The sequence below is a fragment of the Ziziphus jujuba genome, chromosome 3, assembly GCF_031755915.1.
Source record: "Ziziphus jujuba cultivar Dongzao chromosome 3, ASM3175591v1".
In the NCBI taxonomy this organism is placed as follows: domain Eukaryota; kingdom Viridiplantae; phylum Streptophyta; class Magnoliopsida; order Rosales; family Rhamnaceae; genus Ziziphus; species Ziziphus jujuba.
This window is the reverse complement of record NC_083381.1, coordinates 6,975,798-7,036,745: the sequence shown is the minus strand read 5'-3', so window position 1 is coordinate 7,036,745 and position 60,948 is coordinate 6,975,798. Positions and strand designations below refer to the sequence as shown.

General features: G+C 37.4%; 1 protein-coding gene and 1 long non-coding RNA gene across 7 annotated transcripts; one reads left to right on the top strand and one right to left on the bottom strand.

The window, feature by feature from the left end:
- Window positions 1-1,497: 1,497 nt before the first annotated feature.
- Window positions 1,498-34,584, bottom strand: LOC107405189 (cucumisin). 6 transcript variants are annotated; one of them, XM_060815720.1, is made up of 11 exons: window positions 34,321-34,584; window positions 34,107-34,209; window positions 33,928-34,016; window positions 31,408-31,508; window positions 31,063-31,306; window positions 29,887-30,400; window positions 28,876-28,964; window positions 3,978-4,196; window positions 2,809-2,920; window positions 2,466-2,679; window positions 1,504-2,172 (listed from the first exon to the last, which is right to left on the bottom strand). In XM_060815720.1, the coding sequence occupies exons 2-11, from the start codon at window positions 34,191-34,193 to the stop codon at window positions 1,643-1,645; spliced, it is 2,199 nt and encodes a 732-aa protein (XP_060671703.1). In that variant the 5' UTR covers window positions 34,194-34,209; window positions 34,321-34,584; the 3' UTR covers window positions 1,504-1,642. The 6 variants fall into 6 exon arrangements, with proteins under 6 accessions (XP_060671705.1, XP_060671706.1, XP_060671704.1 ...); XM_060815724.1 differs by having other exon boundaries at window positions 1,711-1,911; window positions 2,019-2,172; window positions 34,107-34,582; XM_016012205.4 differs by having other exon boundaries at window positions 1,505-2,172; window positions 34,107-34,583.
- A 13,963-nt stretch (window positions 34,585-48,547) lies between these two features.
- On the top strand, window positions 48,548-50,801 carry LOC132803241 (uncharacterized). The gene is made up of 3 exons (XR_009638301.1): window positions 48,548-49,063; window positions 49,176-49,236; window positions 50,590-50,801. It is a non-coding gene; the product is annotated as an uncharacterized LOC132803241 (long non-coding RNA).
- Window positions 50,802-60,948: the final 10,147 nt, after the last annotated feature.

Genomic DNA, 60,948 nt, shown 5'->3' with positions numbered 1-60,948 from the left:
GAATAGTACCCCTTCCCCCCTCTTTTTCACGTGCCCGAAATAAAAGAAAAATAAAGGAAAAAGAAAAAGAAAAAAGAAAAGAAAAGGAAATTAATAAAATAATGTAAAATAAAATAATAATAAAATAATGATGTATTAGAAAACTTTGCAGATCCATAACTTTTAAAACACATATCCGTTTTGGGCATGCCAATAGTTTATGAACTCATATCAACAAGTACTTCACAACCATGCATGAGTCAAAGCTCAACTTTGCACAAATAAAAAGTCAACTCCGACACCCCTTGGACAGTTCGAACCTTAACTTGTTTTGCCCATATCTTTCAAACGGTAGCTCCATTTTCAACATGCTACTAGTCTATGGACTCAAGTAGATGCACACTTTACAACGATACCCCAGTCAAAGAGAAATTCCATCCGGATCAAAAAGTCAAATTTTTACCCCTCTTGGTCAATGGCATTCAAACCGGATCAACCTCGGTCAACCTTGGGCTTTTCTTGACTAATAGCCGACGCTTTTAACCTTTTCAGAGCATTAGCTTTTCATTGGTCATTTTAGTTGCACCATATCAGATGATGCTTTGCGAAGCATTGGTTTTTATTTTGTACGATGCATAATTGTGTCTTGTGTCACTGTGATTCTTATAATGCTTCCTTTAAGAATTTTGATGCTTATATTGGACTTCATAAACCTCTAATTGCTTCATCATCAGTGGTGTGTGAAATCTTGTGTAATGGTGACCATTTTTTATTGGCATATCACTAGATAGTTGCGTTTGACTCTTGCCAAAAAATTTTGGTTTATTGTTTTTCTGATCATCGAAATTTGGCAACTTTCAACAATGGAGGAGGGTTTCTTCCATATACTTTTGACCACTTGACTTCATTTCCAGCCTCCTCAAAGTAAAAAATAGTTCCGGTCAACCATTCAAGAAATCATGTTTTGACCAAATGTTGTCTTCGAATTTCTAGTGACCGACAGTCACCATTGATTTTGATTGAAAGTAAATTTTTACTCTACGTCTCGTAAGCTTTGTTTTGATATATAGATTGTATATGTTTGCTGAGTTTTGACGAAGCTGGCAGTCACCATTGTTGCTATTTGAAGTTCCTAATGATAAAGGCCAACAATGGTTCAGTTACTTGAAATTGTTTAATGATGGAAAAACCTTAGGGGTAGTAAATGAAACCACCGAGTAAGCATATGGATTCCTTTTTAACATCCACATCTAGCATGTCTCTCAGAATAACTAAGCTCGAAACTATTTTCTGGGAAATCAATTTTGTATATATTATTTATATATATATATATATATATAAAATGGTAACTTATAATCTAATTTCTATACGTCTTTCTTTTCTTTTTTTTCTTTTTTTTTTTCTTTTTTTTAGTTTTTACCTTTTGTGTGTTAGGGACTGAGAGATTATAACATTAAACCATTGTTACATGAAATTAATAATGGTTTTGACATACAGATAATTAACATATTGCCACTGTTATATATGTGACAGCACAACACCTGACTGTCTTCCTTTTTAAGAATCAGCGAGTACAAAGTCATTATTCAAACTTGGCATATGGAGTTCAAACACCAACAACAAAGGCTTGTATTTTCTTATGCTAATACATGCATGCAATACCTTACAGTGCAACGTAGATGACAATAGGGCTCTTCACTTGGAAAGTACCATCATCCCACAACAATGAAGCAGATTCCAAAAATCCATCTAATTTTCCTTCTATCTTCAGCGCAAACGATAGCTTTTGCCCGAGAGATGTGAACGATAAAACACTAGGTTCAACTGTAATATTAATTCCTAATGGGCCAATCAAGTTAGCTTTATACGTTGAAGTTGGAGACCCTACATTTGTGACTGTCCTGTGGAAAACACGACTGAAAGATTCTGAAGCTGGGGTGGAAAGAGCAAAGGAAGGATAGTTCAGGTCAATAATAATTGTTTCATTAGTCCCTTTGGGACACTCGATGCTAATGTTCCCTGTAATAATTTGCACTAACTTGGTATTGTAGCCTTCTCCACACAAGAATCTCACATAGTCAAGCTCCTCAATATCATAAATCAACCCAGGAAATGGAGCTTTGATAGGGTTTAGCAGACCGGACCCATATGCAAATTCAGATTCAGGGTTCAAATCGGATCTCATGGGTTTAGCTGCAAGGAATTTACACATAGAAATGTTAGACCATATATATATAAGCCTTTATTATATCATAAGTACCATTATTATTTAGGTAAAAAACAAGCCCTCATTAGTCATTATTATTCAGAAGTACATGACTTTGTCGCAAGTCATGAATTGTTAGTCTATGTTGACAAAGGATTGGACTTGGGTGCCTGAAATTTTTGTGATGCATAGCAAATGAAAAATTGTCCAATTAGACTCTATAGAGTAATGAATTGTGAAAAAAGAAAAGCAGCAGCGGCAGATGCATGAGACCCATTACCAGTAGTTATAAGAGAGGACTTGATAGCAGCAGGGGACCATGTGGGACGGAATGATTTGATGTATGCGGCAGTGGCCGAAGCATGTGGACAAGCCATTGATGTGCCTGAGATTATATTATAGTTCACTACCCTATCGTCTCCTTCAACGCCAGAAATTGGAGCAATTGGAGACCATGCTGCCAGAATATAAACTCCTGGGGCAGCTAAATCCGGCTACAATACCACAAAGTAAGGTCCAGAATATAGTGCCAGTTTTTTTTTTAATAAAAAATATACAATGTATAGTTATGTATATATAAGATTAGGCAGACAAAAGGGTAAGATGGATAGCAAAACCTATACCTTGAGAATATTACGTGATATTGGATTTGGACCCCTTGACGAAAATGAGGGTATATAAGGAGCCAGCTTATCTGTTACCTCGTTACTTCTGAATATGGATGCAGTTGCGTTTCTGAATAATTTTCCATAAAGAATAAATATTAATATTAATGCTACGGAAACCAAAATGTTTACCAATTAATGTAACAAATAAGATATGCAATATTATTTTTTTTACTTGTAATTAGGGTCACTTATTTATTTAAAAATTCACTTAAGCATATTTTATTTTTGATCAATAAAATAAAAAAATATTATTTGTTGTCCTAGCTATCAGGAAGACCTATAAAACCGTATGACAATTGTTTACCAATTGATGCAACATATAATATATGTAATATTATTTTTTTGGCTTGTATTGAGTGCCATTTGTCTTTTTAGAGATTCACTTTGCATATTTTATTGTTAATCAATAAAGTAAAAAAGATATTAAATAGTCTCACTCATGTAGTCACATCTAAACCAACTCATATATTCACCCAAAAAAAATTAAAAAAACTGATATAAACTTGACATTATTTGTCACATTAATTGCTAAATAACTTGCAAAAACATTAATACTTTAATGATAATAATCATATTTTAGTATCCTCAACTTTCATGTTTTGCAATATAGGCTCTAATTTTCTAAATTATTGATTGGTGGTAAAAACTTTTGTGATAGTTATTATAGTATCCTCAACTTTTTTGTGATAGTTATTATAGTATCCTCAACTTTTTACAATATAGGCTCTAATTTTCAAAAATTGCAATTTAGGCATTTACATTTTGTTGCAATTTTTACCCTATTTGACTTTTGACCAATGGATTCAATACATCTTAGTATCCTTGAAAGGTTAAACTTTGTTACTTTGATTAGAACCTTAAAAACAATCACTTGACCTATATGTGAGATGGTCATTAAATTGTGTTAGACAAAAGTAAAACAAAGCTCTAATTGCAACAAATTGCAAATTAAAGAGTTAAATCACAACTTTAAAAACTGATGACCTAAATTGCAAAACTACTAAAGTAAGTGATACCAAATTGAAATTAATCCTTATTTTTTCATGCAAAAATTAAAAGTTTAATTTTTCCATCCCATGTTAGAAAAAATAAAACTCTTATCTAATATGTTGTTAGATTAATACCTTGTCGAGTTCATATATGTGTTAATCTTGCTACCGTCGTCTACACTAAGGAAAGATGCAGGCAAAGGTAAAGAGTCAACTACATCTCCTACGACTCGGCCTTTCATTACAAGACCAGCAGCTCCAGCTAAAAATGGTCCTCTTCCATTTGTAAGGACATCGCAGATCACAATTTTACCCTTCACCAAATTCTTGTTCAATGAGTTTGGGAAACAGTATCTGCATCATAACATTATCCATTACCAATATGCATTTCTACATTAAAAAAAAGAAAAAAAAAAGATAGAAATAATAAAATTTCATAAAAAAGAAAAAATGATAGAAATAATAAAAGAAAAATACACATCGCTGGTATTACTATAAATTTCGTTCCTATATAGAAATAATATTACTTAACACATGTAAATTACAAACATATATTAATAAGAAGAAAACGATCATATATGGACAGAGGACAAATTCAACCTAGACACAAACTTGCTTGGCACCTGTATAATGTTACAAAGTGTTGTGTTTAGGGACTTTGTAGTCCGTTTAGCGAGGTTAGCTTAGTTGGTTTGACATTGGCGCCGAAATAGGGCAAAATTATTGTAAATAATTAAAAAAAAAAAAACTTGGTAGTCCTCGATCCATGCAATTTTTGCTTATTTCACCTGCTACTTTTATTATTAATAATAATAATGAATAATAATTGTAATAATAATAATAATAATAATAATAATTTTATTATTATTGTTATTACTGTTATTGATAAGTGTAACACCTTAACCACAAAAAATGCTTTGAATTCGAATTTTTGACCAAGTTTGATTAGAGTTGACCAAGTGGGTTTCATGGTTGATTTTTTGTTATGGGAAGAATTTCATGTTGACAGAGGTACCATAGCAAAGTACTCATCGACACAAATTCGTAGACTTGTAGTATGATAACACGAGTTTGTAAACTAGTAGTAATGCCAAAATCGGAACTAAGAATAAAAAGTTATGATCAAAACAATATGCAATCCGGTTTGATCGAGGAGCCTGGAGGTGATTTTTTCTTTTTATAGATTTTGACATTGACTCCTATTGTATGTGATAATGCTCGTCGATACGAGTTCGTAGACTGGCGGCACACTTAATTTGGACCTCCGACTAAAAAGTTAGAGGTTTGTAAAGTTGTGTCTATCTTTTCCAAAAAATTTTTTTTACTATGTTGAAAAATATTTGAGGGAGTCTTTAATTTGTGCCATGTGTCACCACTTAGAAGGTACCATGTGTCATGACGGAAAAGGGCAATGTGTCACAATAGAAAAGTGCCACATGTCACCTTGAATAACAAAAAATATTTTTCTTCTTTTCTTTTCTTGGCAAGTGTTGTGCACTATGAGCATAAGCCACCTTTACGGTTGACTGTTTAGCCATGGCAAGTTATAAGCAACGGCGTCATTGGGATACGAAGGCGACCGTTTGCAAGTTTCTCTCTTGAACCTCCTCGTCAGGCGGTAATTGGGATGCTAGGTACCATCTGGCACCACTTGTATATAGTATGGTGTATCAAATATCTTTATATATATATATATATATATGTATGCTATGTTATATTATGTTTGTATGCACCATACCGATGCTAGCCTTGTAACTATGTTGCTTATGGGTCCAGGGGATAAGATGGTCAATCCCCAGTCTGTATTGGTAGCAGAGTGCTAGCGATAGTTGATATCATAGATCGGTAGCATGTTAGATAGTATCGTATGTACCTTCAATACAAATGTGTATATTTCGTAATATGTTATGAATTTTAAAATATTATTATTTTATCTTATATTATCTTATCTATTCATGATCTGATTTTCTAATATTATACTTAATCGCCTTTCTTGTTATTACTATTATTAACATTATTATTGTTATTAACTTTATTATTATTATTATTATTATTATTATTATTATTGATATTATTGTTTATTTATTTATTTATTATTATTATCATTATTAGCGGTTATTATTATTATTATTAATATTATCGTCATCGTCATTAATATTGTTATTGTTTTATTATTCTTGTTGTGTTTGTTACTATTATTCATTAGGATTATTTTTATTACTACTTTTTATTATTTATTATTATTATTCTTATTATTATTTTCATTATCATTATTCTAATTATTGTTGTTAATATTTTTATTATCAATGGTACTTACCAATAAAATTATTGTCAAATATTATGGTAGATGTTATTATCAATTTTTGAGGTTATTATAATTATTACTATTTGTTATTCTTGTTATTATTTTTATTATTATTACTTGTTATTATTATTATTATTATTATCATCATCACTATTACTATTTTCATTGTTATTATTATCAATTATTATTATGATTATTATACATAAGCCTTCGAGCAAGTGTGAAAGCCTTCGGGCAAGTGTGAAAGTCTTTAGACAAGTATGTAACACCCCGTCCCAAAGTACAATGGAAGTTTTTCAACTTTGACCGTTGACAGTTGATCGAAGGGGTTAAAAGTTGACTTTTTGACTTGGATGGAATTCTGGGTTGACTGAGGTACCATTACGAAGTACACGTTGGCACGAGTTTGTAGACTAGTAGCGCGTTGAAAATGGAGCTACGGTTTGAAAGATATGAGCAACACAAGTTGAGGTCCAAACTGTCCAAGGGATACCCGAGTTGACTTTTTATTCATGCAAAGTTGAGCTTTGACTCATGCATGGTTGTGAAGTACTTGTCGATATGAGTTCGTAGACTAGTGGCACGTCCGATTTGGACATGTTGTTTGAAAGTTATGGACTTGTAGAGTTTTTCAAATACTATATTATTTTAATATTATTTTTAAACGTGTAACAATGTGCCACGTGTGACTTAATAAATGTAACCATGTGTCTCCATGGTGAGATGCCACATGTCAACCATGCTTAATACCATATTATTTTATTATTGTTATTTTATATAATAATATTATTTAATTATTTTCTTTTATTTTCTTTTTATTTTCTTTTTCTTTCTTTTTCTGTCCTTTTTTTCTTTTTTTCTCCTTTCCTCCACATGGGAAAAAGGGCCACGGGCCCCTTCTTCTTTCTTCTTCTTCTTCCGCCTTCTTCTTCCTTTCCCTTCCTTTCTCCCTCTCGAGTTCTTGCCTTTTTTTTTAATTCCGGCCACCGGAAGGTCACACGCGCCGACCAGGGAAGAAGCCCGTTTGCCGGCGATGCCAACCTCCAAATTTCCCGGCCAGACGCCGCCGGATGCGCCCAGATCGGGCCGGTTAAGTCGGTGGCGGCGGGTTAAGTTTTTTCGGCGATTCTCGCTGTTTCCGGCCAACCCAGTTCGGTCTTCCACCCCTTTCCTCCTATTTTGGATCCTCTGAGTTCAAATATGTCCTCCAATTGTTTAAATTCGAAGTGGTTCGAGAGTTATGAGGAGATGAAATTCCACCGGTACTTTCCGGGCAAATTCCGACGACCACCGGCGGAATTGGGGTCAATGGAGATCGGTAATGCGATCCTCGTTCCATAAGCTTCGTTTCGGTATATTACTCGTCAATTTTGGTTAACATTTGTGTTTAAACCCCTGGGTACGGGGTATTACTGACCCGAATAAAATATTATTTTATTTGACTGTGTGTGAATTGTTGTTCTAGGAGCACGTGTGCATCGTGAAATTGATCCCATGGAAGATCTTAGGTTAATTGCGTGCTCCAAGTGAGTGACCCCCTTAAAAACTATTTTCGGGTGATGATTATATTTATTTGGTGATATTTGAATATTTCGAAAATATATGTGTGTGGTTGGAATTTTATAAAATTGGGTATTTATTTTATAATGTCAAATTTCGGATGTTTGGTTATATGCATATATATATATATATATATATATATTTTGATGCCATGATTGAATATTGGAGAAATTCAAAGAATTTATGATTTAAATTCTGGATTGTTATTATTATTATTTTTACCGAGAATTTTCATGTACAATCAAGGGCTTATGAAGAGAAAATATATTTAAATATTTTTGTGAGCCTTATATATTATTTTGGAGGAAAAAAAAAATTGATTTAAAGGATTTGAAGAAAAATTTTGGTATGATGGTACTGTATGTTTTAAAAAGGTAATTATGCATTTATAATGCGAGGTGGTTGATTTCATGGTTTTGAGTAAACTATATTTCTTTTCTATATTGATGATTTATAGTGAGAAATGCAAGGAATGTGGGATTGGAGATTTTTATAACTCCCACGGTAAATTTCGAAAAATTTTGGTAATAAGAAAAATGGGCTATTGGTATTTATTTTATTTTCATTATTTTGGACGCACTTATGCAGTACCAGTGTTCTGTACTGTACATGAGATTGTGATTAGCGATCAGGTTTTAGTCTCCCGTGACTTACCTATGGACCTGAGGGCAGGCCGATTTAGTATAGTGCACATAACCGCCCTCCTCCTAGGCCGGGATGACAGTCCCGTGAGTTACCTATGGACCTGAGGGCAGGCCAGTTTAGTATAATGCACATAACTGCCCTCCTCCTGGGCCGGGATGACAGGTTTTAGCAGCAGCGCTGTCGAGATGCCGAAGCGACCGTATGCCGGTTCTCTCTTTAACCCTCGCTTGAGGGTGCTCGGGACGTTGAGTACCGTAAGGCATCACTGGTATATAGTGTGGTGCGTCAGACTATTTTTTATTTGAATTTTTAAGCCTATTATTGGGAAACACTATTCAATTAAAATGGTTAATTTATTTAAATTTTGCTGTTTATTTCAAACAAATAATTTTTATGGCATTTTTTTTTTATGATTTATTATTTGTTATTAAAAATTTACTTTATTCCGGATTATTTTTCTGAGTGCATTGGATTCGAAAAATTGTTGCATTTTATTGGTAATTATTGATTAACTGTTTTCATATAAATCGTGGTGCTTTATATTATTATTTGCATGATTTTGTATTTTAAATGTTGATATTCCATTTATTTATTATTTAATTAATTATTTATTGGCTACCTTGATTTTGGGTAAATATAATTGCTGGGTTTTGTGAAATGTTTTAAAAGGGGAACTTTTCCAACCGAGTGAACCGTGAGGGTTTTGAGAGAAAATATTATTTTCAATTAATTATTATTTGCTTACTCGTTTATTGTTAATTACTCAAATGTGCTATAATTTTCATTACTATTATAATTGTACAGTAGATAGGGTCACTCATTAAGATGATTAGCATCTCATGTTTTTAAATTCCGTTCCCCTAGGTTCAAGGATTGGGAGATGTTGATCGTCCGGGGCGAGCCCGACGTTTCAGTTCATTGCCGAAAGTCCAAGAAGCATTTCTTTCCTTTTTTCCTCTCCATCTTGTATTGCTTCTTTATCTGACATTGTATTAATTCCACATTTATTTGTATACTACTCTGTATATTGTATTGGACTTTAGTTGTTATTTATGCACTGATTTACTGTTATTCATTTGGAGTGCTGCAAATTTGTGGAATCAAATTGTAGTAATGTGGGAGGAATAAGGGGATGTATATGGAAATGTGTTTTTTGTGCAGGAAAATTTATGGTAAGTCCAACCCTTAGGGGAGGTTCTGCCGGATTTTCCATTGGAGGGTCCAATAGGGTTTTCTTGGGATCAGGGCTTGTCTAGGGTTCCAGTGAGGAATTTTGGACGGGTCCTGACAAGTATGTAAGCCTTTAGGCAAGTTTCGAGGCCTTCAGACAAGTATGGATGCCTACAGGGCAAGTGTGTAAGCGTTCAAGCAAATTGGGTTATTATTGTCATTAATATTACTATTAATTTTGTTGCTATATTACCTTCTTTCTTACATTATGCATTGGTATGTTTGTAAAATAGTATTGAAATATAGCACGGTACTAAATGGGTGGTTTAGGTAGACGTAATTAATTAAAGGTATTGTGACACCCCGTCGCAAATCACATCGGAAATTGTGCACATTGATCGAGGTTGACCGTTGACCTAGCTGGTCAAAAGTTGACTTTTTGTTCCAGATGAACTTTCGAGTTGACCAGGGTACCGTGGCGAAATGCATGATGCTCCGCGTTCGTAGACTAGTAGCACGTCAAAAACGGAGCTACGGTTTGAAAATTATGGGCAAAACAAGTCGAGGTGCAAACTGTCCAGAAGGTGCCGGGAGTTGACTTTTTACCATTGTATAATTTTTTTTGACTCTTGCATACTTGTAAAGTACTCGTCAATACGAGTTCATAGACTAGCGGCACGCTTAAATCGGACACTTGATTGAAAAGTTATGGACGTTTGAGTTCGCCGGATACTGCAATATTTTATTATATCTAGCTTAAGTGCACAATGACGCCACGTGTCAGCTTCTGATTGGTCCACGTGGGATGAACAGTGTCACACAGTGGCTTTTATTTGACAAAAATCTAAGGGAAGAGAGAGAAAGAGAGAGAGAGTCCGACCGGCCACCGGAGTTTTTCAAACTTTCTGGCCAATTCACCGTACACGCACCGGCCAGCAAGGATCCCCTCCCCATTTCCGGCAAAACCTCAAAATTTCACGGCCATTGGCCGCCGTACGCGCCCGGGTCGAGGCGGCGAAGATCGGCGGCGATTTTTCCCTCCACCACCAGCCACCGCCGATTGACCCATTTCCAGCCATTTTCCGGCCACACGCGCCAGACACCCTTCACCCCCTCCTCAAGTCCGGCCTACCCACCAAATTTCACGGCCACCGGACCACCGATGCGCCGGGATCGGAGCTTTTTCCAGGGAGGGGCCGAAATTCTCCGCCGTCCGGCCTCCGTTTGCCTCACCGCCGGTCCCGTTGGATTCCTCTCCCCACGATCTACAAATCTGCAAACAAATTTCAGCCAACGGCCACCGCACGCGCCGCCTCCCGCGACGATTGCCGGTGACCGCGGCCGCTCGCCGGAAGTTACTGTTCCGACGAGTACCCAGTTGCACCGCCGATCCCTCCCGACTGTTTTCGACCTCCTGAACCTGAATCCGGCATCCGTTTCCGCCAATTTGTGATGGTTTGGAAGAATTGCAGAGTCGAACCCCGAAAGCTTTCCGGCGAGACTCCGACCACCTCAGGTCCGATCACCGGAAATTAAGACTGAATCTGTGATCCTCATCACTCGAGCTTCGATTCGGTATATAACTCATAAATTTTAGATATCGTTTGGTGTTCGCTCCCTGGGTACCCATTTGGGAGTTACCCAATTAAAATATTAATATTGTGGTTTGGTGTACTGTGGATGTTTTAGGTGCACGTGCGAATAGCGGAGTCGATCCTACAGAGGATCTTGATTGAGATACGTGCTTAAGGTGAGTGACCCACCTTCAAATTAATTTTGGGAATTTAATTAGTGAATAGTATGTGTGATTTGAATATTTGGAATTTAAATTCTATGTGCCAAATATTTATTTGATTTATTGTGGAATTATTGGTGAATTTATTGGATTAAAGAAAATATGCATTCTACAAATTTATGCCATGTGGAATTATTTTATGGTTTTGAGAATTTTGAAATTCTTGTGGTTTTAACATTAAATTGGGCATGATTTGATTTTCAAATATTTCAAGAAAAATATTTGTTTATGTTGGTGACTCCAATTTTTATAAAATATGCCCATGGAATATTATGAGATTTAATTATTATATTTCAAGAAATTATTTATGCTACTGGGATAATGTGAATATTTGAATTGGTGGATTCAGGAGTTGGTGGATTTGAAAATCATGGAATTTATGGTGGATTATAAAGAAATTGTGGAAAATTTCCGGGTTTAAGCGGATGGAATAAACCCGCTATGTTTATGCAAAATGTGAGATTTGATATATATATAAAATAAATATGTGGATTTTATGATTTTTAGATACACCGTGCACGTACTGGTGTTCTGTTTATATGTGATATGGTTAGTGTGCACACGGTTATGATTAGCGCGCAGGTGGGTGTGATTAGCGCGCAGGTGATGTGATTAGCGCGCAGGTGGGTGTGAGTAGCGCGCAGGTGATATTATGAGGTTGTCCTGTGGTTGCCATCGGATGAGGGTAGGCCACCCCTCCATGGCCGGGACACCAGGTTAGCAGCGGCGCAGTGGGACGCCATGCAACCGTATGCCGGTTTCTTTGTATAACCTCCTGTCTGACGGTACCTTGGGACGCTGGGTACTGTTGGCGCCACTGGTATATAGTGGGTGCATCAAATGATTTCAGAACTGTGTTTTAAAAAATAAATGTTTGAAACTGTATTCTAATTAAAAATATAATTATTACTGTTTCTGGTATCTATTTGATGTCTTGGTTTTCGGGGAATACGAACAAAGGGTTTTGTGAAAAGGAACTTTTCCAACCGAGAGAATTGTAAGGGTTTTGAGAGAAATTATTATTTCCAATTTATTACTATTTACCTACTTATTACTGTGGTATTATATTGTATAGTAGATAGGGTCACTCACTGAGATGATTAGCATCTCATATTTTCAAATTTCGTTCCTCTAGGTACCAGGTTGTCGGTGTTCATCCGGAGCGGACTTGATCTTCATCCCTGTTTTAGTTCGTGAAGCACCCTGTTCTTCTTTTATTGTAGTTGTAATATTTCTTTCACTCTTGCTGTATTCTATACTTAGTAGTACTTCATGAAGCTCTGTATACTGTATGGGACGCTTATGTATTTAATTTGCACTGGATTACTGTATTTATTTTGAAGTGCTGAAATTTATGGAACCAACTTGTAGTACTGTGGGAGGAATAAGGGGACAATTATAGAAGTGCGTTTTCAGCGCAGGAAATTTTGTGGTAAGTCCATCCCTTAGGGGAGGTTCTGCCGGATTTTCCATAGGAAGGTCCGGTAGGGTTTCCGTGGGATCAGGGCTTGTCTAGGGTTCCGGTGGGGAATTTTGGACGGGTCCTTACAGGTATTTTGTGTTTTTAAATTATTTCTAATATATATACATCCATATTTATAGTTGTTATCGAAGTACTGCTATTTGTGGAATTTATATGTAGTAAGGTAGGAGGGCTAAGGTGGTACTACGAAAAAGTGTGTTTTCGTGCAGGAAATTTTGGGGTATACTCTACCCTTAGGGGAGATGCTATCGGATTTACCATATTATGGTCCGGTTGTCAGGACCCGTCCAGAATTCCTTCCCTGGAACCCTAGACAAGCCCTGATCCCAGGGAAATACCACCGAACCTTCCAACGGAAAATCCGGCAGCACCTCCCCTAAGGGTAGGACTAACCAAAAATTTACCTGCACTGCAAACACACTTCTAAAAACATCCCCTTATTCCTCCCACAATACTACAAATTGGTTCCACAAATTTCAGCACTTCAAAATAAACAGTAAATCAGTGCATAAAGAACAACTACACATCCAATACAGTATACAGAGCGTTATACAATTAACTGTGGAATTTATAAAATGACAAATAAAGAAACAATACAAGTTCAAGAGGAAAAAAGGGAAGAAAAACTTCTTGAACCTTCGGCAACGAACTGAGACATTGGGCTCGCCCCGGACAATCAACGTCTCCAACCTGGACCTAGGGGAACGGAATTTAAGAGTGTGAGATGCTAATCATCTCAGTGAGTGACCCTATCTACTATACAATATAATACCACGGTAATAAGTAGATAGATAATAATTAATTGGAAATAATAATTTCTCTCAAAACCCTTACAATTCTCTCAGTTGGAAAAGTTCCCCTTTTAAAACCTTTTCACAAAACCCTTGTTCGTAATCCCCAAAAACCAAGACATCAATTAATTCACTAAATATCAAATAGAATATAATAAGTCAAGCATCCGACAATTTTAATTTAAAGGAAATTAATTTATTGAATAATTAAGTAAAGAGAAAATTAAACCAATTTAAGATCCCCAACCAAATAAATACCAGAACAGTAATAATTATATTTTTAATTCCAATACAGTTTCAAAACATTTTATTTTTAAAACACAGTTATGAAAATCATTTGATGCACCCACTATATACCAGTGGCGCCAACAGTACCCAGCGTCCCAAGGTACCGCCAGACAGGAGGTTATAGAAAGAAACCGGCATACGGTCGCGTGGCATCCCACTGCGCCGCTGCTAACCTGGTGTCCCGGCCATGGGGGGTGGCCTACCCTCATCCGATGGCAACCACAGGACAACCTCATAATATCACCTGCGCGCTAATCACACCCACCTGCGCGCTAATCACATCACCTGCGCGCTAATCACACCCACCTGCGCGCTAATCACAACCGTGTGCACACTAACCATATCACATATAAACAGAACACCAGTACGTGCACGGTGCATCTAAAAATCATAAATTTCACAAATTTAAATTATATAACAAATTTCACATTTTGCATAAACATAGCGGGCATAGTCCATCTGCTTGAACCCGAAAATTCTCCGTAATTTCTTTATAATCAATACCATAAATTCCATGATTTTCAAATCCACCAACTACCAAAATCCACCAATTCAAATATTCACATTTTCCCAAGCATAAATAATTCTCGAAATATAATAATTAAATCTCACAATATTCCATGGGCATATTTTATAAAAATTGAAATCGCCAACATAACCAAATATTTTCCTTGAAATATTTGAAAATCAAATCATGCCCAATTTAATATTAAAACCACAAGAATTTCAAAATCCTCAAACCCATAAAATAATGTCACAGGGCATAAATTTGTAAAATGCACATTTTCTTAAATCCAATAAATCCACCAATAAATCCACAATAAATCAAATAAATATTTGGCACATAGAAATTAAATTCCAATATTTAAATCTCACATAATATATTCACCAATTAAATTCCCAAAATTAATTTGAAGGTGGGTCACTCACCTGGAGCACATAATTAACCCATGATCCACCACGGGATCAATTCTACGACTCACCGATGCTCCTGGAACAAAATTCACAGACAGTCAAATAAATTAATATTTTATTCGGGTAATTAATACCCGGTACCCGGGGGGTCAAACACAAACTTTAACCAAAATAGGCGAATGATATACCGAATCGAAGCTTGAGCGACGAGGATTACAAATCCGGTCTCCATCGACCCCAATTCCGCTGGAGGTGGCCGGAATTTGGCCGGAAAGTTTCGGCCGGTTTTCAATCCCTCGTATCTCGCACACCGCTTCGAATTTTTGAGATTGGAGGCCATTTTTGAACTCAGAGGACCCAAAATAGGGGGAGAGGAGGCTTAATTGGGACTGGGCTGGCCGGAAAACACAAGAAAAGAGGAGAGAGAAATTTTGCCAGCCGACGGCTTCTCCGGCCCGATCAGCGCGCGTCCGGCGGCCGGTGACCGTGAAAATTGGCGGCTGAGCTCGCCTCCTCCCTCCGCTCGTCACTGGCCGGCGCGTGCATGGTTCTGGTGGCCGGAAAAAGTGCAGCAAGGAGAGAGAGAGAGACGGTCGGGAGAGAAAGAAAAGTCTGCGTGTGTGTGTTTTGTGTTTTGGTGCTCGGGGAAGAAGAAGGAAAAAAAGGAAAAAGAAAAGAAAAAGAAAAAAAAAAAAGAAATGGTGTTTTCCCACGTGGGGAAAAGAAAAGAAAAAGAAAAAGAAAAAGAAAAAGAAAAGGGAAAATAAAACAAATAAATTCAAATTAATTAAATAAAAATATTATTATTTAAAATAATAATAAAAATAATTTGATTTTACACATGGTTGACATGTGGCATTTCACCATGGTGACACATGGTCACCTTTATTAGGTCACACGTGGCACATCGTTACGCATTTAAAAATAATATTAAAATAATACGGTATTTGAAAAACTCTACAGGTCCATAACTTTCAAACCACATGTCCAAATCGGACGTGCCACTAGTCTACGGACTCGTATCGACGAGCACTTCACAACCATGCATGAGTCAACGCTCAACCTTGCATGAATAAAAAGTCAACCCCGGCACCCCTTGGACAATTTGGACCTCAACTTGTTTTGCTCATAACTTTCAAACCGTAGCTCCGTTTTCAACGTGCTACCAGTCTACGAACTCGTGCCAATGTGTACTTCATAACGGTATCTCACTCAACCTAGAATTTCAACCGGGTCAAAAAGTCAACTTTTGACCACTTCGGTCAACGGTCAACGGTCAAAGTCAACAGTCAACCGTCAACCTTGGTCGACGTGCAAAAATTTTTGACATGGTTCCGGACGGAGTGTTACACCGGTAGGGCTTCTCTTGGAATTAGGGCCTATCTAGGCTTCCGAGAAGGGGTCCTAAATGGGTCCTGATATAGTATGCAGGAAACCGAGTATTGTCTGCACCACTGGTACATCGTATACTACATCAAGTATCTTTTTCATATATATATATATATATATATATATATGTGTATATATATAGATGTACTGTATTATGTTGTATGTATCACACCATATGAGGGCAACGATCCAATTCGACCATGAATAGCTTAGCCTCGTAACTATTTTTCCTATGAGTTCAGAAGGTCGGTCGGCCATTATAGGCAACCACCCCGGGCTGTATTGATAGCAGGGTACCGGCGATAGCTGATATCATGGATCGCGTAGCATGTTATATGGATCGTACGTACTTCCGATACGAGTGTACGTATTTCATGGTATATTTATGAATTTTATGATTTTATTTTTCTTTATGATATCTTTACTATTCATAATTTGATTTTTTAATATTACCTTTTATTTGCCTTTATTGTTATTATTATTATTAATATTCTTGTTGCTATTAATATTTTTATTATTTATTTATTTATTTATTATTATAATTACTACTAATATTGTTGTTGTTGTTATTATTATTATTGTCATTATTATCGATATCGTTATTGTTATTGTTATTATTATTATTACTTATTATGATTATTTTTATTGTTATTTTAATTATTTATTATTATCATCATCATCATTATTATTATTTTTATTGTCACTATTTTTATTATTATTATTTATCATTGATATTACTTTTAATTATTATTGTACTCGTTATTCTTAATTATTGTAATTATTATTATTGTTTTCATTATTTATTTATTTATTATTGCTATCGTATTACTACTTGTTATAATTATTATCATTATTAGTATTGTTATTATCATTATTATTTTTATTGTTATTATCATTTATTAGTGTTATTATTATTATTATTATTATTATCATCATTGTCATACGGTAGTCTTCAGGCAACTATCACAACCTACGAGCAAGAATGATAATCATCAGGCAAGTATAATAGCCCTTGGGCAAGTGATAGCATTTGGGTAGGTGTGATAGCCTTTCAGTAGGTATGGTTATGTGATAACCCTTGGACAAGTAAGAGCCTTCGGATAGATATGGTAGCTCTCGCTTAAGTATGGTTATATAGTAGCCTTCGGACAAGTTGTACTAATACTATTATCATCATCATTTTCATTAATATAATATTAATAATAATTATTATTATTATTATTGCTATTATGGTTGTTGTTTTGTTACCTTTTTTTTTTTATTTATGCATTTGGGATACTCATAAAGCTATAAAGAGATGAATAAGTGTACTAAATAGGTGGTGAGGACGGACACAAAATATAAAAGTATTTGTGTTTTACTAAAATTTTCCTCCTGCCTATATACCTGTACTATTTTTTGTATAGAAGTCCTGAAAATTTGTGAAATTTAGTGCCATAAAGTTGGGAAGGATAAGGTGGTATTATTTAGAAATGTATTTTTATATAGATAATTATTGGAGCATGCTCAACTTTTAGGAGGGATGCTATCAAATTTTCGATAGAATGGTCCAATAGAGTTTCCCCCTAGGATTAGGGTTAATATAAGGTTCTAGGAAGGGGATGGGTCCTAACAATGAGCCTATAAGATCAACATAATCAGACAAATAATTTATGTTACATGTTTGTCTTCATTTTTCTTTTGGAAGTTGTTCATCTAAGTGAGTCGGTCCCATTATTTTCTGATGAATACAGAGATTGATCACTCAAGCACAAATATCGGTTTCTTTTTTTTTTTTTTTTGTTTTTTTTTTTTGGGGACAAAAAGAAAAGAAGCACATGTATATATAAAGTATAGATAGACACACATTTATGTAACACCCCGTCCCGAATCGCACCGGAATCCGTGCACGTTGACCGAGGTTGACCGTTGACCGTTGACCGAAGGGGTCAAAGTTGACTTTTTGACTCGGTGGGAATTTCGAGTTGACCAGGGTACCGTGGCGAAGTGCATGACGCCCTGAGTTCGTAGACTAGTAGCACGTCGAAAACGGAGCTACGGTTTGAAAGTTATGGGCAAAACAAGTTGAAGTGTAAACTGTCTAAAAGGTGCCGGGAGTTGACTTTTTCTTGTGATGTAATTGTGAGTTGACTCTTGTATGGTTGTAAAGTACTCGTCGATACGAGTTCATAGACTAGCGGCACGCTTAAATCGGACATCCGGTTAAAAGGTTATGGACGTTTGAAGTTTACCGGATACCGTATTATTTTAATGTTTTTGGGTCGTGAACAATGAAATGCCACGTGTCAGCTTCTGAGTGGTCCACGTGGCATGAACAGTGTCACACAGGGTTTTAATTTTGAAAAACTCTCGGGGAAGAGAGAGAAAGAGAGAGAAGAGAGAGAAAGAGAGAGAGGAGAGAGAAAGAGAGAGAGAGAGAGCCACCGCCGGCCACCGGATTTTGCCACTGTTCCGGCCGAGTTACTGTACACGCGCCGGACAGAAAGCTTGCCCACCTCATTTCCGGCAAAACCTCCAAATTTCACGGCGAACGGCCGCCGGACGCGCCCGGATCGGACGTCCGAAGTTTGGCGGCGATTTTTCCCCTCCACCGCCGGCCACCGCGAATCGGCACTGTTCCGGCCATTTTCCGGCCACACACGCCTGACAGCCTTGATCCTCTCCTCAAGTCCGGCCTACCCACCAAAAATCACGGCCATCGGACCACCGACGCGCCGGGATCGGAGCGTTTTCCGGCGAGGGGTCGAAAATCTTCAAACGGTGATTTCTCCGCCATCCGACCTCCGTTTTGCTCACCGTCGGTCCCGTTGGATTGCTCTCCTCACGATCTACAAATCTGCAAAATTTCACAGCAAACGGCCACCGTCGGAAATTACTGTTCCGGCGACGGTTGCCGGTGACGTGGCGGCCCGCCGGAAAGTACTGTTCCGGCGAGTACCCCGAAAATTCCGGCCAGCTCCAGTCCGCAGTGTTCGACCTCCTGAACCCAAATCCGACTTCCGTTTCCACCAATTCGCGACGGTTTGGGAGAATTGCGGAGCCGAAACCCGAAAAGCTTCCCGATAAAATTCCGACCCCGTCGGGTACGATCATCGGAAATTAAGACCGGATCTGTGATTAGCATCACTCGAGCTTCGATTCGGTATATAATTCGTAAATTTTAGTTATCGTTTGGTGTTCGCTCCCCGGGTACCCATTTGGGGATTACCCGAATAAAATATTAATATTTGTGGTTTTGGTACTGTGGATGTTTTAGGTGCACGTGCAAGTAGCGGAGTCGATCCTGCGGAGGATCTTGATTGAGATACGTGCACAAGGTGAGTGACCCACCTTCAAATTAATTTTGGGGAATTTAATTGATGAATATATTATGTGTGAACTAAATATTTGGAATTTAATTTCTATGTGCCAAATATTTATTGGATTTATTGTAGAATTATTTATGAATTTATTGGATTTAAGAAAATGCGAATTCTACAAATTTATGCCGTGTGGAATTATTTTATGGTTTTGAGGATTTTGAAATTGGTGTGGTTTTAATGGTAAATTGGGCACGATTTGAATTTCAAATATTTCAAGGAAAATATTTGGTTATGTTGGTGATTTCAATTTTTATAAAATATGCCCATGAAATATTATGAGATTTGATTATGAGATTTTGAGCATTATTTATGCTATTGGGAAAATGTGGATATTTGAATTGATGGATTTGAAAGTTGGTGGATTTGAAAATCATGGGATTTATGGTATTAATTATAAGGAAATTGTGGAGAATTTCCCGGTTCAAGCGGATGGATTATGCCCGCTATGTTTATGAAAAATGTGAAATTTGTTTTATAATTTAAATTGTGGATTTTATGATTTTTAGATGCACCGTGCACGTACTGGTGTTCTGATTATGTGATATGGTATATGTGATATGGATATTGTGCACACGGATATGATTAGCGCGCAGGTGGGTGTGAGTAGCGCGCGGTTGATATTATGAGGGTGTCCTGTGGATGCCATCGGAGAGGGCGGCCACCCCCCTTTGGCCGGGACACCAGGTTAGCAGCGGCGCAGTGGGACGCCACGCGACCGTATGCCGGTTTCTTTCTATAACCTCCTGTCTGGCGGTACCTTGGGACGCTGGGTACTGTTGGCGCCACTGGTATATAGTGGGTGCATCAAATGATTTTCAGAACTGTGTTTTAAAAATAAAATGTTTGGAAACTGAATTAGAATTAAAAATATAATTGTTACCGCTTCTGGTATTTAATTGATGTCTTGGTTTTCGGGAAATATGAATAAAGGGTTTTGTGAAAATGTTTTAAAAGGGGAACCTTTCCAACTGAGAGAATTGTAAGGGTTTTGAGAGACATTATTATTTCCAAATAATTATTATTTATATACCTATTACCGTGGTATGATAGTGTAGAGTAGTAGGGTCGCTCACTGAGATGATTAGCATCTCACACTCTTAAATTCCGTTCCTCTAGGTACCAGGTTGTCGGTGTTCACTCGGAGCGGACTTGATCTTCCTCGCTGTATTTGTTCGTGCAGTACCTTGTTCTTCTTTTACTGCAGTTGTACTATTTCTTTCACTTTTACTGTATTCTGTATTTTGTAGTACTTCATAAAGCTCTGTATACTGTATGGGACACTTAAGTATTTGTATTGCACTGGATTACTGTATTTTTATTTTGGAGTGCTGAAATTTGTGGAACCAGTTCGTAGTACTGTGGGAGGAATAAGGGAACAATTATAGAAGTGTGTTTTCAGTGCAGGAAATTTTGTGGTAAGTCCATCCCTTAGGGGAGGTTCTGCCGGATCTTCCACAGAAGGGTCCGGTAGGGTTTCCCTGGGATCAGGGCTTGTCTAGGGTTCCGGTGGGGAACTTTGGACGGGTCCTGACAGTTGGTATCAGAGCATAGGTTCTTGTAATCCTAAGGGACTGTGCATTGCTGTACAGCCCATCCGTAAAGTCCTTCCTTTTGTAATCGTGCTTAAGTGTCCCTGTTTCTAAACTCTTGTTTGTTTCTTCAGTAATCGACTACGATGAGTCGGCGGGACACACGTAGAACTCGGGAACGCTCGGCTGAGAGTTCCGGGAGTCGATCAAGCCTTAGAGATCTGGTCTCTCAGCTAACTAGAGCCTTAGGAGGTTCAAGCTCTAGTAACCGATCCGTGGATCAGGCTCGACGTTTAGGAGCCGTGGAGTTCGATGGAAGCCAAGGCCCAGCTGCAGCCTTGAAGTGGCTATCCAGCATGGAGAAAATCTTGGAAGAGGGGATGCAGTGCCCCGATGAGGATATGGTGAGGATTTCTGGGTTCATGTTAGAGGGAGACGCCCGGAAGTGGTGGCAAATGGAGAAGACCCGCAGAAGGCATACGTGGGACCAGTTCAAGATTGCCTTCTCTACTGAGTTCTGTCCTCCTGCCTACCGTGAGGCGAGAAGGAGAGAGTTCGAGGGACTGCGCCAGGGAAACATGACGGTGACAGAGTACGAGAGGAGGTTCCGGGAGCTGTCAGAGTTCTGCATGCACTTGATTCCCGACGATCACGCGAAGAAGGTGAGGTTCATAGACGGGTTGAACGAGAGCATCGGCTACACCCTTTCTGGGTCAGTACACCCCACCTATCAGTCCGCCAGGGATGCAGCGCTCGAGCTAGAGAGACAGGCGGAGATACACAGACCCTCGAGGCGCAGACCGTTCGAAGGTTCGTACAGCGGGGTACCTCGACAGGGGGCATCTAAGAAGAGTCATAGTTCAGGCTCAGACAGTGGTGGGTTCAGCCCTCGAGGCAGATTTCAGAGGAGAGGCGGCTATCGTATGCCCCAACCAGCGCGCCATTCCATCAGCGGCGGCACGAGCTCATATCAGCACTCTGGGTTTAGCCCCAAGCCATTCTGCAGACGTTGCAATAGAGCACACCATGGGATTTGCCAGTTTGATGGTGTGTGCTTTCAGTGTGGACAGGCGGGACATATTAAGAGAAATTGCCCTTATGGAGAGGCGGGAGTGTTAGGGGCGAGCCCACCATCACATCAGGCCAGTGGATCGCGGGGTCAGAGTTCCCGAGGGAGTTATGCAGTAGGAGGTTCATCGGGATCAGTCCCACAGCCTGTTGGACCGAGCAGGGGTAGAGGACGGAGGCCCCAGCAGACAGGGCAGGGTCGAGTGTTTGCGATGACGCAGCAGGAGGCCCTAGCTACACCGGACGTCGTGGCAGGTACGTTGAATATATTTGGTAATGATGCATTAGTACTTATAGACCCGGGAGCAACACATTCATTCATCTCCAAGGAATTCGTCACTCGGGTCGGTATGACCCCTACTCCTTTAGAATGTCTAGTAGAGATAGCCACTCCTGCAGGAGAATCCTTGTGGCCTAGCCAGTTAATCAAGGAATGTTTCTTCTGCATCGAAGATCAAGTGATGGAGGCGGACTTGATCCTGTTGGATCTGTCCGGACTTGATGTAATTTTGGGCATGGATTGGTTGGCAAGGAACCATGCATCTGTAGACTGTTTCAGCAAGGAAGTTACATTCAGGAGGCCAGGGTTGCCAGAAGTAGTATTCCGTGGAGGAGTTGGAAGGCCCTTACCGAGGGTGATATCTACCCTTACCGCCAAGAAGCTACTGAATAAAGGTTGCCAGGGGTATTTGGCTCATGTGATAGATACCCGAGTAAGTGGGGTCAGGTTGGAAGACATGCCCGTTGTGAGGGATTTCCCGGACGTGTTTCCTGAGGAGTTACCAGGATTGCCTCCGGAAAGGGAAGTTGACTTTCCCATTGAATTGATTCCAGGCACCGTGCCTATTTCTCTACCACCGTATCGGATGGCTCCAGCGGAGTTAAGGGAGCTAAAGGTCCAGTTGCAAGATTTGGTAGATAAGGGGTTTATTAGACCAAGTATATCGCCGTGGGGAGCCCCAGTTTTGTTTGTAAAGAAAAAGGATGGTAGTCTAAGGCTGTGTATAGACTACCGACAACTTAATAAGGTCACCATTCCTAATCGCTATCCGTTGCCAAGGATAGATGATCTATTCGACCAACTCCAAGGTGCCAAGGTGTTCTCCAAGATCGACTTGAGGTCGGGATACCATCAGTTAAGGATCCGAGAGTCGGACATTCCTAAGACTGCCTTTAGGACGAGGTACGGACATTATGAATTCCTAGTGATGTCGTTCGGACTCACCAATGCCCCAGCAGCTTTCATGGACTTGATGAATAGGGTGTTTCGTCCGTACTTGGATCATTTTGTCATTGTATTTATCGATGACATTCTGATCTATTCAAGGAGCCAAGAAGAGCACGTGAGGCATTTGAAGAGAGTGCTCCAAACTCTAAGGCAGCATCAGCTATATGCTAAATTCGACAAGTGTGAATTCTGGTTGAATCAAGTGGGTTTTCTCGGACATATCGTGTCGGCAGAAGGTATCTATGTGGACCCTGATAAGGTAAAGGCAGTGTTGAGTTGGGAGCGCCCTACCACTGTGAGGGAGGTACGAAGTTTTCTTGGATTAGCGGGTTACTACCGTCGTTTTATTGAAGGGTTTTCAAGGATTGCCGGGCCGCTTCATAGATTGACCCGAAAGAATGTTGAACTTAGTTGGACGGACAGGTGTGAACAGAGTTTTCAGGAGTTGAAGCAAAAGTTGACATCCGCACCTGTTTTAACTTTACCTAATGGGAATGAAGGTTTTGAAGTTTATTGTGATGCATCCCATCAAGGGTTGGGTTGCGTGCTAATGCAGAATCAAAGGGTGGTAGCGTATGCATCTCGGCAATTGAAGCAGCACGAACAGAATTACCCTACGCACGACTTAGAATTGGCGGCGGTAGTCTTTGCTCTAAAGAAGTGGAGGCACTACTTGTATGGGGCCACGTGCCAAATCTATACCGACCACAAGAGCCTCAAGTATATTTTCACTCAGAAGGAGTTAAATATGAGGCAAAGGCGATGGATGGAGTTGTTAAAGGATTACGACTGTGTGATTGACTATCACCCGGGTAAGGCGAATGTAGTGGCAGATGCTTTGAGTAGGAAGGCTACTGGATCCCTTGCTCACATCCAAGTCATCCAACTACCTCTCATGGTGGAGTTGAAGAAGATGGGGGTGTTAATGCATATGCATCCTTCAGGAGTTCTCATGGCTAGCTTCCAGGTACGACCGGTGTTGGTGGATCGTATAGTAGAGACCCAAATGGAAGATCCTAAGTTGAGGACAATTAAGGGCAAGGTACAAGAAGGTCTTGATCCGGAATTTTCCATAAGGAGGGATGGAGCCCTCGTGTATAAAGGACGACTTTGCGTTCCGGATATCCCAGGACTCAAGAAGGAGATTTTGGAGGAGGCGCATAGCTCGATGTATGCGATGCATCCCGGGAGTACCAAGATGTATCGGACGCTTGTTAAGTATTATTGGTGGATTGGTATGAAGAGAGAAGTGGCAGACTTTGTATCAAAGTGTTTGATTTGTCAACAAGTGAAAGCAGAAAGACAGAAGCCTTCGAGACTACTCCAACCTTTACCGATTCCCGTGTGGAAGTGGGAAGAACTCAACATGGACTTCGTATTCAAGCTTCCTTCCACACCTAGAAGGTACGACGGCATTTGGGTAATCATTGATCGTCTCACCAAGTCGGCACACTTCCTACCGGTACGAGAACGTTTTTCGCCCGAGAAGTTAGCCCAGTTGTTCGTGCAACGCATTGTAAGTCTTCATGGAGTACCGTTAGCCATCGTCTCCGATCAAGATCCGCGCTTTACTTCACGACTATGGCGGAAGTTGGCTGATGCACTAGGAGCAAGACTTAACTACAGCACCGCTTTTCACCCACAATCTGATGGACAAGCAGAGCGCACAATCCAGACATTAGAAGACATGCTAAGGTCTTGCATTATGCAATTTAGCGGTAGCTGGGATGAACAACTGCCACTGATAGAGTTTGTCTACAATAACAGTTATCAAGCGAGTACTGGAATGTCCCCGTATGAAGCTTTATATGGGAGGCAGTGTCGGACACCTTTGTGTTGGAGTGAGGTAGGAGAAGAGAGGCTCCTTGCAACAACTAATGCGGTCGGATCTGAGTATTTAAGGATGACCTTGGACAAGGTGAAGATCATTAGGGATCGATTGAAGGTTGCCCAAGATAGACAGAAGAGTTACGCCGATGTGCGTAGAAAGGATTTGGAATTCGAGGTAGGAGATTGGGTATTCCTAAAACTATCTCCATGGAAAGGAGTAGTACGTTTTGGATGACGAGGTAAGTTGGGTCCTCGTTATATTGGGCCTTACGAGGTTACGGAGAGGATTGGCCCGGTGGCGTATAGGTTGGCGTTACCGGAAGAGCTAGCTTGAGTACACAACGTGTTTCATGTGTCGATGCTACGGAAGTATATTGCAGACCCTTCGCACGTACTCGAGAGTCCGGATATAGAGATAAGGGAAGATCTTTCGTATGTGGAGCAGCCAGTACAGATTTTGGATCGCGAGGAACGCACGCTACGCAACAAGACTATTCCTCTAGTTAAGGTCTTATGGCGGAACCACTTGGTCGAGGAAGCAACGTGGGAACCCGAAGCACAGATGCGTGAGCAGTACCCGTATCTGTTCCAGTGACGTGCGGAAATTTCGAGGACGAAATTTTTGTAAGGGGGGAAGGCTGTAACACCCCGTCCCGAATCGCACCGGAATCCGTGCACGTTGACCGAAGGGGTCAAAGTTGACTTTTTGACTCGGTGGGAATTTCGAGTTGACCAGGGTACCGTGGCGAAGTGCATGACGCCCTGAGTTCGTAGACTAGTAGCACGTCGAAAACGGAGCTACGGTTTGAAAGTTATGGGCAAAACAAGTTGAAGTGTAAACTGTCTAAAAGGTGCCGGGAGTTGACTTTTTCTTGTGATGTAATTGTGAGTTGACTCTTGTATGGTTGTAAAGTACTCGTCGATACGAGTTCATAGACTAGCGGCACGCTTAAATCGGACATCCGGTTAAAAAGTTATGGACGTTTGAAGTTTACCGGATACCGTATTATTTTAATGTTTTTGGGTTGTGAACAGTGAAATGCCACGTGTCAGCTTCTGAGTGGTCCACGTGGCATGAACAGTGTCACACAGGGTTTTAATTTTGAAAAACTCTCGGGAAAGAGAGAGAAAGAGAGAGAAGAGAGAGAAAGAGAGAGAGGAGAGAGAAAGAGAGAGAGAGAGAGCCACCGCCGGCCACCGGATTTTGCCACTGTTCCGGCCGAGTTACTGTACACGCGCCGGACAGAAAGCTTGCCCACCTCATTTCCGGCAAAACCTCCAAATTTCACGGCGAACGGCCGCCGGACGCGCCCGGATCGGACGTCCGAAGTTTGGCGGCGATTTTTCCCCTCCACCGCCGGCCACCGCGAATCGGCACTGTTCCGGCCATTTTCTGGCCACACGCGCCTGACAGCCTTGATCCTCTCCTCAAGTCCGGCCTACCCACCAAAAATCACGGCCATCGGACCACCGACGCGCCGGGATCGGAGCGTTTTCCGGCGAGGGGTCGAAAATCTTCAAACGGTGATTTCTCCGCCATCCGACCTCCGTTTTGCTCACCGTCGGTCCCGTTGGATTGCTCTCCTCACGATCTACAAATCTGCAAAATTTCACAGCAAACGGCCACCGTCGGAAATTACTGTTCCGGCGACGGTTGCCGGTGACGTGGCGGCCCGCCGGAAAGTACTGTTCCGGCGAGTACCCCGAAAATTCCGGCCAGCTCCAGTCCGCAGTGTTCGACCTCCTGAACCCAAATCCGACTTCCGTTTCCACCAATTCGCGACGGTTTGGGAGAATTGCGGAGCCGAAACCCGAAAAGCTTCCCGATAAAATTCCGACCCCGTCGGGTACGATCATCGGAAATTAAGACCGGATCTGTGATTAGCATCACTCGAGCTTCGATTCGGTATATAATTCGTAAATTTTAGTTATCGTTTGGTGTTCGCTCCCCGGGTACCCATTTGGGGATTACCCGAATAAAATATTAATATTTGTGGTTTTGGTACTGTGGATGTTTTAGGTGCACGTGCAAGTAGCGGAGTCGATCCTGCGGAGGATCTTGATTGAGATACGTGCACAAGGTGAGTGACCCACCTTCAAATTAATTTTGGAGAATTTAATTGATGAATATATTATGTGTGAACTAAATATTTGGAATTTAATTTCTATGTGCCAAATATTTATTGGATTTATTGTAGAATTATTTATGAATTTATTGGATTTAAGAAAATGCGAATTCTACAAATTTATGCCGTGTGGAATTATTTTATGGTTTTGAGGATTTTGAAATTGGTGTGGTTTTAATGGTAAATTGGGCACGATTTGAATTTCAAATATTTCAAGGAAAATATTTGGTTATGTTGGTGATTTCAATTTTTATAAAATATGCCCATGAAATATTATGAGATTTGATTATGAGATTTTGAGCATTATTTATGCTATTGGGAAAATGTGGATATTTGAATTGATGGATTTGAAAGTTGGTGGATTTGAAAATCATGGGATTTATGGTATTAATTATAAGGAAATTGTGGAGAATTTCCCGGTTCAAGCGGATGGATTATGCCCGCTATGTTTATGAAAAATGTGAAATTTGTTTTATAATTTAAATTGTGGATTTTATGATTTTTAGATGCACCGTGCACGTACTGGTGTTCTGATTATGTGATATGGTATATGTGATATGGATATTGTGCACACGGATATGATTAGCGCGCAGGTGGGTGTGAGTAGCGCGCGGTTGATATTATGAGGGTGTCCTGTGGATGCCATCGGAGAGGGCGGCCACCCCCCTTTGGCCGGGACACCAGGTTAGCAGCGGCGCAGTGGGACGCCACGCGACCGTATGCCGGTTTCTTTCTATAACCTCCTGTCTGGCGGTACCTTGGGACGCTGGGTACTGTTGGCGCCACTGGTATATAGTGGGTGCATCAAATGATTTTCAGAACTGTGTTTTAAAAATAAAATGTTTGGAAACTGAATTAGAATTAAAAATATAATTGTTACCGCTTCTGGTATTTAATTGATGTCTTGGTTTTCGGGAAATATGAATAAAGGGTTTTGTGAAAATGTTTTAAAAGGGGAACCTTTCCAACTGAGAGAATTGTAAGGGTTTTGAGAGACATTATTATTTCCAAATAATTATTATTTATATACCTATTACCGTGGTATGATAGTGTAGAGTAGTAGGGTCGCTCACTGAGATGATTAGCATCTCACACTCTTAAATTCCGTTCCTCTAGGTACCAGGTTGTCGGTGTTCACTCGGAGCGGACTTGATCTTCCTCGCTGTATTTGTTCGTGCAGTACCTTGTTCTTCTTTTACTGCAGCTGTACTATTTCTTTCACTTTTACTGTATTCTGTATTTTGTAGTACTTCATAAAGCTCTATATACTGTATGGGACACTTAAGTATTTGTATTGCACTGGATTACTGTATTTTTATTTTGGAGTGCTGAAATTTGTGGAACCAGTTCGTAGTACTGTGGGAGGAATAAGGGAACAATTATAGAAGTGTGTTTTCAGTGCAGGAAATTTTGTGGTAAGTCCATCCCTTAGGGGAGGTTCTGCCGGATCTTCCACAGAAGGGTCCGGTAGGGTTTCCCTGGGATCAGGGCTTGTCTAGGGTTCCGGTGGGGAACTTTGGACGGGTCCTGACATTTAACTTGTTATTACCTGGATTGTGAGCTTGTATTTGGGGCGTCACCACCATATATAAGAGGAAATGTCTCATTCTTGAGATCAAATGAGTTAATTGAAATTCCCTATATATAATTATTAAAAGGGAAAAAAAAAACAATAACCAGATCAAGTATTAGTTCTATAGTTTTAACTTCACATTAATAAATAACAATAGTTTGTGCTTATTGGATAGGCTTAAAAAAGATTAGAATTAAGTATTAGTGATTAATTTAATATTTTAAGATATGTATGTAATTGGATTAGATTTGAATGAATCTTGTCTAATAAAAATGGGCTGCAAAAGATAAATATAAATTTGAAATATCCCAAATAATTGGATTGGATTTAAAATTAGTTCAGTCTAATCTGATATAATCCAATCCGATATCTCAAATCGAAACGAACAGAAATGTCTTGCATAAAAAACTTTTATAACACTAAAACAACTTTATGGTCATATTATTGGGATCAAACTGATTTTTTAACTAATTTTATAATTATAAGAATGCTATAACTTAGAGTAGATGTAGTTAAAAATTCTATTGTCTAACCTATACTATACAATTCTCAATCAATCAAATTATAAATTTTCTTTATTAGGAAACAATCAGCAAATAATTTAATTTAATATTTAAATATAATCTTAAGAAGCTATAAATATTTTGACATTAGCAAAAAAGCATATCTGTTAGCAAATTATTATATACCCGCAACTTCAATGTTGCAACAAATTTAAATAAAAAATTGATATTTCAAACAACGTTACATAAATATTTTAAGTTATGTTAATGTGACATACAATATACTTTATAATGTGGAGTTTAATTTTATTTATGATTAATCCAAATTGTGACAACAATTTTTGATAAATAGATGGAGACTATTTCATCATAGGATATTATTATAAAGAAGTTTTATTTTATATGTTTGAAGAATCATCATACCTGCTGAAACAAAAGAAAGCGAAATAAAAAATAAAAAAAATAAAAAGAAAATTGCAAGTACCTCGTAAATGTTGTTGTTACCTAAGCGAACCTTGGTCAAGAACTTCCTGTTAATGGTGGCTGCAGCCACAGAAAGAGACCATGGGGCAAAGTTTGAGAGAGTGGACAGTTCAGGACCTCGGTTACCAGCAGAGTTTGATGTCAATATTCCTTTTATCGCGGCATGAAAAGATCCAATTGCCATTGCACTCTTGAAATAATCATTTACCGAGGTACCTCCTATAGAAGCCGTGATTATATCAACCCCATCAGAAATTGCATCATCAAATGCTGCTAAAATATCAGCGTCATCACAGCCTTCATACCAACATACTTTGTAAACAGCAATACGAGCTGATGGGACCCCTCCTCTTGCAGTCCCCAAACCAAACCCTAGTTGATTTGCCATGCTAACTAGGCCTCCTGCAGCTGTAGATGCTGTGTGTGTCCCATGGCCATCCGAATCCCTTGGAGATTTTAGATCAGCTTTTTCAAAGAAGCCATCGCTTTTGTAATACTTTGCTCCGATAATTTTGCTGTTTAATTAGTTCAGCATAAAAGTACAACCTTGAGATATTTTAGTTTTGAAGATATGCTTCCCAATAAAATAAAATTTGAGGATTTTTTTTTTTTTTTTCTCTACTTTACCAAGTAGACAATATTAGTGTTATAAGAGATTCGTACCAGTATTCCATAAACTATATTGTTATTCGCATCTTGGTCCCGACCCTTTTTTGTTTTTTTTGACAATCATATGTTTCAACTCATTCAAACAGAGCATCATTAGTCGTTTTTGAATTTTTTTATTAAAAAAACTTATTTGCCAAAATAAAAGATAAGTTGTTGCCGCTTTAATGAGTGAACAAAAACAACTTGCCGCTTATTTTGGTGTCCCTTGAATGATTGTGTCACGTGAATGACATATGCTGAATCTATTAAGATTGTAGACCAAAATTTCAAAAGGACCAGGTGCATTGTTCCAATGAATTTGTGGGTGTGATTGCCAAAATAAAAAAAATAAAAAAAATAAAAAAATAAAATTTAGGACCAAAGTGTGAATTGCAATATAATTTAATGACCATTGGTGTAAATATCTCTAATATTATGTAGGTTTAAAATTGACATGAATACATTGTAACTTTCTAGTTCTAGAATAAAATTATAGATGTTAGTTAACATATGAAATACTAGTACGTACTTGTTGCAAGTAAAATTGGCTGAGACTTGGCAAGTGCCCTTCCATTCGGTGGGTGGTGGACCAAATCCTTTATCGTCAAAGCTTTTGGATTCCGGCCAAATTCCGGTGTCGAATACTCCTATGATGATGTTACTTTCCATTGTGCTTCTTTTGACATTCTGCGGAAACCCAATGAAGTCCCATGACTTTGTTGTATGGAGCTTCATCTTTTGGCTGGGGAACATTGACACTACACCCTCCATTCCTATATTTTAAGATCACAATTTTCATTTTCATCCAAATTATACAAAATATAATACAAAACAAATGTATAATAGCATTCATGGAAAAATCCTGCTCACCCACCAGCCATTTTTTCGGCCTCTTCCTTAGTGAGCTTGGCAGCAAATCCATTGAAACTCCTTTTGTAGCTATGGAGGAGAGTTCCAGCTGGCTTAATATTATTGCTGAATGATGACACATTGGATAAGTTTATTGTGTGTTTCACAAGAATCTCCCTTCTAATCTTTTAATATGCTTTAGTCTTTTGTTTCTATTTGTGATAATTATCCTTGGATATATTACAACAGCCTAAAAGTTAATGGAAATACTTGTTACTACACTAGTGTGGAGGCACAACAAAACTTTTGTGCGACGGTGGCACCTCATCGGCTGGTGTGACCATTTAACCACAGATTGACATGTGGTTGTTTTAATTAGAAAAGATAAAAGGCAAAATGAACGTGTCACGATTCAGATTTTAATAAACTATTGAGTATTATTTTTTTCCTTCTTTCTCCATCTCTGCATCTTTCTTTATCTTCAACTGATATTAGATATTTTACTGAGTGCATATCTACCTTCTGTTAGAAAAATCATTAAGCTTGAAGAAAGGATGAACGGATAATATTGTGCCTTAGGGTCTATGAAGAATAATAGAAAAATTGTCAAAAATTTTTACGTAAACGAAAAAAAAAAAAAGAAAAAAGGAAGAGAAAACCAATAATTGTTTTGGACTAAGATATTGGGTTAAAAAAAATTGCTTTTGTGGGTATGCTAATTAATCTAACATTATGTTTGGATTCATGGAAAAAAAAATGAAAGGAATATATTTATTAATACTTGTTTGAATGATTAAGTAAATGGAAAGGGGAAAAAAAAAAAAAAAAGGATGATATGAAAAACAATAAAAAAATTTCATACAATAATAATATGGCCAATTTTGGCATATTAAAGAAATCGTTAAAACCTTTTTCTTCGCATCTATGACCTATCAATTTTAGGAGGAAAACAAAATCGGTTAAAATAAAAGAATCAATTCATTATCTTTCCTCGGTAAAAATAAAAGAATCAATCCCTTCTCTTTCCTTCATTTATTTATTTTTTTTTTCATTTTTACCTCATTTACCAAAGATTTGAATATTTTATTTTCTACTCCCTCCTATTCTATCAATGCAAACAGTGTAAAATGTTGCAGAGAAAGGGATGGAAGTATTATTAAAGGTTTATTATAACAACAAAATCACGGAGAAATAAGAACAGTATGGGAATCCGTTTGAAATCAACACAAGCAAAAGGGGAGTAAAAATACATTTTTTTTAATTAAAATGGAAATAGGGATATAGTGAAAAACCATCAACAATTGCAACTCATATCAATGAAAACAAACGAAAAATACAGAGACGAGGAAGAACAAAGAGACGATCTTTGCCGTTGGAAATAATTTCCTTAGCCTGGACAATATATTATAATCTTTTCTTTTTTCTTTTTTCCTTTTTTTTTTTTTTTTTGTTTTAATTAAAACTGCCATGTGTTAATCTCTGTGGTTGGACAGTCGCACCCGCTAAGATATTATGACCATCACAAAGAAGTTTTTCTCCTGGAGACATTCCTTATTTATTTATTGTTTTTTCAAGTTAGGAGACATTCGTTATTTTGATGATGATTAATTTATTGTATGGCGTGCCTCATAAAATATAATAATTAATAATTAAATAGGGTTAAAAATATTAATTAGTAGGCCCTTTTAATTGATTATAAAATATGAATGAACCAATGATAAATGATAATGTGCCATGTAAAAGTAAGGATGCGTACCTTTTCATCAGTGTGGAGACAAATATCATCCAAAATTAATTAGCTTCGTCCAAATGATTTTAAATTAAAATTAACAATTTAAATGATCCTGCTGTTGTAGCCACTTAAATTGTAATGCCAATTAATATGTAGGTCCGCTGTTGATTGTGAAATTGCAACAGCATCACACAATGACTTTAAGGAGCATATATATTTTTTTAATATCTTTTTCATTTCCACTTCATTTTTATTATTTACATATATATTATATAGTAATCTCAATTTATAAAAAGTCTTGTTATTTATCACTATTAATAGTAATCACCATTGTATATGGTAAAATTTAATTGAAGTATTTAATTTTATTTTTTTTATTTGAAAGCCATAAAAATTAACTTTTTAAATTATAATCGTTTAAATTGTTAGTAGATCTTAGTGGTTATCATTCACCAATGGTCACAAATAGTATTTTTCATATATAAAAGATAAAATTTGGCCAAAATATATATATATATATTTATAGTAATGCTATATTAATTGTTTCTGCTCCGTAATGTGCATGTTTAACCATTTAACTTGTGTCTTTCAAATAATAAATATTTGCTATAGCTAAATCCTATGGGTATATATATATATATCCTATAAGTGATATTATTAATATAGTTTATTGGTATAACATGCTTATAAGATTTTTTCCTCCAAATGAATTTCATCAATTCTAACAAACCCAAGCAAAATAAAACAAAAATAAAAAGATAAATAAATAAATAAATAATGTTCTGTCACCAATATTATGGGAAATTTAATCACCTGCCAATGACGTTTTGCAGCATGTTTATGTGAACGGAAGATGTGGAAACCTCTTCCTTTGGTATGTCACCCATATAAACAATATAAGCCTGCATAAAGAATTTCATAGGTGAGAAAAATTACACCTTGCATGAGGCAAAATTCAAAAGAGATAGAATTTAAATGATGTAGATATTTGCCTCTCGGTTATCTTCAGAAGTTGATGATTGAGGAGCTGTGATGAGCAGTGCGTAAGCAAGGCCAAAGAGAAGCCAAGGAATTGCCATTGAAGGAATAGATCTCCTAGTTTTGAGTTATACAGAGAGTATACTAGATTGACGTTTCAGAAAAATTTTGGAAGGTTATTATTTAATAGCAAATGACAACATAGCAAGAGCAAAATGGATAGTGTACCTAAGGAAGCTTCCTGAATCTAGGCTCTTTTTTGTAGCCTTTGTTTTTTGTTTCTATGAATCCCTCACTTTCAAGCAAAAAACAAAGCAAGAGCAAAATGGATAGCATCTTGATGATTACAAGGAGACGAAAGGCACATGGCCTACGAGTACTGATAGTAAAGATGATTTCCAAAAGGTTGGCCGTGGCCAGCAGGTACTGTTGATGGTCGTCATACGTAACTTTTCCGAGTATGCCATGTGACCAAGGGATCCAAGCACTAGTGTCAAAACTTCATCGGTTTAATTTAAATTCACTTAGCCATATCCATACAAGTCAATTCATTTCTTGGCACAAACTAATTAAACCTGTCAATATTAACAAACAATACCAAGAAGGAAATTTCCCTCTCACCCATGTGCCTCCCAGCTAGCTCGATGGTGACCTCTAGTCTAACTCATTGTTGTACATTAATTTTCATTTGAATTTTCTTTCATTTTCACTTTTTCTTTCCCAAGCTTTTGAAACTTCTTTAAGAAAGTAATTAAATTTCAAATTAATTATATTCATGTTGAAGAATAGCTTGACCTTTCCTCATACAAATTTCTCAAGCAAGATTGATGGTAATAACCGTTGGTCCATTGTAATTGTTAAAAATATTTGTAAACAGAACAAAATTAAACCAAAAGGAGTCCAACTACTTGGTGTTGATTTTCAACATCTCTACATTTATGTATTAAATAAGTGAATGCAAAGATTCTCTTTGAACCATTTTTTAAGCCTTTTTTAGGGTTCTTTTCGTCTTCTTACGCTTTTCCACTATATTTCTCTCTAATAGTGATAGACTTCTTCCTGAAGCACATGCATAGATTATTCTCAAGCAATTAAATTTAAATGAGCTAAAACAGTACTTTTTTACTTTGTCAACGAGAAACTGCATCCAAAAGCTAGACAAGATCACGTTTATTTGCAAATTGTAAACTAGATTTTCATCTATGTATCAAAGCTCGAACTCTTCAGTTTCATAGCCCAAAACGACTATATTCAATGAAAGGCGAAATGCATTCTATTTAAAATCAACATTAATTAGCATGCTTGTTGGACCGTAGGATTTCTTAATTTGGTGATCAATTTTAATTTTGTGATCTTGACTTGGAAGTAAGTATATATATATATATATATATTTATATAGTCAGGATCAAATAAGATCTAACAATGATCAAATCAGACCTAAGAACTAATATGAAATCTTCTTTTCTCAACTTTTTGATCGCATCAAGGATTGATATTTAAAATTACATTTCCTAATCATCGGATCCCAATAGGATTACTTTACCTAGATTGTTAGGACGCATCTAGAATCTTTTACCGGAACCCTACATAAGTCCTGATCCCAAGGAAAATCCTATCGGACCGTCTTACGGAAAATCTAACAGCATCTCCTCTAAGAATTGAGCATGCTCAAAAAATTCCCTACATAAATACATACTCCAATATTATACCACCTTATTCCTCCCACCTTACTACAATATTTTCCACAAAAGACAGCATTTTAATAACAAAGTATAAGAATATATATATATATATATATACTAAAATAGTTTAATACACGAAGAATATCTTTAAATATTTATGTTCACCCATATCACTCACTTAGTACAGTACTGCATTTCTATATCGCTTAATGAACATACCAAATAAATAAAATAAAAGGGTGATAAAACAACAATAATAATAGTAATATTAATAATAATGGTAGTATAACTTGCCCAAGGGCTGCCACACTTGTTCGAAGGCCATCATACTTGCCCGAATGCTGTAAGACTTACCCGAAGATTATAATATTTTCCCGAAAGCTATTGTTTAAGAATAATAATAATAATAATAATAATACATAATAATAACATTAAAAATGATCATAATTGTAATGCCCCCATGTCACACCCCAAGCCTATATACTTATAACACTTAACAAAGCTTATAATGCGGAATATAAAAATTCTCTAAAACATCATTAATAAATAATACCTAAAAAAATCTCCACAAAAATGAACAAAATGAACTCCAACACCCAAAAGGTCCTCCAAACTAACTAATATAAAATAAAAATGAAAAACACACTATTATCCTATGCCAAATCCAGCTACCTTGAAACTATGGTGTACTTGAAATCATAACAATAAATAATGAGTATAAAACTAAGCAAGTTACTAAGTTTTTTATAAATACAAGAATAAGAAAAAATACTTAAAATGATAACAAATAAATATCCAAAGATAATCTTTAACAATATAAACATAATTTTCATATAAACTCTAATTGTTAATTACTTAGAAGGACTTGACATAACACAATTTTACCCGTCATAATCCATATCATCTCGCCTGTGAGCATGTAACAAGTGGGGAAATATAAATTTTAATAAAAACAAGCACTCATACCCAAAGATATAAATCATACTCCTACTGTGATCATCAGTAGGTCCTTCCACATGAAACAATATGTTTAAACCCGAAGGTAAAGAACCCTAAATCACTAGAGAAATACCCTTACATAATTCATCTCAACCTGAGCATAAATACATATATCAATTGTAACGGCCCAGTCCACCCACATCAAGATATTGTCCTCTTTGGCCCAGGGTTCACTCCCTCTCTCTCCCCTGGCCTCAACGATTTGTCAAAATGCGTCTTGAAGGGAGAGGTATCCACAGCCTTATAAAGACCGCTTCGTGCCCCTCTCCAACCGATGTGGGATGTTACAGTGGGATCGGGTACTGGCTCTGATACCACTGTAACATTCCACATCGGTTGGAGAGGGGCACGAAGCAGTCTTTATAAGGCTGTGGATACCTCTCCCTTCAAGACGCGTTTTGACAAAACCTTGAGGCCGGGGGGAGAGAGGGAGTGAACCCTAGGCCAAATAGGACAATATCTTGATGCGGGTGGACTGGACCGTTACAGTGGTATCAGAGCTCTAGGTTCTAGCATTCCTAAGGGACTGTACATTGTTGTGCATCCCATCCACGTCTAATCTGTAACACCCCGTCCCAAATCGCACCGGAATCCGTGCACGTTGACCGAGGTTGACCGTTGACCAAGCGGGTCAAAAGTTGACTTTTTGCTCTAGTGGGAATTTCGAGTTGACCAGGGTACCGTGGCGAAGTGCATGACGCCCTGAGTTCGTAGACTAGTAGCACGTCGAAAACGGAGCTACGGTTTGAAAGTTATGGGCGAAACAAGTTGAAGTGCAAACTATCCAAAAGGTGCCGGGAGTTGACTTTTTCTTGTGATGTAATTTTGAGTTGACTCTTGTATGGTTGTAAAGTACTCGTCGATACGAGTTCATAGACTAGCGGCACGCTTAAATCGGACATTTGGTTAAAAAGTTACAGACGTTTGAAATTCGCCGGGTACCGTATTATTTTAATATATCTGGCTTAAGTGCACAGTAACGCCACGTGTCAGCTTCTGATTGGTCCACGTGGCATGAACAGTGTCACACAGGGTTTTTATTTGTTAAAACTCTCGGGGAAGAGAGAGAAAGAGAGAGAGAGAGAGAGAGAGAGTCACCGGCCGCGGGTAATTTTCAAACTTTCCGGCCGAGTTACTGTACACGCACCGGCCATCCAGGTTGCCCACCTCATTTCCGGCAAAACCTCCAAGTTTCACGGCGAACGGCCGCCGGACGTGCCCGGATCGGACCTCTGAAGTTTGGCGGCGACTTTTACCCCTCCATCGCCGGCCACCGCGAATCAACCCTGTTCCGGCTGATATACAGTACACGCGCCAGCTAGCCTTGATCCTCTCCTCAAGTCCGGCCTACCCACCAAAAATCACGGCCATCGGACCACCGACGCGCCGGGATCGGAGCGTTTTCCGGCGAGGGGCCAGAAATCTTCAAACGGTGATTTCTCCGCCATCCGACCTCCGTTTTGCTCACCGCCGGTCCCGTTGGGTTGCTCTCCTCAAGATCTACAAGTCTGCAAAATTTCACAGCCAACGGCCACCGCACGCGCCGCCGCCGGCGACGGTTGCCAGTGACCGTGGCGGCCCGCCGGAAATTACTATTCCAGCGAGTACCCGAAATTCCGGCCAGCTCCAGTCCGCTGTGTTCGACCTCCTGAACCCGAATCCGGCATCCGTTTCGGCCAATTCGCGACGGTTTGGAAGAATTGCGGACCCAAAATCTGAAAAGCTTCCCGATGAAATTCCGACCCCGTCGGGTACGATCCTTGGAAATTGAGACCGAATCTGTGATCAGCATCACTCGAGCTTCGATTCGGTATATAACTCGTAAATTCTAGATATCGTTTGTATTTTGACCCCCCCGGGTACCGGGTATTATTTACCCGAATAAAATATTAATTTATTTGACTGTCTGTGAATTTTGTTCTAGGAGCACCGGTGAGTCGTAGACAGGTAGTGCCTCGAGTTTCCACATCGCTTCCTCGACTGACAGGTATTCGCTGTTCTTTTGTAGCAACAACACATGAATTACGCAGCATGCCGATGTCTGCTTTCCCGCTTCCACTTGTCGGCAGCGTAACTTAGCAAGTATACTAGAGGCCTTATCCACTATCACTACACTACCATCACGCCTAATAGTGACTTTAACTTTCCTCTTGTGCAACTTTCATTCTCATGCCCACTAATTAAGGATATTCAAATTGGTCCACGAGAACACGATCTGCAAGTCTTGGTCATAGTCGAACGCTAACCATAAGGTGCTTCTAAAGCATGCATCCTTAAACCAACAACCAACTCTCATGACTCGATCAGCACTTTAAAAGGTAAGATTAGAACCCTCAAATACTGGTATCACCAAGTTAAGGTTGAGATTAATTCACTTGTCTTCGATTACCCTCCTAGTACTTACAATTATAAAACCCTTGCTCCTCATTGATTAACCAATAGTCTTAACCTCGACAAACATCAATCTTTCTTTTAACTAAATTCATCAAGGTCATGAATAAAATTCTCAACATCCAAATACCATTCTTGAAAACCTCCTTATCATTGTAAATTATCACCAACAATATCAACCACCTTGAATCGATAAAGCACCACCAATACGAACCTCATCAACCACCAAGTAGAACTTTAGTCGCTATCCGGAGCTTGCTTGATTCTCTAAACGCTGTCGTACCTTCTCTTTGTGAATGATAGTTTAAGCACGAATCCATATTTACATCTCCCTACTTTTACTTATCGGTGACCTAAGTACCTTTATTCGGATCTTGCAACTTCCTTTATCGTGCCAAACCACCATGTCATCCAGTGAGCATTCCATACGTCTTGGTACCCTTGGGGTGTATCGCATACTTTGAATCGCGTGCTTCCTTTAGGATCTCCTTTTTGAACTCAACGATACACTGCTTTGGATTCTCGACTGGCGATACTTAACCCTTAAGTCGCTCTTGGAAAAACCATAACATAAAACAAATAATAAAATATATTTTTCAAATATACCTAACTTGCATAGGCAATTGTAAAAACTCCACATTGAAATAATAATAAAAACATGAATAAGTGCACAAAATCATATCTTAAAATCCATAGCATAAAATAAAATATGCACGCTTGTAATGGAGGTACGTACGATACCTTCTACATGTTACGTAATCCATGATTCCAACTGTCGCCGACACTCTGCTACCAATACAAACCAGGGTGGTTGCCTATATTGGCCGTCCAATTCCCCGGGCTCGTAGGCAACATGATCATGGGGCTAGCTCTACATGGACCACATTGGTTCGCCGCCTCCATATGGTGCAGGGGAATTTAATTTGTGAATATAATATGTGTGTGATTTAAATATTTGGAATCTAATTCCTATGTGCCAAATATTTATTGGATTTATTGGGGAATTATTTATGAATTTATTGGATTTAAGAAAATGTGCATTTTACAAATTTATGCCATGTGAAATTATTTTATGGTAAGTAAATCCCTTAGGGGAGGTGCTGCCGGATTTTCCGTTGGAAGGTTCGGTGGTATTTCCCTGGGATCAGGGCTTGTCTAGGGTTCCGGGGAGGAATTCTAGACGGGACCTGACATAATCTCTCATTTTACTCGTCTTAAAGTGTTCTTTCCCTTTGTCTCGAAGCAAATTCGTTGCCCGAGTTTGAATAACTCTAATCTTCGAGGGTGTCAATTAGAATCACCTATCCTAACGGGGAATTCCTATGGCCTAGTCAATGGTTGAGGATTTCCTTTTCCTTATTGAAGGTCAAGTAATGGGGCAGATCCAATTCTGTGAATCTTTTTGGGATTCGAAATGGTCCTAGATATGGATTGAGTAGTTCTTATGTTTATGGACCGCTAGCATAAAGGAGTAAAGTTAAAGTGTTTTAGCTTACCTGAAGTGGTGCTTTGTGGAGGAGTTAGGAAGCCTTTACGGAGGTTAATTTCTGCCGTCATTGCAAGGAGCTATCGGAGAATGGTTGTTAAGGGTCTATGGCCCAGGCGGTTGATGCCAAAGAAGATGGTGAGCGTTGGAACCGCTAATAGTGGGAAGCAATTCGAAAGCATTTTCCCAGCAAGTTATCTGGATTACGACTGTAAAAAGGATATCGAATCATTATTGATTTGGCTTTGGACATCGATCTGTTTCAGTACCGCCATGCCGTGCAACTCCATTAAAGTTAAAGGACTTAAAGGCTTAGCTGCAAGATTTGGTGAATAAAGGTTTCACTAGGTCAAGCTTATCATCGTGAATGGCATTTGTTTCATTCATGGAGAAGAAGGATGATTGTCTAAGGGTGTGTATTGGGTATCAACGATTTAGCAAGGTCACCACCCATAATCGATACTTGTTGTCGAGTATGGATGTGTGTCGATCAACCTCAAGGTGCCAAGATATTTTTTCCGATCGATTATCAAAAATTAAATACTTTTCAAAGTGATATTTGAAATTTAAGGGTACTTTATTCAAGTATTTTTTTGTTTATGTTCGTACATGTATTGTATGTTATATTGTTTGATATTATACTGCATATATTGCACCATACGGAGGCGGCGAACCAATGTGGTCCATGTAGAGCTAGCCCCATAATCATGTTGCCTATGAGTCCAGGGGATCGGACGGCCAATATAGGCAACCACCCTGGTTTGTATTGGTAGCAGAGTACCGGCGACAGCTGGAATCATGGATCAGGTAGCATGTTAGAAGGTATCGTACGTACCTCCATTACGAGCGTGCATATTTTATTTTATGCTATAGATTTTAAGATATGATTTTATGCATTTATTCATGTTTTTATTATTGTTCCAATGTGGAGTTTTAACAATTGCCTAAGCAAGTTAAGGTATTTTAAACTAATTAAAATAATTTTCTTATTATTTATTAGTTCATTGATTTGATTAGTAAATTTCATAAATTAAATTTCGATTTTTGAAGAAGTTTGGAAATTTAATTTGGGTTGATAAATTGTGTATATTTTATGTTGGTGGTATATTTGAAAAATATATTTTATTATTTGTTTTATGTTATATTTTTCCAAGAGCGACTTAAGGTTTAAGTATCGCCAATTGAGAATCCAAAGTAGGATATCCTTGAGTTCCAAAAAGGAGATCCTAAAGGAAGCACGTGATTCGATGTATGTGATACACCCCAAAGGTATAAAGATATATCGAATGCTCACTAAGTATTATTAGAGGATTGGCACGATAAGGGAAATTACCGAATTAGAATCAACGTATGTAAGCTGCCGACAAGTGGAAGCGAGAAGTAGAAATGTTAGCGCACATATTACTGGTACGAGAGAGAGACAAGTCGGCTAAGCTGTTCGTGAAGCGTATCATGAGACTACACAGAGTATCGATCACCATCATGACTATTTGCGATTTGAGCTTTACTTCAAGACTATGATGAAGGTTAACAGATACACTTGGAGCAAGACTTAACGATTGCATCGCCTTTCACCATAGGCCAATGGACAAGCAAAGTGCAGAATTCACACTTGGAAGTTATGTTGAGACCGTGCATTATGCAATGTCGAAAGGAGCTGGATTGAGCAATTGGCATCGATAGAATTCGTTATGATATTAGCCACCGAGCGAGCATCGAGGTGTCTTCGTATGAGATTCTATTTAAAAGGCAGTGTCAAACCCCACTACATTGGAGTGAAGTAGGTAAGGAGAAGCACCGCACGACGACCAACGTGAATTGGATGCAAACACCTACGGATGACTATGAATAAGGTGAAGGTCATCAAAGAGAGTTTGAAGACCGCTCAGGAATCGACAAATGAGTTAAGCCGATGTGCATGGAAAAGATGTTGAGTTCAAAGTCCGAGATTAAGTTTTTGAGATTATCTCCGTAGGAGAGAGTCGTATGCTTTGGTTGACAGAGAGAACTAAGTTCTCATTATCTTAGTTTCTACGAGGTTATTGAAAGAATTGGTTTTGTGGCATGCAAGTTAGTATTTTCGGGGAAGCAGACATGGATATGCAGCGTAATTCCCGTATTGTTGCTATGAAAAGACATCGAAGACTTGTCATGTAAGGAGCGACCAGTGCAGATTTTTAAGTCATGAAGAATGCGTATGGGTCAATAAGACTATTTTCTCAGATCAAAAGTCTCGTGGTCAATTAATCTAGTCGAGAAAGTGACGTGAGAGTCGTGTAAACCGTGACTGATATTTTTACACGTTTCAGCGACGTAAGAAATTTCGAGGATGAAATTTTTGTAAGGGGGGAAGATTGTAACACCCCATCCCAAAGTACAACGGAAGTTTTCCAACTTTGATTGAGGTTGACCGTTGACCGTTGACTCTGACCTTTGACCGTTGACCCAGGGGTCAAAAGTTGACTTTTTGACTCGGATGGAATTCTAGGTTGACTGAGGTACCATTACAAAATACACATTAGCACGAGTTCATAGACTAGTAGCACGTTGAAAACGGAGCTACGGTTTGAAAGTTATGAGCAAAACAAGTTGAGGTCCAAACTGTCCAAGGGGTGCCGGAGTTGACTTTTTATTCATGCAAAGTTGAGCTTTGACTCATGCATGGCTGTGAAGTGCTCGTCGATACGAATCCGTAGACTAGTGGCATGTCCGATTTGGACATGTGGTTTGAAAGTTATAGAGCTGTAGAGTTTTTCAAATACTGTATTATTTTAATATTATTTTTAAACATGTAACAATGTGCCACGTGTGACTCAATAAATGTGACCATGTGTCACCATGTTGAGATGCCACATGTCAACCATGCTTAATACCATATTATTTTATTATTGTTATTTTATATAATAATATTATTTTTAATATTATTTAATTATTTTTGATTTATTTTCTTTTTATTTCTTTTCTTTTTTTTTTCTTTTTTCTTTTTTTTTTCTTTTCCCCCACGTGGGAAAAAAGGGCCACGGGCCCTTCTTCTTTCTTCTTCTTCTTCTTCCTCCTCCTTCTTCCTTTCCTTTCCTTCTTCCTCTCGGGCCGTCGCCGTTTCTTCGTTTCCGGCCACCGGACGGCCACACGCACGGGCCACCCGTGAAGCCCAGTTCTCGGCGACCTCGACCTCCAAGTTTCCCGGCCAGACGCCACTGGACGCTCCCAGATCGGGCCGATGAAGTCGCCGGAAGTGGGTTCAATTTTTCCGGCGATTCTCGCCGTTTCCGGCCAACCCAGCTCACCCCATACCTCTATCCCACCATTTTTGACCCCTCTGAGTCCATTTCTGTGATTAGATTGTCCAAAATCCCCACCGTTTGAGAGATCCCTCAAGTTTAAACTCGGCCGAAGCTTTCCGGCCAAATTCCGGCCACCGCCGGTTGAATTGAGCTCAATGGAGGTCGGTAATGTGACCCTCATCTCACAAGCTTTCCATAGATATATAATTTGTCAATTTTGGTTAATGTTTGTGTTAGACCCCCCGGATACCGGGTATTATTTACCCGAATAAAATATTATTTTATTTGAGATGTGTAATGTTGTTGTTCTAGGAGCACGGGTGAGTTGTGGAATTGATCCCATGGAGGATTTTGGATTAATTGCGTATTCCAGGTGAGTGACCCACCTTTAAAAACTATTTTGGGATGATTAATTATATTTATGTTGTGTTAGTTTGATATCTAGAATTTGCTCATGTGGTGGAATTTAAATATAATTGCAGAAAAAAAAATATTATTTTATAAATATATACCATTGATGCTAAACGGAATTTTGGGTTATTAAGAAATTCCTGATTATTATTTTATTGTGGGTTAATTATATTTATTACACATGAGCAAAGTATTTTCATTAATTAATTGTGTGTGATTTTTATATTATTTTTTTGGCATAATTGGTTTAAATATTTTAAGGAAAATATTTGTTTAAATTGGTGGTTTTAAATTTGATAATTATGCCCGTGGAATATTATTTGATAGATTTTGTGATTCGAGAAAAATTATTTGTATATCGTTATCGATGGTTTCGTACCTGAAATGTTAAAGGAAAATGTGGGATTGTGAATTTGAAAACTGGTATAATTCCCACGGTGATTTTTGAAAAATCGGTACGGTAATGATTAATTTAATAATTATTTTAGACGCACTCATACAGTATTGGTGTTCTGGTTGTCTATGTGGTTAGAGCGCAAGTTATTATGTCTCTCGTGAGTTGGCATTGGACCGAGGGCAGGCAAGTTTGATATTGGCCATAGCTGCCCCCCTCCGTGGCCAGGATGACGGTTTCAGCAGCGGCGCTGTCGGGACGCCGAAGTGTCGTATGCAAGTTTCTCTCTTTAACCTCCCCGCCAGTCGGTGCTCGGGACGCTGGGTATCGGAGGGCATCACTGGTATATGGTGTGGTGCGTCAAGTATAAATTTTTTCAAATAGAAATTTGAAACCCCAAAGTGTTCAAAAATTATTTATTATATTTTATTACATTTTATTTATATTTGGGGTATTTATCTATTGTTTATTAAATTAATTGATTCCTTGGTTTTCGGGAACTACGAATATCGGGTTTTGTGAAAATGTTTTAAAAGGGGAACATTTCCAACAAAGTGAATAGTGAGGGTTTTGAGAGAAAATATTACTACAATTGTTATTATTATTTATTTATTTAATTGTTGGTATTAATTAAATTCCTTTAATTGTTATATTATTAATATTAAAAGTGTTCAGTAGATAGGGTCACTCACTGAGATGATCAGTATCTCATATTTTTAAATTCCATTCCCCTAGGTTCAAGTTGGGAGACGTTGATCGTCCGGGGCGAGCCCGACGTCTCAGCTCATTGCCGAAAGTCCAAGAAGCATTTCTTCCCTTTTTCCTCTCCATCTTGTATTACTTCCTTATCTGTCATCGTATTAATTTTATATTTATTTGTATAATGCTCTGTATACTGTATTGGACATTTAGTTATTAATTATGCACTGAATTATTGATATTCATTTGGAGTGCTGCAAATTTGTGGAATCATATTGGAGTAATGTGGGAGGAATAAGGGGATGAATATAGAAGTGCGTTTTCAGTGCAAGAAAATTTTGGTTAGTCCTACCCTTAGGGGAGGTACTGCCGGATTTTCTGTTGGAAGGTTCGGTGGTATTTCCCTGGGATCAGGGCTTGTCCTCTTTGGCCCAGGGTTCACTTCCTCTCTCCCCCCTGGCCTCAAGGTTTTGTCAAAACGCGTCTTGAAGGGAGAGGTATCCACAGCCTTATAAAGACCGCTTTGTGCCCCTCTCCAACTGATGTGGGATGTTACAATCCTCCCCCCTTGGAGCCAGCATCCTCGCTGGCACACCGATCCGGGTACTGGCTCTGATACCACTGTAATGGCCCAGTCCACCCGCATCAAGATATTGTCCTCTTTGGCCAGGGTTCACTCCCTCTCTCCCCCCTGGCCTCAAGGTTTTGTCAAAACGCGTCTTGAAGGGAGAGGTATCCACAGCCTTATAAAGACCGCTTCGTGCCCCTCTCCAATCGATGTGGGATGTTACAATCCTCCCCCCTTGGGGCCCAGCGTCCTCGCTGGCACACCGATCCGGGTACTGGCTCTGATACCACTGTAACGGCCCAGTCCACCTGCATCAAGATATTGTCCTCTTTGGCCCAGGGTTCACTTCCTCTCCCCCCCCCCCCCCCCCCCTGGCCTCAAGGTTTTGTCAAAATGCGCCTTGAAGGAAGAGGTATCCACAGCCTTATAAAGATCGCTTCGTGCCCCTCTCCAACCGATGTGGGATGTTACATCAATAATCCAATAATTTATTTATACAATACATATATATTTCATAAAACATAATTACATATTTGCTATGGTGTCTTAAAAAGTCCAATAACTTACCTTGATTAGCAAAGCCCATAAAAGACATAAAAAAAATTAAAAAAAAAAAAAACAAAAACCTATGGATAACACCAAGAGTTTCTCATAAGTATAAAGCAAAACTATCATATACCACAATTATCTTATGTATAAATCCTATAATCAAGCTCTTAAATTTAAGCTAAATGAATAAGAGTTGATACAAAGATCATCATAGCCTAATCCCCAAATCTTAAAATCATAAGCCTAGAATAAGATCAAATCACCAAAAGCCGAATAGAAACCTATTAATCCATAAACAATCTCTAAACAGGAATCATTTCTTTGTTCAAACAACATCATCTAAGTCTGAAAAATTATAAGGCTACTGTACACATGCATAAGTAATTATGATTAAAATAATTTCATAAAAAAAATAATGAAAAATCATCCAAAACTCATTGAAAAATTAACGAAGAAATACTAAAACTATTAGATTTTTAGAAACCTTCATTTAATGTTAAATTTGTTTCTCTTTGGTAAAAGTTTTTGTTCATTTAAAATTTTACAGATTAAAACTAGCTTATATATACTCCTATAAAATTCTAAAATCCAAACAAAGGTAAAAAACTTGGTCAAATTAAATTTAGTAACGAATTGATAGAAACTGAAAATCAGTATTTTACAGGGAGTCTAGTCTAAATAAAAATTCATTAAAAGTAAAATACGAGTCCAAAAGATGTAACATTTTACCGTGTTTCACTATATGCAGTAAGAATGCTGTATAAAAAATAATTAGGTCAAATAAAGGCTAAAAAATATTTTTAATTGAATTTTATTCTTTGCTAAACTAACCAGAAAATAAATTCAAACAGCTGAGTATAGGTAACTAAGAAAATCACCACGGCCAAAATATAAGGAATTTGAAGCTAAATTTATTTTATACTAATACTAGACATATAGATGATAATGCATAAAAAATTTTCAGATCACAATAATTTTTTTGGGATCTATTTTGAAAATTTTACAAATGAACCATACTGCAATTGCACAGAAAAACCAGACAGAAATTATAAATTCAAAATTTTGTGTTAAATGAAAAAAGATCCATATCAACCCAAATAAACTTCTACTGATTCATAAACGTGTCTATTTTCATTCACAAAAAGTTTAGTGCCAAAAAAAACTTCTAAATATTTTAAATAAATTCAAATATTCATTTTGTACAGATTCCCATGTAAATTCCATATTAGGGTTTTAACAAAAATTCTTCAAATTAGCCTTAATCATTACTTCTATAACCCCAAAACATCTCAAATTAACTCATAGAACATAAAAATATCAGAAAAACCAACCCTGATTGTAACACCCCGTCCCGAACCATGTCGGAAATTTTTGCACGTTGACCGAGGTTGACTTTGACCGTTGACCGAAGGGGTCAAAAGTTGACTTTTTGATCCGGTTGGAATTCTAGGTTGACTGAGGTACTGTTACGAAGTACACGTTGGCACGAGTTCGTAGACTGGTAGCACGTTGAAAACGGAGCTACGGTTTGAAAGTTTTGAGCAAAACAAGTTGAGGTCCAAACTGTCCAAGGGGTGTCGGAGTTGACTTTTTATTCATGCAAGGTTGAGTGTTGACTCATGCATGGTTGCGAAGTGCTCTTCGATACGAGTCCGTAGACTAGCGGCACGTCCGATTTGGACATGTGGTTTGAAAGTTATGGGCCTGTAAAGTTTTTCAAATACTGTATTATTTTAATATTATTTTTTTTACACGCATAACGAGGTGCCACGTGTGACTCAATGAAGGTGGCCATGTGTCACCATGGTGAAATGCCACATGTCAACCATGTGAAAAAAAAAAAAAAAAAAAATCAAATTATTTTATTATTTTTGAATAATAATATTATTATTAATATTATTTAATTATTTCTTTTTCTTTTCCTTTTTCTTTCTCTTTTTCTTTTTCTTTTTCTTTTTCTTTTTCTTTTCTTTTCCCCACGTGGGAAAACACCACCACTTCTTTCTTTTTCTTTTTCTTTTTCTTTTTCTTTTTTTTTCTTTTTTCCTTTCTTCTTCCCCGAAACACCAAGCACGCAACAGTTATTTTTTTTCTCCCCACCGGCCGTCCCTCTCTCTCTCCCGTGTTTTTGAATTCTGGCCACCCATAGCCCTCACGCGCCAGCCACCAAGGAAGCCTGCCACCTCGCGAGCTTGGCCGCCAAGTTTCACGGCCAGCCGCCGCCGGACGCGCGCCGATCGGGCCGGAGAAGCCGCCGGCCGCCGGATTTTCTCTCTCCTCTTTTCTTGTGTTTTCCGGCCAGCCCACTCCCAATTGAGCCTCCTATCCCCCTATTTTGGGTCCTCTGAATCCAAAAATGGCCTCCAATCCCAGAAATTCGAAGCGGTTTGCGAGATATGGGGAAGTGAACACCGGCCGAACCTTTCCGACCAAATTCCGGCCACCTCCGGCGGAATTGGGGTCGACGGAGACCGGATTGGTGATCCTCGTTCCACGAGCTTCGATTCGGTATATCATTCGACCATTTTGGTTAACGTTTGCGTTTAAGCCCCCGGGTACCGGGTATTATTTACCCGAATAAAATATTAATTTATTTGACTGTCTGTGAATTTTGTTCTAGGAGCACCGGTGAGTCGTAGAATTGATCCCGTGGTGGATCATGGGTTAATTGCGTGCTCCAGGTGAGTGACCCACCTTTAAAAATATTTTCGGGGTAATTAATTGTATTTATGTGGTATTAATTTGGTATCTGTAAAATTGTGCTCATGTGGTGTATTTTAAATATAATCGGGAAAAATATTATTTTATATATATGTATACCCATTGGTGCTAAATAAATTTTTGGGGTCATTAGAAAATTCTCGATTATTATTTTATTGTAATTAAACGGTATTTATTACACATGAGTAAGTATTTTCAGTAATTGTTTGTGTCTGGGTTTTATATCATTTTTGGTCAATTAATTATGTTTAAATTGGTATTTCAATTATGCTCATGTGGTGTGATTTAATTATGAATCATATTGTGGTTTAATTTATTATGCATGAGCAAAGTGAATTTTGGTGGTATCTGTACGTGGTTTTAAATTTGATTTTCCGGGCATAATTGGGTTAAATATTTTACGAAAATATTTGGTTATATTTTATAAATTATGCCCGCGGTATTTTTATGGTTGCATCTCGTATTTCGAGGAAAATTGTGGTTTGTTGATTATCGCTGTTTCGTACCGGGTTATTGGATAAAATATGTGGGATGGTGTTTTGTGAAATTTTGGTATACTTCCCACGGTGGTTTTTGGAAAAACGGTACGGTTGGTTATTATTATTTATTTTTAGACGCACTCATACAGTATTGGTGTTCTGGTGTATGGTGTATGGACACGTGGTAGTGCGCGGTTATTATCTGGTTTAGCGCACGGTTATTACTTCACCCGTGAGTTGCCATTGGACCGTGGGCAGGCAAGGTTATTGTTGTGCACAGCCGCCCCCCTCCTTGGCCGGGTTGATGGTTTTTAGCAGTCGGTACTGTCGGGACGCCGAAGTGACCACTGCAGGTTTCTCTCTTTAACCTCCCGCCAGTCGGTGCTCGGGACGCTGGGTATCGGAGGGCATCACCGGTATATGGTGTGGTGCGTCAGGTGTAATTGTCGGTGTAAATTGCAATTAAAGTTTAAAACCCCAAAGGTGTTCAAAAAATTATTTATTATAATTTATTGCAGTTATTTATATTTGGGGTATTTATGTATTTATTTGTTTATTTGTTGTTTATTAATTTGTTTGGTTCCTTGGTTTTTGGGAAGTACGTACAAGGGTTTTGTGAAAATGTTTTAAAAGGGGAACATTTCAAACAGAGTGAATAGTGAGGGTTTTGAGAGAAATTATTACTTCAAATATTTATTTATTTATTTATTAATTGTTCGGTATTGATTTATTTAATTCCTTTATTTTTATATTATTAATATTAAAGGTGTATAGTAGTTAGGGTCACTCACTGAGATGATTAGCATCTCACACTCTTAAATTCCGTTCCCCTAGGTCCAGGTTGGAGACGTTGATTGTCCGGGCGAGCCCAACGTCTCAGTTCGTTGCCGAAGGTTCAAGAAGTTTTTCTTCCCTTTTCTCCTCTCTGTCATGTATTATTTCCGTATCTGTCATTTTATAAATTCCGCATGTAACTGTAAAATGCTCTGTATACTGTATTGGACGTGTGGTTGTTCTTTATGCACTGGGTTGCTGCTGTTGTTTTATTTTTGAAGTGCTGCAATTTGTGGAACCAGTTTGTAGTTTGTGGGAGGAATAAGGGGATATTTTTGAAGTGTGTTTTCAGTGCAGGTAGTTTGTGGTAAGTAAATCCCTTAGGGGAGGCTCTGTCGGATTTTCCGTTGGAGGGTCCGGTAGGGTTTCCCTGGGATCAGGGCTTGTCTAGGGTTCCGGGTAAGGAATTCTGGACGGGTCCTGACACTGATCAACTTCAAAGATTTAGGATCTTTCTTTGTATGCTCCAAAACTTGTTTAGAATTCCAAAAATCTCCAAAGATAATATATATTTTTTTAATTTCCTAATAAAATTGAAATATTCTTATAAACCAAACCTATTAGGATAAAAACTCTCTTTTAAAAAAAAAGTGTAATTATAAAAGTTTTAAAGACAATAATATTATATATATATATATATATATTCTGTATATTATAAATCCCCCCCCCCCTCCCCTTCTTAAAATAATTTCACCCTCGAAATTGATTTACCTAGTGCTTGTATTAACTAACAGCTACACCGCAACTTTAACTTCAACGATGACAGTTCAACAAATTTAGTTAAACCCAAAAGGCAATTATTTAGGATATAGAGTCAATTCACCTATTCAAGGTCCTATTTTTAGCATAACTTTTGAAGTATTTAAGCCATAGGATTCACTTGAAGAATATGCAGAAACTTTATCCAAAGGTAGTAAGTATGGTGGTGTTTCTGCTATAGTTGGTGAGGTTCCATACATGAAGATCTTCATTGCAAACTGTCCTGGAGACTACACAATAAAGATGATGCCCATGTCTGATACCAATGGTTCTGGCTCTATAAGTGGCTTGCCTATAGACCAAATGCAATTAACTTTATATATCTTGGATAATTAACTTCGTTTATCTCTTAAATCTTTAGGTTTTTCATAAAGGGTCAACTTTGGTCCAAGACATGTCAAAGGCAATCTATAAACTAAGGGAAACAGGAAAGTTAGCAAAGTTGGAAAGGAGTTGGTTTGGTGACAGTAAGTCATCTCTAACTGCATCTGATGATTCTATGAATGAATGCCTTGCTTTAATCTTAATTGTAACACCCCATCCCGAACAACATCAGAATTTTCTTCATGTTGACCGAGGTTGATTGAGTTTAACCACCGTTGTCCGAGAGGGATCAAAATTTGACTTTTTGATCCGGATGGAATTTCTCTTTGATTGGGGTATCGTTGCAAAGTATACATCGACCCGAGTCCATAGACTAGTAGCACGTTGAAAACGGAGCTACCGTTTGAAAGTTATGAGCAAAACAAGTGGAGATCCAAATTGTCCAAGGGGTACCCGAGTTGATTTTTTGTTCGTGCAAAATTGAACTTTGACTCATGCATGGTTGCGAAGTACTCGTTGATATGAGTTCATAGACTAGTGTCACACCCGAAACGGATTTATGGTTTACAAGTTATGGATTTGTCAATTTTTTTTTTAATACTATATCATTTTAATATTATTTTATATATATATTTATTTTTCATTTTCTTTTTCTTTTCCTTTCTCCTTTTCCTCCACATGGGAAAAATGCCCCCATGGGCTTCTTCTTCCTTCTTCTCCTTCTCTCTTCATACTCCTTCCCGTCAACCTTTCTCTCTCCCTGCTGCATCTTTTCCGGCCACCGGACGGCCACATGCGCGGGCCACCGGTGAAGCCCAACTGTTGGCGAGCTTAGCTGCCAAGTTTGGCGGCCGGTCGACAGACGACGAGCCCAGATCGACGGCTGAAGCCGGCAGCGGCCCATTTTGTTTTTCCGACGATTTCGTTGTTTTCCAACCAACCCAGTCCGATTTCATACCCTATTCCCCCTATTTTGGACCTCCTAAGCTCGATTTTGAGGTCCATTCAGCTCAATTCCTTTCCATTTAGGAGATACGACAAGTTGAAGTTTGGCCAAAAGCTTCCGTCCACTTTCCAGCCACCTCCGGTCGAGTTAAGTCCAACGGAGATCGGTAACGTATCCCTCGTCCCCTTAGCTTTCCGTTGATATCTTATTTACGAATTTTGGACACTGTTTGTGTTAAATCCCTCAAATACCGGATATTATTTATTTGAATAAAATATTAATTTATTTGACCCTGTGTAATATTGTTGTTTTAGGAGCATGTGTGAGCCGTAAAATTGATCCTATGGAGGATTTTGGTTGGATTGCGTGCTCGAGGTGAGTGACCCATCTTCAAAATTATTTTCAGGTGTTAAATTAATTTATTTTGGAATATTCTAATATTTGAATAATTTGAAGTATATGATTTTGTTTTTTGACAAATTATGAAAACTTAGATTTTAGGGAAATTTGATATTTAAGGAAATTACGATTTTAAAATTTTTGATTTATTGTTGAAATTATTGTGAGTTTATTTCAAGCAATAAAAATGCATTTATATGGATTTACGAATTTTGGAATTTTTATGCGATTTAATTATATTTTGAATTTTGAGGAACTGAAGGAATATTTATTTTAAATTGTTGTTAATTTCATTGATGGATTTATTATGTGTTTGAAAATGTATATTTATGAGAATTTTGATTATTGTGGATTTTATGAGGTTTAAATGACATATTTGATTCAAAATTTTTTTTTTTTTTAAGATTTGAGAAAGAAATATTGATTTAAATTATTATGTTCAAAATATTTATGCCATTGGAAAATTTGTATATTTAAATTGATGGAATTGAGAGTTGATGGATTTAAAATTGATGGAATTTATTATGACGATGATTTATAAAGGAATTGTGGAAAATTTATGGGTTTAATTGGATGGAATAAACCCGGTAGTATTTATGAGATTTTGAGATTTGAAAATAAATATACTGATTTTATGATTTTTAGATGCACCATACACGTACTGATGTTCTTTATGCATGGATATGATTAGCGCGCAGGTGGAAGTGGTGAGTGCGCAGGTGGGTGTGAGTAGCGCACAGGTAATTATGGGGTTGTCTTACGGTTGCCATAGGATGAGGGTAGGCCGCCCCTCCATGTCCAGGACACCTGTTTACAGCGGCGCAGTGGGACGCCACGCGACCATATGCCGGTTTCTCTCTTTAACCTCCTGTCTGGCGGTGCTTGGGACGTTAGGTACCATTGGCGCCATTCGTATATAGTGGGTGCATCAAATGGTTTTCACAATGTGATTTTAATCATACAATATTTTAGAATTTTATTTAAATTAAAATATTTTTAATAGTGTTTTATAAATTAAATTGTTTTGGTATTCTAAATTGAGTTCTATTGTTAATTATTTGGTTTTATTTTATTTTATTTATTTAAATATTTCTTGGATCATTTTTGTTAATGTAAATTTTATTGTGTTTTCGTATTAATTGTTTACAATACTTTATTCCCAATTTAATATTCGTCATTAGTCTTATTTTTTATAATTATTTCTCACTAAAATTTTTGGATTATTAATTTGTTGTCTTTTATTTGTAAATTATTAATTAAATATTTTCTAGATTTTTAGGGCATAAAATGTTGGGTTTTGCGAAATGTTTTAAAAATGGAACTTTTCCAACTGAGTGAATCGTGAGGGTTTTGAGGGAAAATATTATTTTTAACTACCTATTATTTATTTACTTATTTCTTATTAGTCAATTAACTAAGTTATTTATCCTTTTATTATTATTATTATTATTATTGTATAGTAGATTGGGTTACTCACTAAGATGATTAGTATCTCATATTTTTAAATTTCGTTCCCTTAGACCCAGGTTAGTCGATGTTAATCGTCCGAGGGCGAGCTCGACGTCTTGGTTCGTTGTCGAAGACCAAAAGGCTTTTCCTTTCATTTCTATGTTGTATTATTTCTTTTTATTTTATATTGTATTAAATTTCATATTCAATTATAATGGATAACGCTTTGTATACTATTTGGATGTTTATTTATTTAATTCTGCACTGGTTTCCTGTTATTCATTTGAAATGCTGCAAATTTATGGAAGTAAATTGTATTAAGGTTGGAGGAATAAGGTGGTGTGTTTAGAAGTGTGTTTTCAGTGCAGGGAAATTGTGGTAAGTCCAATCCTTAGGGGAGGTTCTGCCGGATTTTCCATTGAAAGGTCTGATAGGATTTCACTGGGATCAGGATTTGTCTGGGGTTCCGGTGAGGGATCTTAGACGGGTCCTGACATTAATGGTTAACAAAGTTTATTCCTTATTAGTGGAGTGTTTTCAACTTTGGCAATTTTCTTATTCTTTGCTTTTTTCATTAAAGAAACGATGGATGATCTCAATAATTAGAAAATTGTACAGCTTATATTACAATTGCAGCATGTGAGAAGGTACCTCTCAAATAACATTTCTGATGTCAACAGCAATATCAGTGTATGATACCAAACATAGTGTTGATTTCAATTGAGTTAATGAGTTGGTAAAACATTTCCTAATTTTTGTTAATAAGGTTTTGAAAAATCTAAATTTTGGTTAGTTGATTTTATTTGTATGACTATAAAGAACTTTATGGTTGAGATTCAATATAAAGAAGAGTTTTGCTGGATAACTTCTATGTTCCTAATTCTGTTGAAATCATAGCTATATATATACTGTATGGTTGCTTGAACCATTTTGTAAGTTCTTCATTTAACTCAAACTACAGCCAACATGTTTTGGTATTAAAGCACTTGTGTGTGTGTATGTATGTGTGTTTTGGTTGATAAGCAAAAACAAGAAACATAGTGAAAGCAAAAAGAAAAAAAAATGTTATCCTCCACCCAAGGATAAATATTTAGCCAAAGCTGATCTCAAAAGCATAGGCATTAGGCAGCTCAACAAGGCAAACTTGACCAGAATGATCAATCAAAGAATATGTTTTTCCAACGAATTTAGGTAGAAGAAATTGAAGAATAGTGTATTTTAGGCCTAACAATTATTAATATTCAAAGGCAATGGTACTAGTGATTCAAGCATGAGTTTTCAATGATATTTCACAGGAAAATTAAATATGATTTCTTGAGTGTAAAAACGAAAATAATAGTCAACATGGAAAAAGAAATCAATCATATATGGTAGAATATCTCTCCCCTAATTCGAGTCTTCATAAATAACTATGAAATCCTTCCATTTGAAAGCATTGGCTATGGTAGAAACACCCTTAAATTGACAAGTTTCAGCATCCTATGTGATTTGAACAAAGAAGGGATATCTATTAGAGGGCAGAGAAGAAGTGGGCTCAGAAAGAGAGATTATAGGAACTTTTGCTTCGTCTCCTAACATTGCCAAAAACTTTGCTTTTGTTTTAGTATGTGCCCCAATGATTACTTCAACTTTGATGTTATCTAAGAGCTTAAAAGCTACATTAGATTAATGAAAATTTACTTTGGTTATGGATATAAGTGTAACCAGTGTATGCATAAAGGTAAAGGTCTAGCGTGGGAGGCATAGTAGCAGTGAGAGCATAAGGAGGTTTTCTTTTGGTTGAAGTAGCCTTGTGACTACTTGTATACTTAGCCTAGTGGTAAAACCACTCAATGTACACCTTCATGTTAAGAGTTCAAATTTTGACTTGGATAAAAATCCATTCCCCTATAGCTAAACTCTTGTAGAAGTTTAATGTCACCATAGAAATGTAGCTATGGACAACCTTCCCTTCCTTTGATAATTGATTCCATATCCAAAACCACTGCCACATGATTTGTAACACCCCGACCCGAGAAATTGCCCGAAGTTGATTTTTTGACCAAGTTTGACTGATGTTGACCCAATGGATTCTACGGTTGACTTTTTACTAGGGAGGAATTTCATTTTAACCAAGGCATCATGGTGAAGTACCCATCGATACAAGTTCATAGAGTAGTAGTATGTCAAAATCAAAACTAAGAATAGAAAGTTATGGTCAAAACAAGATGGGAAGCGGACTGATCAATGAGTACAAAGTTGACTTTTTATTTACATAGATTTGATGTTGACCCATGTGTCATGTGATAGTGCTCGTCACTACGAGTCCGTAGGCTAGTGGCACTCTTAATTTGGACTTATATTTGAAAAGATATGGGTCTTTAAAATCGGGATCAAAATGTTTGGGCAATATTATGAACATGAGGAGGAATTTTGAAAAATGTTCAAAAGATGCCATGTGTCATCAACCCCTAAGTGCCACATGGACTCCCTCCCCTTTTTTCTTCTTCTTTCCTTTGCCCTTTCTCTCACCTCACTCGAAAACACCCTCTCTCTCTCTCTCTCCTCCCTTCCTCTGTCCATCGTAACCCCGTCATCGGCAAGCTCGATCAGCGAATTTGGCAGTTGGCCAACCAACGACATGCCCAGATCAAGCATTGGAAGTAGACGGTGGCCGTTTCCTTTTTCCAACAATTTTGTCATTTTTCGGCTGACCCAATCCAATTTCACATCCTATTCCCCCTTTCTTGGGTCCCCTAATCTCAAAAATGGCCTCCAATCATCCAAATTCCAAACGGTTTGTGAGATACATTGGAGGGTAATTTGGCCAAAACTTTTCAGCCATTTTCTTATCACCGCCAGTCGATTTGAGCCCAATGGAGATTGGTAACGTGTTCCTCATCACTTTAGCTTTCCACTGATACTTTGTTTGTGAATTATGGATGCTTATATGAAAAGTTGCCATTTTTTGAGTATTTGTAGTATTTAATATGGTAATTGTGTTAAATTGTATATGTATGTACATAATTTTGTACAAATATACACATGTATATTTGAAATGCATATTCCTCTATATATATATGTGTGTGTGTAAGTATGTGTGGGTACTCCCTTGGCATGTGTGTAGATGTTTATATGAGCCTATATATATTGAATATATGAATGTATATATATATACATATATGTCAAAAGAATTGTATTTATATATATATATATATGTATGTATACACACACGTGAGTACCTATGTATGTGCGTGAATACATATATACATGTGTTGTATTTATTTATTATGTAAGTTTATTTATTGTGTTGATTGGGATTATTGTATAAAAACTTGAGTTAGCATGTGCGTAGATTGATATATATATATATATATATATATTGTGAACATATGAATATATATATATATATATATATATGAAAATTCTATGGTGAGGACGGTCCGCATGAGGACCGTCCGCACCATAGACGGACTGTATATATATATATTTAAGAGGTTTTATATGTATATATATATATATATATATAAATATATATACATGTATAGATGTGTGTGAATTATATATATATATACACACACATGTATAGATGTGTGTGAATATATGTGAAAATATATATAAATATATATGAATATGCATATGTGTGAACATATGCGATCATATGTATATATATATATATGTCTGTGTGTGTGTGTGAGTATATGAATATATATATATTTATTATATATATAATTTTGTATAAATATGTATGTAAGCATGCACATACTTGTTAATAAGATTGTCTTTATATGTATATGTCTATATGTGTACGTGAATACATATATGCGTATGCAACCATTTATATACACATACATGTTATATACATATATATATATATATATATATATTGTGTTATTTTTTTACTGCATAAATTTTATATGCTTTAAATATATTTTATGCATGAAAATTATATTTATGGTTTTAAAGAAATCATGGTGTTAAATTATTGTGCTAAATTATGGTGAGATTTATTGTTATAACCTATTATTAAATTTATTATACAAATAAAATATATTTATGTGTGTTTATTTTTATGTGGAATTTCATGTGATTTAATATGATTTTTCATAAATTAATTTTAATGATTTAAGAAGAATAATCATTTTAGTGTATACAATATATTGTGTATTTGGATAATTGTGAAATTGAATTATTATCTGAGCAATTAATTTTATGAAATTTTTGTATTCATTTTGATGGTTTAAAAAAAATATGGAATTTTATGGATTTACTAAAAATGTACAAACTCGATTTTATTTTATCAAATTTCGGTATTTATAATATTATAAATTTTTTTTATAGTTTTTAGATGCACAGTACTGGTGTTCTGTATTGTATTGTTGTTAAGCGTGCAAGTTTGTATGGCTGTCCTGTGGGATGCCATAAACCTGAGGGTTGACAAGTATTATATAGTGAGCATAAGTCACCCCCTTCCACGGCCAGAATGATAGTTTATTATATTATGACTATCCTATGGGTGCTATGCATTTGAAGGTTAGCAAATATATTTGTACAGTGAACATCAGTTATCCCCCTCCTAGGTCGTAGAATGGTTGTTTATTATGGTTACTGTACAAGTTATATTCATGGTCGTCCTTGTGAGTTGTGTTGAGAACGTGTAGGCAAGTATAATGTGGGATGAGCAACAGCCATCTCCTCCCTTGGCTGTAGGATGGCTGTCATTACAGATTATCATGCATATATGTATGGCCGTTATGTAAGAGATGCGGGTCAGAGGCATGGCAAGTATAGTACATAGTGAGCACCAACCACCTGCCTCTTGGTCGAAGGTCAATTGTTTTAGCCCTGGAAAATTATAAGTAGCGGTGTTATTGGGATGACAAGACAACAGTTTGCAAGTTTCTTTCTTTAACCTCCTCTTCAAGTAGTACTTGGGATGCCGAGTATTGTCTAGCACCACTGGTATTATCGCATGGTGCATAAAATTTTTTTTTCATATATGTACAAGTATATATATATATATATACTATGTTATGCTTGTATGTACCATACCATATGGGAGCAACAAACCGATCGGCCAATGAGTAGCTTAGCCTTGTTACTCTGCTGCCTATGAGTCCAGAGGGTTGGACATCTATTATAGGCAACCACCTTAGACTGTATTGGTAGCAGGGTATCAGTAACAGCTGATATTATGGGATCGCATATAGCATGCTATACGGTATCGTACGTGCCTCTGCTACAAGTGTGCATATGCTATAGTATATTTGCAATTTTAAATTGATTTTACTTTACCTTATTTTCTTTTATCTATTCATGATTTCGATTTTCTATTATTATCCTTATTTGTAATTATTGTTGTTGTTGTTATTATTATTATTATTTGTCGTAATTAATTGTCATTATTTTTCTTATAATTATTATTATTATCACTATTGCTAATTATCATTGTATTTATTATTATTTATTATGATTATTTTTATTGTCATTGTTATTAACATTTATTGTTATTACTATTATTATTATTAATACGGTAGCCTTCGGACAAGTATAGAAGCGTTCGGACAAATATGTTAACCTTCGGACAAGTTTGAAAGCCTTTGAGCAAGTGTGGTAGCCTTCAGGCAAGTTGTGCTATTATTGTTATTAATAATACTATTATTATTTTTATTTTATCACCTTCCAATCTACATTACGCATTGGTACATTTGTAAAATAATATTGAAATGTAGTACGGCACTAAGTGAGTGATGTGGGCGGACGTGAATAATTAAAGGTATTCCTCTTTTATTAAATTATTTCTAATATATACATCTATATTTACATTTTGTTATCGAAGTGCTGCCATTTGTAGAATTATTTATAGTAAGATGAGAGGAATAAGATAGTGCTTTTAGAAGTGCATTTTCTGTGCAGAGAATTTTGTGGCATGTCCAACCCTTAGGGGTGATGTTGCCGAATTATCTGTAGGATAGTCCAATAAGATTTCTCCTGGGATCAAGACTTATCTAGGATTTCGGAAAAGGATTCTGGATGGGTCTCACATGAACCTTATCATCCTCATGATTAACATCACTGAATTAATTAGCATAATTGTGCCCAATTACAATAACGTTCATGGTAAAGAAAGTTATAAGAAATAGAAGTATGCTAAATGACTGTCTAAACCAAACATCCCAAGATCATTCTTCTTTTTCTGTATCTATTAAGTAATTTTTTTTTTATCTATAAAAGATATTGGATTTTGCCACTGGACCAGATCCAAATGAAGTAATTCAATAGAAAAACATTTTCACATGTTGGTTTATGATAAAAGGGGAAAAAATGAATCATTTTAAAAACAAATACCACTAATTAAACCAAGGATTTGATAAAATTATAAATCAAACCATTTTAATTGTCCATCTTTAAAGAACAGTTTTATGCTAAAACCATTATTTCCTCACACAATGATCCTAACCTTAAACCCCTTTATGCTACGATTAAAAATATATTTATAATTA

Coding starts and splice junctions, on each gene's coding strand:
- LOC107405189 (XM_060815720.1), bottom strand. CDS start 34,193: ATGGCAATTCCTTGGCTTCTCTTTGGCCTTGCTTACGCACTGCTCATC. Junction 30,401..31,062: donor GCCAATTTTACTTGCAACAA/GTACGTACTAGT, acceptor CTAATTAAACAG/CAAAATTATCGGAGCAAAGT. Junction 2,173..2,465: donor GTCCTCTCTTATAACTACTG/GTAATGGGTCTC, acceptor AATTCCTTGCAG/CTAAACCCATGAGATCCGAT.